Raw genomic sequence first — 61,724 nt, 5'->3', positions numbered from 1 at the left:
TCGTCCCAGTGAGTCAACTATTGAACATAGTTATATATATATATAATAATAATAATAAACATAGAGGGTCAATAAAAGTCGGAAGCGGGGTCGCTTTCCAGCACGACTTGAACGAATATTAATTGACAGATTTATTCACGTTGTCTTACTTCTTTACGATTAATAGCATATTCACAAACAAGTGTTTCCATGAAATCCTTGAAAAATATCAACACAACTCTCATTTTGATATGAAGACACGCAGATATAGACGCTTCGCACCATACAGCCTATTGAGATGTAAGTGCGCGAGATTACCGGATAGTATCTTGTGAAAATATTATTTTCTATAATCGCTCGTGACATTCAATTCAACCATACACCGAAATCAACACATATCCCATTATTGTATACCTAATATTTATTTGCATATTACAACTAATGAATTAATGTCAACATTCATCGGTTTCATAACCTGATCTGAGTACCCTTACGCTTTTCGCCCAAGTTCCGTTTTGTACAACTCCAGCACACATTGACAACAGTAAAGCACGTTTTTGTTTTTATCTAATATCATTTTTCAATTTATATTAAGCTAAGTATAATAACAGTCGCAGAAAAACGTGATTTTTCAAAAGTATTTGATTAACATTGAACTATCGGGATGAAGTTTACCGTCCTTACTATACAATGGATGACGAAGCGACTTTCACTACCAGACAGGGATGGTTAATCCCAATCGCAAGGATCAGTTTATCATACAATTTATATACCGGTACAAAACAATCCCTATATTAATTGCGCAGAATATGACGATACTTTAAAACGACATAGCAAATAAAGTGGTGTTTGCTAACTTTTCAGCAACTGTCTCATAAAATTTGTACTCCGACGCAAGCACAGAAAACGTATGGTGATAATATATGTGTACACGTTTTCTAGTCACACATGTAATTGGAACTCGCATTTATCTCTCAAAATTCGTTTCGAATGCATGTGCATCGATATAAGTATAAGAACGAAGATGTATGTGATGTGTGTAGGGGGGGGGGGGGGGGGGGGGGGGGGGGGGGACACATCTTCGGTACATAGCCCTTCCAATTTGAAAGTGTAGCGTTCGGTCACAGAACAACGCGCACCACATTATTACATCAACGCGCCAGTGCACCATGGCACAGAAGGTTGAACAATCCAATAGTTCAAGGTTCAAGTAAGGCTTAAAATTATGTTTGTTTCAAATAACCCGACGTAATATTGACTTTTTGAGAAATTTAAGATTGAATTGTATTACATATTTCATGTGTTCATACTCGCTAAATTAACTTTTACGTAAAGAATGTTAAGCGGAGATTTATGTCATTGAATATCCTAATTTAATGTGGGCGTTTACCGTTGAACGGTGAACAAGTTAACCAAAAAAGAAATTAAGCGGGCCCACCTTTAATACCTATTTTTGGAGATGTAAGCAGAAATAAAAATGCTTAAGTATTGAAACTGTTTTTTTGGTCCGTTGGATATTATGACAATTTACAGAGTTGCAAGGGCGCAGTCATGAGCGCCTAACGGACATCGAGATCTGTTTCAGTTGGTTTATCGCAGATCTATGAGTTCAGTTGATATATTTCTGGTTTATATGGATCTGTTATTATTTAATGCGTTAAAATGAGACAAATAATTAGTTATTACGACTGTTTGATTATTTACTGTGCACTGTTTATGAACCCTGTATAAAATACCATAAAACACTTGTTCAAAGTCTAGCAACCTAAAAGAACTGTTCCATTTTCGTGTTTTCCGCTTATTTATTATGATATTAATCAATAAATCAGTGTTTGATGTACATACAACTATTAAAACACTGTTTGTAAACACGCCTAAGGTTGCTCGCCTTTTTCCAAAATTAAATTTTGCGGGAAAACATGTTTACAATCCTTGACATTAGGATTCCCCATAGTGTGGGAATTACGGAACATTTCATTACTGCGCAGGTTTAATAAATAAACCACAAAGTAAATGCATGGTATGAAATATTACCTAAAACAATTATTATTCATGTAATAACAATAATATTAATACTTTTATTCGTATGATTAGTTTAATATGTTGAAAAAGAACAGAAAGCCGTAGATTGTATAAATCTGTTATTGCGGCATGCCCGAAAAATAACGTGAACTCGCCCTAGTAAAAGGTCGAACGAATAAATGACGTCAGAGCCTCAATATGGCGCTCAATTTACTATTAGGATCATTTCGACCACTTCGAGACATGTGAAAAACAGTTAGGTCTGTTGTATCTGAAAACTAAATGGACCTAGCTACTCAAGAAACATGGAAGGACCTAAACGACTTACTTTTACAACGGTGGGGCCCCCGGTACCCGAACCCAAAAAGGTCACGGTCCCGAAGACATTTCGGTTTGACTTGGACTTAAGTGAAACCACGGACACGACCTGTCCGGAGTATTTCTACACGGAATTAGTGAAAACGATCTTGGTAAGTCACCATTTTGCTCATCATCATCAAGTTATCTTTGTTTTAGCATGATATATCGAATTGTATGCGTCTTTCATTCAAAAACCTTTTTAAAACATGATTTGAAATGGGGACTCCGTTTGCACTTATGAGCACCAAATACTTGTAAGAAGTTCCACCTAATCGTTTCGACATGACTTAAGTATTCTATAATATAAAAGAAATCGGGCAAAGAACACACTAATAATCTACCGCCATTTTGATTATCTGTGCATGCAAAGCTCTTGTTAGTCGTTTATAAGGACAACACATGTTGTTTGCATGTTCCCGGTGGTGTAAGGCAACTATTCATGTATTATTATAACCCTCTTCGCACTCGGCGAGTTCGGAATGAGGATGGTTTTGTTGGGACCATTGCTTCTTTCTATTCTAAAATTCCTTATAACATGTTCGACTTTCGTGGTTTGTATTCGTTCTCATTTGCATATGACTGTTGACACAACTGAACTCCAAACATTACACAGCGTCCACTCTACACATTCTAGCATATATTTATGCAAGCGTTACATAGTATTTGTAGTAGCGGTATGCGGAATATGGTAAAGCTTAATGCTCGAAGCATTATAGAAGTTGGATGTTTGTAATCTTACTTGTGAACGCAATGCTTGTATAAACTTTTATCTCAGTATTCTTTGTTGAGACATTTTGATTACTATAAAGATATTCGCCATTTATCTATGGTATAACATTTTGACGTTCAAATATCAATACCGGTCACGTAAACTTATAGATATAAGTCGTGCAATAGCTTGGTGCAATAGCGATTGTAAAATTTCGAGGAATCTTAATACACTAATCTCGTACTGAAGATATTAGTTTAGAATGTTGGTCATTGGTTATAGATGCGTAAAAGGGGTTGTTTGTCAAAATAACGGTTATTTTAGCATATTGTCTTATTATTTGTTGTCCTGAAGATAGTTACGAATGTCGTCTGCAAGTAATTATTTTACTGCGCACGCGCTCGATGGTCGAGCTATCGACTGTAGGTAAAGATGTTATTTTTGGTAACGCTCTATCAAAAATCGAGCGCCGATTGGCGGTGGGGCATCGAAGTCCCTTCTGGTACTGATATGCCTGATTGGAATTGCAGTAAGTGATTAGTATCGATTAGATAGTAAGGAGTCTTGCTTAAATTGTGTATCGCGGTTTACTGGGTCGCGGTTATTTATAGCACAGACAGCGTTAACAGTAAACTGGAGCGAGCAACATAGCTCGCGCAGTGTGTGTATTGTGCGATAGTCGCGCGCTTCTAACATCGCGCTGTTGTAAATGCGGATTCATTGATCCGGCTGCGTTGTATCTTTCATGATCATGGTGGCAGATGTCAACAAATACAGTTTACATAAGTTAGGAGCATGTTTGAATTACTGTTATGAATAGTTGAATTTAAATTCAATGCATTACATGTATAGTTTTATCGCATTTTTTTATATTAAACTCATTATACGTTATAAGATCTTGCACTGTGATTCTTTTATTTTCCGAAAAAAAATAAATAAAATAATGATAAACAGAAAATATAGGTATTTACACATGTTCAACACACTTTTTATTTTGATAAATTTTAGAGCTCTACTAACAGACAATTACAAACAGACATAGATTTACCTGCAAACACACAATGACACTTATGTCTTAACTTAATCAAGTTAATGTGTTAAGATTGGTATTTATAATAACCTTATAAATTCAAATAAATGCCATTTAATAATTGTTTCTTCTTTAAATAAATTTGAAAATGGAGATTATTAATTAACAAAACTACTTGCATTCTTTAACAAAGTTCGAAGGTTGTCATGTCATACTTCATCAAAAGAATATTAACAGTTAGTTTATAGTACTACTTCAACATTTCTTCCTTTGTTAAAAATAAAATTAAATTGTATATAGTAAAAACATCTGTCTGAAAATGTAAAACATACAGCACATTTCCATGTTTACAATTTCATTTTCAGGTTGGCAACAGTGAAAACAATAATACATCAGTAAATCCAGAAGATCCATTTGGAGATGGCAATGACCTCGACAATCTGGCTGCTATTGCAAAACGTTTTGAAGATAAATATAATGTAAATTTAAAACCAGCAGCTGCCTTGCTGACGCTATTTTTAATAACACGATGGCTATGTTTTATTGTTAAAAAAAGACATATGTTGATCCTTTATTTTCCTCTCCCTGTTGTCCCCCTACATTTGTTATAATTATTAATATTTTCTGTGTACTTGACCATTGCCACCATAACGGTGCTTTAATTTAAAATGTCTTATAACAAAATATATAAAAAATGTTTGATGATTTTGTTACAAACGTTTGTTCACAAACTGAAATTTAATATAAATATACTAGTACCTATCAAGGCATAATTGATTATAGCGTTACTTATAAAACATTAATGATTTAGAAACCAGATGGAAAGAAGAAGAAAAAGAAGAAATGGCAGGATAACTATTACCTGACCAGCCTTGGGGAGGGCTATGATGAGTCGGACACATTCATTGACAACTCTGAGGCGGTGAGCATTTAGATGTGTACAAGAATTTAATGATTTCACAGGACCAAATGATCAAATATTTTGATTAAATTGCATTTTGTTTGAAAGATAATAAGCAAATATGTGCTTTTTATGCCCCGGATCGAATGATCAGGGGTATTTTGTTGTTGGCCTGTCTGTCTGTCATTGTATGTGTGTGTCCCAAAACTTTAACCTTGGTCATAACTTTTGCAATATAGAAGATAGCAACTTCATATTTGACATGCATGTGTATCTCATAATACTAGTATACAAACCTAAACTGTGTATAATAAATGAGATATGAAGAAGCAAACCAATAAATGCACAAAGCTTAAAAGAACTAAATTCACAAGATTAAAAGATACTGTTTATAATAAACAAGTGCTTACACATCATATATTTCAGTATGATGAGGTTTTACCAGAAACCATGACAACTAAGCTCGGTGGCTTTTATATCAACTCAGGTCGTCTTGACCTCAAGGAATTCTCAGATGACTCAGCTGACGACTTTGTTACACCAAAATCTGTAAAGAAAAACAAAAAGAGGGTAAAAGAGTTTTGCCTTTTAAAAAATCTGTTTCGGGTTCTGGTATTTTAACCCTCTCTTCTCAGAATGACACAATTGTAGGAATTATATTTCTAAAAGTGGAAAGAATGCACATTAACAACTGTGCATTGGTTGCAATTAAAATTTATTTGTAAACAAATTCACAAGATTTTTTTTTAACCCCATATTTGTATCGGTGAGGATGTGTACAAAAATTGTACAATATGTATCAATATTTTTAACATGTCTTGAAATCACAGTTTTGTATCTTTTTGCTTTGCCAGTATCAAATTTACCCATTGAAAATGATTTCAGTTAATAAATCGAGAAGTAAGAGTCACTAAATGGCCATGATAAAATGCCTGTTTAAAAAACACATTAACCTTTCAATAATCCTTATAAAGAACTATGGTGCGTGTTTTCAGAGAATCTCTTCCGACGAAGGCTCGGGTGATGACCAACAAACAGCAAAGGTATCAAGTTAAAATAAGTACTTGGCCTATGAGAACCACCTGAGAGAAATCTTAACTAATGCTGTATTGACCCGAGTGAAAATTTCAGAGCAAAGCTTTGCAACATTCAGTCTTTCTAGTTACAGAAAGCAAAAATAATAATCAACATAGCAATATTTACTTGTTTTAACCCTTTGCATGCTGGGAAATTTGTCATCTGCTAAAATGTTGTCTGCTGAATTTCTAAAATGAGCATTTTCTTTGATTTTTATGTCCCCCATCACTATAGTGGACATATTGTTTTTGCCCTGTCTGTTGGTTGGTTTGTTGGTTGGTTGGTTGGTTTGTGTTTGTTTGTGCAAACTTTAACATTTGCAATAACTTTTGCAATATTGAAGATAGCAACTTCATATTTGACATGCATGTGTATCTCATAAAGCTGCACATTTTGTGTGGTGAAAGGTCAAAGGTCAAATATATGGGTCAAAATTGCTAATTTAAAGTACACTTTTGCAATATTGAAGATAGCAACTTGATATTTGGTATGCATGTGTATCTCATGAAGCTGCACATTGTGAGTGGTGAAAGGTGAAGGTCATCCTTCAAGGTCAAAGGTCAAATAAATGAGGACATAGTGTTTCACAAACACATGGCTTGTTCTTCAATAATACTATCAGAAAAGCAAACAGTTTGGATCCTGATGAGATGTCACGTTTTGTGGCGTCTCATCTGGATCCAAACTGTTTGCAAAGGCCTTCTAAATTCGTTTCCAGCACTGAAACGGTTAAACATTTCAATGGCCATACATTGGATACACATACTGGCCAGATAATTTAGGAATTTTATTTATTTAAGGAATTTTTGCGTGGAGCTTTGTGAATATGGGATGATATTTAATGGTTGCAATATAAATGCCATGCAATTCCTTGATTACAACGCAATCATTAAGTATCCTCCCCTTTTTAATATGAGCTTTATTTCAGTTTTATCATTTCTGGGAACTACTAGTAAATTATTTCTTTGTAAATACTGTTAAACATATTTGCAGAAAAAAAAATCATGTTGCCTTTTGCTATATGTCTTAATGCTTTGACAAAGTTAAAATTGGGGGGAGGGGGGGGCGGGTAGGGTTGACAGAGTACCTTAGAACAGTTTATTTGAAAATCCCTTTATTAAAGTAAGGTAACCGATGGTGGAATTTAGTCATTTAGAGTGTATACCTGATTTTTTATAAAGGTATGCAATTATTTGATGAACTGGTTTGCTTCTGATGTATACAACTTTTTTCTTTTTTTTACTCAAAGTCTGAATAATTTTTCTATTGAATGTTAACATTTATTTGTTATCGGGAGGTTTGGTGTTAGCAAATTGTACATTAGGACATTTATTTACCAAAATCCTAGTGCTGAAGGTAATAAATTTTGTATAAATTTGAAAAACTTTGCATTATTATGATCGCTTGCTAAGTAATAAATGAATGAAATGAAATAACAAGAAAATAAGTTGAGATCAGGGTTAATATTTCCAATAGAAGTATGAACATTTAAAAACACCATAAATTCGAAAAAGCTCATGTCGTTTTCCTGTCTTGTAACTCTGTGGAAACATGCTATCTACAGAAGAAGAAGATAAAGGACACATTGACAGTGGACGGGGAGGTGAAAAAGAAAAAGAAGAAGTTGATAGTGCCTCCGGGGGAGAAGGGCTTCAAGAAACCCAAGATCATCAAGGACAAAACTAAGAAGTTGGTGTTGACTGATTTTCTTTCTTATATTCTTTAGAAAGCACTGATTTTTCCTTATACTGAACAAATGACTCATTCCCACAACAATATTTAAAGAGTTTAGCAGCGTTCTGGGTAAACTGGGCTTAATGCATGTTTGCAAAGTGTAGTCCCAAATTAGCCTGTGCAGTCCACAGGCTAATCAGGGTGACATTTTCCGCTTGAAGCATATTTTTTATTTCTTATTTTGGCATATTTGACATTACTTGTTGTAAGAAAATTTGACAATATCCCGTGAATACAACTTCTTGTGTTAAAAATGATACTTGGGAGCTTTGAGGGATCTGTGGTGCTCTTTAAGTTCATGTAACTAATTATCTGTAATGTGAATATTGTTCTACCTGTGCTACGCCTTATGTTAAATGACCATATTTTTCCATGTCAAGACAGTAGTGTACATATTGAGGGTCATGATAATGGCTTGATGTGAAAGTAGCACACATAGTTCATGTTCATGTTTTCTACATGAATCAGTAACATGCATACTGTAGGTTAATGCATACAACATGGAACGCTATTATGTTTTCAATATTTCAGTGGTAAACAAACCGTTATAAGTTCTCTAATAAAATCGACCTCTCCAACAACAAATGGCGAAAGACTTGTCGAAAATGGGGTTCACAATGAGGAGGGCGAAATGACGGAAGAGATGAAATCCAACGTTTCCATGGCAATTGAGTCGGTCATTGCAATGGCGGGCAGAGACGACTCCAACAGTCGAGACGCTGAGGAGCCTAAGAAGGAAATAGACCCTGAAAGTGTGCCCAAATTGCCACCTAACTTGCCAGAAGGAATGGATACTAAGATAGAGGAGCTAAAGGAGGTATGAATGGCTTGGGGAAAGATAATTTTTTGTTGAGTGCTTGTGCAGTACCGATATTTGTTTTGTATTAGTGCAGAACCCTTAAGATATGTAATTTTATGACTGAATAAGATAGGAATGCTCACAAAATTAAATTCTACTTTTTGCTTTAGGACTTTAATCAAGTGCTTTGCTACAAAAAATGCAATCTTGTATTATACTCAAACTTGATTTTATGAAAATAGCTGGGATTGTTTATAAAAAGGCCTCTTACTTGGTCATTTTTTTCCAAATTTAGTGAGTATTTTTCTACAATTTTTTTTTTTTGAGAGAGGAATTTTAAGGCAAAAAAGTATGTATCAGCAGGGGAATTTAGGCCCCAAAATCTCTATTTAAAAATCGCTTTAACGCTTATCTAATGCAGGGTGTGATTTTTCATTTGTTCAGCTGATTTCCACATCTCAATTAAGCGATTGCTTTAAAAATAATTTTATTAGGCTCCGCCAAAAAATTTTGGGGGGAGCATATAGTCGCTGCTTCGTCTGTCCGTCCGTCTGTCTGTGTGTCCATCCGTGCACAATTTTTGTCCGGGCTATTTCTCAGCAACTAATGACCGGAATTCAATGAAACTTTATGGGAAGCCTCACTACCAAGAGGAGATGTGCATATTATCAGTGGGTTCTGGTCGGGTGATTTTTCACAGAGTTATGGCCCTTTTAAATTTTATATAAAAAAATTCTTGTCCCCCCAACTACTGTGCCCTCGAGACGTTTCCTTTTATCTGAATATATAGTGCAATATTGTGACAAAAAAAAACCTTTGGGGAGCATCACCCGTCTCCGACGGTTTCTTGTTTTTACATGATCTATTTCATTTTGAAAAAGTTGTGTTGGTCAGGGAGATATGTTGTTTTCTTCCCCTATGGTGTGCCAACAATCACACTTCTGTGTTGTATTTTGTGGATATCTATCAGTGGACAACATTGCATAAGCTGGTAAGCCCTGCTCTGGTCATTTCTGAACCATGCTTGCTCGGATTCCTTGCTTCATCTTTGCAGATGTGCCTAATTTCTTGCTTCTATTATCCCATTACCACTTAAGATACGTATTTTAACGCATTTGTAGTCCCTTAGTAAGTTAACTTTAATTAAAGACCTTTCTTACTAGATTCAAGTTTTAAAGGCTTCATTTCCAACCCCTTTATACTGATGAGTAGCAAACAGCATAAAACTTGAACAGACAGTGAGTTACTTGCAGGCTGTTCTGGTTTTATGTTTTTGCACATGGCCATTTTTACTTTGCTTCTGAGTGAAAAGGGTTAAAGTTATTACTAATGAATAATGTACCAGGTACTCTGTAAGTTATTGATGATAACAACTTAAATGTTCCAGATACTTGTACTGTGTACATTGATCTATGATGTCCTAATGAGTGTTTTGTATTTGCCTCTGTTAAAACAAAGTATTGTTTATCCAGCTGGCAACAAAGTCAAGAGATGGGAAGTGCAAGTTCTTCACAGGAGATGTGAACAAACTGTTATTAGAGTAGGTACCAGTTTATGAAAGTCACTTGTTATTATCCCCCGCCATAGGCGAAGGGATATTGTTTTGGCATTGTCCGTCCGTCTTTCCGTCCGTCCGTCCGGAGCAATATCTTGGAAGTGCTTTGGCGGATTTCATTGGAACTTGGTATGAGTATGTATATGGATAAGAGGATGATGCACGCCAAATGGCATTGTACACCATCTGTTAATAACGGGGTTATGGCCCTTTGTATCTTGAAAAAATGCTTTTTAATATAAGCTTAGAGCTTTATCTCCATTAACACATGAGCCAGAGCCATGAAACTTGCCATAGTTGATCTCAATCATCTGGGGGTGCTTCACATTCAACACCCATATTCCTAGGGGCTAAGGTCAAGGTCACACATTGAGGTCAAATGGCGTTGTCCATCCATCGAGAAAACTTTTGTGTACAAAAGCATATTGACGGGGGATATCAATTCAACGAATTTGCTTGTTATTTTTTAAAATCTTGAGCCAACAATTTAAGACATTGATAAAAAAGCATTTGATATTAACAGCCTGTCAATGGGGCCGTACTTTTCCCTCCTTTTTTAGCTCATCTATTTTTTTTTTTTAAATTATGAGCTTTTGTCATCACCTTGGCGTCGGCGTCGGCGTTGGCGTCCGGTTAAGTTTTGCGTTTAGGTCCACTTTTCTCAGAAAGTATTAATGCTATTGCATTCAAACTTGGTACACTTACTTACTATCATGAGAGGACTGGGCAGGCAAAGTTAGAAAACTCTGGCCTGCAATTTGACAGAATTATGTGCCCTTTTTATACTTAGAAAATTGAAAATTTTGGTTAAGTTTTGCGTTTAGGTCCACTTTTCTCAGAAAGTATCAATGCTATTGCATTCAAACTTGGTACACTTACTTACTATCATGAGGGGACTGGGCAGGCAAAGTTAGATAACTCTGGTGTGCATTTTGACAGAATTATGTGCCCTTTTTATACTTAGAAAATTGAAAATTTTGGTTAAGTTTTGTGTTTAGGTCCATTTTATTCTGTAAGTATCAAAGCTATTGCTTTCATACTTGCAACACTTACTATCATAAGGGGACTGCGCAGGCAAAGTAATGTAACTCTGACTAGCATTTTGACAGAATTATGGGCCCTTTTTATACTTAGAAAATTGAAAATTTGGTTAAGTTTTGTGTTTAGGTCCACTTTATTCCTACAGTATCAAAGCTATTGCTTTCATACTTGCAACACTTATTAACTATCATAAGGGGACTGTTCAGGCAAAGTTATGTAACTCTGACTGGCATTTGGACGGAATTATGGGCCCTTTATACTTAGAAAAATGAAAATTTGGTTAAGTTTTGTGTTTTGGTCCATTTTACCCCTAAAGTATCATAGATACATTGCTTTCATACTTGGAACACTCACAAACTATCATAAGGGTACAGTAAAAGGACAAGTTGCATAACTCTGGTTGTAATTTTTACGGAATTATGGCCCTTTTTTGACTTAGTAACTTTGAATATATGGTTAAATTTTGTGTTTCGATCCACTTTACTTCTTATCTATCAAGGCGATTGCTTTCAAACTTCAAATACTTTCATGCTATCATGAGGTTACTGTACCTGGCAAGTTGAATTTTACCTTGACCTTTGAATGACCTTGACTCTCAAGGTCAAATTATTAAATTTTGCTAAAATTGCCATAACTTCTTTGTTTATGATTAGATTTGATTGATACTTTGACAAAACTACTCTTACCTGACATACCACAATAGACTCCACCCAAACCATCCCCCGTGCCCTCCCCCCCCCCCTCCCCCCCCAATCCCCCGCCCCTATTTTTTTTTTTTTTTTTTTTTTTTTTTTTTTAAGATCATCTCACAAATGACCACCACACCCTCACACTATACCCCCACCTCGACCCCCCCCCCCCCCCCCAAATTATTTTTTTTTGAAACCGATAAAAAACACAAATATTTATTTTTATTATTTTATGTTTGAAATAACTCAAGAATCCCCCCACCCCCCCTCCCCCCACCCGAATCCCCACCCCCCTAATTTTTTTTTTAAGATCATCTCACAAATGACCACCCACCCTCACACTATACCCACCCCACCTCCACCCCAAATTTCATTTTTTTTTTAAATGGTTACCCCCCCCCCCCGCCGTTTTTTTTTAGCATTTTTTTCGCATTTTTTGAAAATAATGTAATAAATGTCCACATTCCCATCCCATGCTATACGCCCCTCTTCACTCCACCCCTCCCTCCTTTGTGATTGAAAATAAGAGTCCCTTCACCTTTAAAAAGAAAATAGATGAGCGGTCTGCACCTGCAAGGCGGTGCTCTTGTTTATACCTTAGCCCAGTCCTTCCCAAAGTTATAATTTATTGCCGCAAATGAGGTCCTATAATCATGCAGCCATTTCCGGCCCAGACTGATTATTTCAGGCCCAAAAAGTAAAAAAATGACGACAAAAGACAAAGATGACATTTTTAACAATATTGTAATATTATCAGATTAATATACAAATCATGCCTTTAATCATTCAGAATTGCCAAGATTTCTTTATAATTTGTCTCTTCATCCTAGATATCTGAATCCTCTACCGAAGACACATCCTTTGACTTATCTTCTTTCGTTGGAGACCCATCAGGCATATAGCCTTGGGTGGGCGCTAATAATTAAGTCGCCGAAGACCATCTCCCTGTATAATGAGCATACAATACTTAATCTTTTTGCTAAGGTGTTGTAGGCTAGCATAACTTATAATATTATACTAGTCTTATAGTCAATCCCAATGCTTTTGAGTGAATTATTTGGATGATTTTTTTTTTAATTATGGTAGAAAACTTTATCGGTCCTGTATGTAGGTGTGAGTTTGTTACGTAAAAACCTCATTAAATATTTAATTTTACATAAAACCATCGAATCTGAACAGCCATTTGTCTACAGCTGCTGAATGGTCATAAGCTGTATTATCTGCAGTGCTGAGTTTGATCATCATGATCATCATGAGAGTTTGGTTTGGCTCTTTCACCAAATTTTAATTGAAACGTTTTAAGATATTAAAAAATAAAATGAAAACAAAATCACCAGTTATATATCTGGATACTCTGTTTTCCTTCGAACTCCTGTGTAGATATTGTCAGATCGCTTCGAACTCTTGTGTAGGTGTTGACAGATCGCGGGAAGATCACAATGACCTGTGTTAATGCCCTGCTTGCTTACGAATAAATCGGATATAACGGTAACCAAAAGTATATGGTATCGATTCTCTCCCTTTGCGAATCTACTCGTATAGTGATGACGTAGTGTGTAATTTGCATTGACGACGCAGCAAAAATCTTCGGATACCGTATATGCACGTACGCCATTCAAGAAATGCAACCAATAAAAAATATTCATAAATAACTCAGTAAATTCCTTACTTTTGCCTTGAAACTTTTCTGGAAAAGCTTATGGAATTCCAATTTTCGCCACAATTTTATTACCGGACACGAGGTCCGGCAATATTAGAATCATTTCCGGATTTTCCAAATTATTATCGGAAAAATTCTTATTATCCATTTGCTGATATCCAATATACATGTAATCAGGATTTCTGTTTACAAAACACCATACTAAACCTGCATTTTTGTGTAAAACTAACCTAGTTCCAATTAAATACTTGACACTAAGCGTTTAATAGATTTTGTTTAGATTTTTTTTGTTTACTTATTTAATCGTGAGTTAAGATATTTTACAAGGGGAATTTTGCAATGGAGGTGGGTGGTGATTTGTTTCAGTGAAGGATTTATTTTTTTGCTTTGAAGTGCCCCACTAAAGCATGTGTTATACAAGGATAAAAACCCTTCACAAATTAAAGCATCCTGCAGTTTTAGGAACAACACACATCACATGTGGGCATGTAATTAAGTCTTGGCTTGAAAGTCACTGATGATCATCATTGCGTAATATGAAATGTCAAATGAATTAACTGTGGACGATTCATGCGTTCTTAAGTCGTAAAATGGTATTAAACTTTTGCCTTTTATGAAAGGATTAGTAGGCAAAATAATGGGAACAGTTAATTGGCACATTTTACACTGTGTTTGGTTTACTGAGGTTAATTTGAAGACTGAATCTAACAAATTTACTACTTGCTGGTATCCAGAATTCAGAGGGTCTGGTATACAGAGAGATTTCACTAATTTAATTTGTATATGAAAAAAATCTAACAGGAGCATCGGTTTGTTTTTTAGAAGATTTCAGTTTCTAGCTATAGTACATTATAACACACCCTTCACAGATAAATGTGACCCAGATGCGCATATTTTTGTTACAAGTTATCGCTTTTGTAAGGTATCTATTCGCATTTATTACCATTACTACAATAAACTAATTCTTTTGTGACAAGACCCTGCTATTGTTATTTTAACTTTATTCTTATGTACTTATGAACTTTTAATGTAATGTAAGATCCTTTAAATCTTCAGAGTGGAGTTACTCTCGAAGCAGATATCAGTTGGAAGTCGTTCCACTATATTTGCTCATCTGGCTGCACATCTGCCCTGTAGCAAGGATACTCTTCTGAAGAGGGCCAAAATGTTGCGTGCTAAGGAGCTAGAAGATAAAATAAAAGAACCACTTGAAAAATTGAAGCAAGGTTAGCTGTATTTCATGTAAAAATATGTTTTCATTGAGATAAGTGGTGTTCTTGAAGCTCATGGATATATTTAGTCATGTAGTTTGTGCACAATTTTGTATTTAAATATAACAAAAAAATCTGTAAAGTTTATTAAAGAAGAATATTAGATTATATTCAACAATATTGATTTGGACAAAAATTTACAGGCCCTTTTAAGTGGAACAATACCTGTCCTGGAAATTGTATATATATTATTCTGATTCATCAATAATAGAGTTATAGTCAATCTAGTTGTTACTGATATTTCTAATTTGGTTCTTTATTTAGCTGTAACCAGAGTTATGCCAGCCATCAAAGATAAATATGAAGAGGAGTGCAAAAGGGCTGCTCTTGAAAAGTATGTCGTTCCTACAGACCATAAGAGTTTTTTGTTTTGAACAAGTGTGTTTTCATGGATATACTAGCAGACATTGGCACAAAATACAGAATTTAGGGGAAATAATATTTATGATCCATTGTCTTTGATGCCAAAAGGCAAATCATAATTGTCCTGTCTATATGTCAATCTGTATGAGGTTTGCCCTGTCTATATGTTTGTCCATCTGTATGAAGTTTGTCCTGTCTGTATGTTTGTCCATCTGTATGAAGTTTGTCCTGTCTATATGTCAATCTGTATGAGGTTTGCCCTGTCTATATGTTTGTCCATCTGTATGAAGTTTGTCCTGTCTATATGTTTGTCCATCTGTATGAAGTTTGTCCTGTCTGTATGTTTGTCCATCTGTATGAAGTTTGTCCTGTCTATATGTTTGTCCATCTGTATGATGTTTGTCCTGTCTATATGTTTGTCCATCTGTATGAAGTTTGTCCTGTCTATATGTTTGTCCATATGTATGAAGTTTGCCCTGTTCATATTTCTGTCCATTTGTATGAGGTTTGTCCGGTCTATATGTTTGTCCATCTGTATGAAGTTTGCCCTGTCTATATGTTTGTCCATTTGTATGAGGTTTGTCCTGTCTATATGTTTGTCCATCTGTATGAAGTTTGCCCTGTCCATATGTCTGTAAATCTGTATGAGGTTTGCACTGTCCTTATCTCTGTCCATCTGTATGAGGTTTGCTCTGTCTGTATAGGTCTGTCACTGTCCAACTGTAAAAGCCAATGAATATGCATAAACTGAAATTGTTGTTAATTGGTTGATAGACAATAGTTAATTAAAAAATGTATGTACTGGTATTTAACAGAGCTTTAAAACTGAGCACCTTTAATAAAACAAAATTGCTGAATTTGAAATTATAAGTTTGGCTGCAGTAGTGTTCACAATATTGTATATTTAAAAGAGCTTCAAACTGCCTTAATAATTTGCTGGAAATGTAAGTTAACCAGAAACAGTTATTCTGAACCTGGCATTTTTCCTCAGGCAAGAGGAAGGGCCCAAGGAGGGGGAGTCTAAAAAGGATGAGGTAGGGGAGGAGGAGGGGTCAGAGGAGGATGATGAGAAGACCGGCCAATCAGACGTGGCCAAGAAGAGGCAGACGGGACCACGCAAGAAATTCCCATGGGACAATGATACAAGGTTTGTTATTGTTAGCCATGCAGTGTCGAAGTCATTTAGGGTGGTCAAATAATTAAAAAAAGTGATTGAACATGTAGAGAATACTATGAGAGTGTTGAAAGGAGATAAGTTTTTTGAGAGAGGCTCGGAAAATTATAGAGTAACATGAACATCAAGAAAATGACATGTTCAGACTGCAGATGTATGCTCTATCCTGCAGTATTTTCTTTACCATTTTCTATGCAACTTTACTGCACATGGAAAAAAATATGTGAACAGTTAAGACAACTTTTCATACATCTATCATATATTGGGACTTATAATAAGTGTGACCAGAGTTTCTCATATGTGTTCTTTCAGTACTTCTTGAACACAGTACATATTTGTTTTCTAAAAAACGAGTGGTCCTGCACAAGGTTTTGGGGCCCATGGCTTCTTTGCTCCTGCTGATAAACATTCCTGCATGTTGAAGATGTATTGCTTGTTCACAGGAACGCGCTGTGTGATGTTGTTCGCGTGAAAATGCACACATATCTGATGGCGCGTACAAAGGCCCAGTCGGCTGAGGAGTTTTGTAAGGGGTTCCTCGAGCAGGAAGTGCGGCCCTTATGGCCAAAGGGCTGGATGCAGACTCGTGTCTTGTACCGTGAGAGCAAGACTGCACACCATACATACACAAATCCGTAAGAGTCATGATTCACTATTTTCAAGCAAAATGGTGTTACATGTATATAAATTTATGATAAAAATAAAGCACTGTGGTAATGAATGATTAAGAAATTTGATAGGTGAAAATCTGTTACTTATGCTATCAAAATGCATTAACTATTGTTGCGACTTTTGTAGGTCTGCAAAATCAGAACGTAAGCTGTTAGTTCATAAACTTAAAAAAATACAGTTATAATAGACCCATGCAAGGACCTAACATTTTGAGAGTAATGAGGAAGAATTATAACTATTTAGGTGTTTTTAAGTGCATTACAGACTTGATTACTTTCTTGATGTAAACAGCATGGGAATCTACGGTGATCTATCAATACTGCCATTTACATTTTTGTTCATGTTCGGTAACCAAGACTGCTGTTATTATGGGTTACTATCTTTCCAGTCAAAAGCCAAAGAAGACACTTGTGCTGAACAAGGTTGGAACAAGTTCGCCACTGAACACATCTGGTGCAAGTACTCCGGGTGCAAATACTTCCATGACTGAAAAGAGCGGGTCAGCAAAAACTGGTGGTGTTGTCATGTCAAAGGTCAACCCCTCTCCCGGGAACGTGATTAAGGTTTCAAACATACCGACTAATGGCAAACCTGTAATGACCAGTGCTAAGTCTGCTGGGATAGCGACCGTCAGTCGGCCTACCATGCCATCGCCAAACACCCCTGCTCTTCCTGCTAAGAAAGCAGTACCAACACTGTTGGACTATGTGCAGAGCAATCCTTCCCCTAATTTGTCATTTATGTCGTCTGCTTTAAGCAATAATAAGGGAAATCTACTAGCCAGTTCTATGGATATTTTAAGTTACGCGACCTCGAAACCCTCAACAGTGAGTGCTGACCTGCAATCAGGTTCGCATAAAACGTGGGACCACAAGGCCTCGGATATTCTTAGGTCTTCCATGGTGAGTGAACAGGCTAGCAAGATCTCCCCTCCTTCTGTTAAAAGGCAGAACTCAACCCCGATCTCATCCGCTCAAAGTATGAACACTTTTCTTGCTCAGTATGCAAACTTTGCTACTTCGCCTATAGCATTAATGCAGTCAGGGAATTACAGTGCTGAAAGTGCTATGAACTTGTCCACAAAGGCTGATCAGCAGTTGATGCAGAAACATTTGGAAAGTGAGCGACAAAAACAGAAACTTGTTGAACAACAGAAAATAGCCGAGAAACAAAGGCAGTTAGAGCAGCAAAAGATACAACAACAAAATCAGCATCTGCAGCAGCAGCAGCAACAACAGGCAGCAAAACATATCATAACCATTTCAAGGGCATCATTAGATCAGACGTCACAACCGAAACCTCCGAGTCAGAGTCCAATGAGTCTGGCAATGTCCAAGTCCATATCGTCCAATCAGAATCAGGTGACGGGTAAAATGACACCGAAACAGCTCGCCAGTCAGTTTGCCGGTCAGTCGTTATCAAAGTACTCGGAAGCATTCATTCGGCAAGAGTTAAGTGATGGGAGTTATGTAAGAGCCATACCCAAGAAAGCTGGCACCTCGCCAGGTAATGGCCAGGGGAATATTCAGTCGACCAGCGACAGTCTCAGGAAAATATCGCCCCAGGCGGTGGCTTCTCAGGAAGTGCATGCAGGGAATATTAAAAGTCAGGGTTTACATTTACAAAATCAGGATCACAGTTTGCCTGCCTCAAAAGCAACCAATGGGGCAACAGCCACCAGTCTGTTGCAAAGTTTGTTTGGGCACAGTCAAGGACAGGCATTTCCGACCACGCAGTCACAACGGTCCCCCTCTCGGGTAATTTATAAATGTAAAAAGTAGTTTCTTAAATGTGAAAAGATATATAAAATATGCTAGACAAATTAGATGCTAGATTAAACAATATTTACTGGTAAACCTGTTAAATTAACTTTGAGAATATTGAGAAAAAAACATGGATACAATTTTTAAAATTGGCAGAGAAGTATGTTTAATGATTTTGTTTGTTTTATTGTAGCAATACAAATTTAAATTTGACATTTAAATGCTGTATGCCTGACTTTCGTACAATGTGGCTATTGACTCTGCAATAATTGCATTTATATTTGTTTTGTTTACACATGGAGAAGTATCCATGAGTTTCAGTGATATTGTTGTACTATATAAAGTCTGGCTATCAACTATTTTAAGTTTTTAACATTTCTAATCAATCATTCAACCTATTGATTGTTTGAACATTTCTTAGCAGCTTTATATTTCTAATCAATCATTAAGCATATTGCTTGTTTAATCATTATAATCATTTAACCTGTCTATTGGTTGTTTGTAGCCAAGTTTGAGCCCCCAGGGTCCAACTGTGCCAACTGTGCCATTGACTGTGTCTCACAGTGGCAGTCCCAATGGTCAGTGGTTTGGTCAGCAGCCAGGGGGCGGGGCTAGGCAGCCGACCATCAACTACCAGGGCATGACACTGACCAGTGAACAGATTGCTTCACTACAAGGTGAGTTGTGGGAGTAAACTGACCTCTCCATTTTATATCAGGTAAAATGAAAGTAAAAGTTTTGGAAATACCATGCCATAACTGTAAAACCGCCTGTAGGAGATACCATGATGTTTTTGTAAAACTGGGTGTAGAATATACCATGCTATTACTTTTAAACTGGGTTTAGAATATACCATGTGTAGGAAATACCATGCCATAACTATTAAACCGGGTGTATGAAATACCATCTAAAAGTGTAAAACTGGGTGTATGAAATACCCTGCCATTACTGTAAAAATGGGTGTAGGAAATACCCTGCCATAACCGCAAAACTGGTGGTATGAAATGCCATGCCATTTCTGTAAAACAGGGTATAGGAAATACCCTGCCATAACTGCAAAACCGGGTGTATGAAATGCCATGCCATTTCTGTAAAACGGTGTATGAAATACCCTGCGATAACTGTAGAACCAGGTGTATTAAATACCCTGCCATAACTGTAAAACCGGGTGTATGTAATACCCTGCCATAACTGTAAAACCGGGTGTACGTAATACCCTGCCATAACTGTTAAACCGGGTGTAGAAAATACCCTGCCATAACCACAAAACCTGGTGTATCAAATGCCATGCCATTTCTGTAAAACAGGGTGTATGAAATACCCTGCCATAACTGTAAAACAGGGTGTATGAAATACCCTACCATTATTGTAAAACTGGGTGTATGAAATACCCTGCCATTATTGTAAAACTGTGTGCGCAATACCGGGTGTATGCAATACTATGCCATTTCTGTAAAACAGGGTGTAGGAAATACCATATCATAACTGTAAAACAGGATGTAAAATATACCATGCTGTAAAACTGGGTGTAGAATAAACCAAGCCATTGCTGTAAAATTTTTCGGGGGGCATATAGTTGCCAGTTTGAAGTTCCGTACTTCCTTACTTCCTTCCTTCCTTCCGTCACACTTTTGTTAACCAGGTTTTCCGAAGGAAAAAACTGGTTATTAGATTGGCGAATGCGGGCGGGCTGGCTGGCTGGCGGGCTGGCTGGCTGGCGGAATAAGCTTGTCCGGGCCATAACTATGTCGTTCATTGTCAGATTTTAAAATCATTTGGCACATTTGTTCACCATCATTGGACGGTGTGTCGCGCGAAATAATTACGTCGATATCTCCAAGGTCAAGGTCACACTTTGAGTTCAAAGGTCAAAAATGGCCATAAATGAGCTTGTCCGAGCCATAACTATGTCGTTCATCGTCAGATTTTAAAATCATTTGGCACATTTGTTCACCATCATTGGACGGTGTGTCGCGCGAAATAATTACGTCGATATCTCCAAGGTCAAGGTCACACTTTGAGTTCAAAGGTCAAAAATGGCCATAAATGAGCTTGTCCTGGCCATAACTATGTCATTCATTGTGTGATTTTAAAATCATTTGGCACATCTGTTCACCATCATGGGACGGTGTGTCCCACGAAAGAATCACGTCAATATCTCCAATGTCAAGGTCGCCACGACTAAAAATAGATTTAAAAAAAAAAAAAAACTTACAAAGGGGGTTAATTTTTTTTGGTCATTTCAAAAGTTCAGTTTGAGTTTTCTCCCTTTATCAGATTTTTTTTTTCACAATGAAAACCTGGTTTTGTGACAATTTTGTCCCTTGTTACAGTTTCTAATAGCGCCTTCAATATTTTACCTATCTCTGACATATTTGGCACGTAGGTACCTTGCATGGACCTTTACCTTTTCATGGGGTTTGAGGTCACTGGGGTCAAGGTCACCGAGGCTAATAATATACTTTAATGTCACAATTTTGTTACAGTTTCTCATAGCACCTTTAATATTTTTTCGATCTCTTACATATTTGGCATGTAGGTACCTTTCATGGACCTCTACCTTTTGATGAGGTTTGAGGTCACTGGGGTCAAGGTCACCGAGGCTAATAATAGATTTTTCAGTCACAATTTTGTTACAGTTTCTCATAGCGCCTTCAATATTTTACCGATCTCTTACATATTTGGCATGTAGGTACCTTGCATGTACCTCTACCTTTTGATGAGGTTTGAGGTCACTGGGGTCAAGGTCAAGGTCACCAAGGTTAATAATAGATTTCTTTAGGTGGTTATTAACACATAGATTGACAAAGCGCATCATAGGGGAGCATCCATCAGTTTCACTGATATTCTTGTTCAACTTAGACATGTAAAAGAATCATTATTAATTTACACTATTAGCAGAATACTTCTCATAAACAACAAGGTTTCCAGGTGTTATATTTTGTATATAAGATTGTATGTTAATCCTCTGATCAAAATCTCAAATTATATCCCTTAGGCCATGCTCTTATGTATATATATCTATATTAAGTTAATATTTTTTATATGGCTCATTAAAACCACCAGGCCTAGAGGTTAAATATTGGAAATGTCACAACATTTTGCTCCCCCCCCCCTCTTGTGTAACATGATTTATATAGACTTAAATATCAAAGTAACCCTCAGAAATAGCAGTAGTAGTATTTGGTTTATAACAATGTGTTCTGGTCTTCTACAAGTCAGGGGGGGGGGGGTTCCAGCCATGTTGGGAAAAGGAGTCTGGTCAAATTGGGATTTATCAACAAATATTGACACAACAGGTCTTTCCTTTGCCATTTTGGATAAAAATCATATAAATTATGGTTATATATTTTGTAGGTTGTTTAAAAAATAAAATTGAGATAAAGGGTCTAATAATCATAAGTCATGACACTTTTTAAAAAAAAAAAAAAAAAATATTTGAAATTGGGATTTTTTTTATAATTTTGGTTTGGGGTAGGGTCCGTTTGCTTTGGGATCCCTTTTACAGCCTTTTTTACATAGCAGAAAACCCCCCTGAAAGTGTTTTATAAACACGTGTTAGCATCAACTTACACCATATTGCAAGATGTAGTGACAACAAACTTAAGTAAACATTCTAGTTAACTTTGTAAACAATTTATTATAAGGTATGTTTTGCCATTTGGTTTGGAGTGTTAAAGTTGTATAGTCATTGTTATATGGTATCAACTTGTATTTCTCTTTCTTCTTACATATTTGGATGTATTTGACCTTTAGCTATGAATAAATTTTGTTTATTACATGGTGCATCGAGGCACATATAGACATAAACTAAACACTAACCAATATTTTTAATTTGGCACAGGTTTCAACTTTTTAACTTTGTGCATTTATTTTTAAGCCCAGCAAAGACTAGCTCAAACTGCCACCATGTTCAAAACAGCAGGTAAGAATCACAAAGCTGGAATTAAGTATACCCAACAAATATGTTGAGCTGTGCTTTAAAATGAATCCTAATATTATCTTCAAATATAGTGTACACCTGTTCTTCTGTCAGTTTTAGCATATGTGACGTAGTTTACAGTGCAACCAATTTATGCTATTGCATGTTAATGAGGGTTTCAACGAATAAGAAAATCCTGGTTTTGATATTGGGACATGGCGGCCATGCGGCATAAAACAGTACACCTCTGGTCAATAACTTTAGTTTTCATGGAGTGATCTTTATAAAACTGTTTGATATAGAAAGCTTGCATGGAGACCTAGTTTTGGATTTTATTTAGGTCAGTTTGGGTCAAGGTCAATGTTAATAAAAAAGAAAAACAATTTCTGCTCACTGAAATTGTGTATGTAGGAAGTTTACATGAAGACCCAAAATTCATGCTGCATTGAATTGTGACAAGTGGGGTCAAGGCCATGGTCACTGTTTCTAAAAATAATTGTGTAGGATGGTAGCTGACATGCAGACCTTGCTTAAGGTTGCACTCGGGGACCAGTTGGATAAAGGTGAAGGTCACTGTTAGTTAAAATAGAAAAACTGCTGTCTGTGCAATAAATTGTGTTTGGATGAAGGTATTGCACACACATTTTGTGTGTCTGTAGCTTACATGACAACCTAGCTTTGGATTGCACAATTAATTGAAACAATATATTTAATTTCGTTTCATGGTGTTGCTATATTTCTTATCTATTATTGTCATAGCCAGCTTGTCGTGTCGTCCGCCGTCCGCGTCGTGCTGAAACCTTAACATTTTGTTAAGGTTTTGAACATTGGCTCTAAAATCAAATTGCTTCCACCTACAACTTTGAAACTTCATATGTAGATACACCTTGATGAGTTCTACACACCACACCCATTTTTGGGTCACTAGGTCAAAAGTCAAGGTCACTGTGACCTTAAAAAAAAAAAAAAACATTCTGACAAGTTTTCATTTATTCAAAACTGCACCCATAGCCGAACGTGGCACCTGTTATGCGGTGCTCTTGTTATATATAGAAGTCTATTCGGCGGGGAAAAAAAGTACTGGAAAGTAATAATTATTTAGTCAGTGTTTTGTCATTTGAATGTGTTCAGGTATTAAGATAAATGGATGAAGAAATCTGTAGGAAGCAAATATTTATTGAAATGTTTGTAAATAATATATATACAAGTTAATTTATTAAAATAACAAAATTAATATGTTAATCTTAATTAAACTTCTACATAAATTTGTATAAAAATTCTTATTGAGGTACTTTGGCACTGGACAAGTTCAAGTAATGTAAACATTCCAAAATGGTGTATAATGTTTTATACGAACTAAACTAATCGTCAAGAGAGATTGATAGACACCTGTACACATTCCAGGGGTACGTTCACAGATGTCTTCTGACCCCCATCTCTATAAAAATATGCCTCACTTTGGTTACCATGGTTACCAAGGTAAATGGAGCATGTCAGCAGGGAATATAACCCTGCCCCACCCCCCAACCCCCTGCATGACTTGTGGTTTTGTGGATCTACATTTATATCTCTTTTGGTTGATGTATGAAGAACAAGGAAGTTATCAAACATTCGTGTGGTGTAGATTATATAACTAGGTTTAATATTTATTAGTTCAAAGCTAGACAAATCAAAGAAAAATGTATTGCTGTAGCTCTTTGTAGATGTCATTGTCTTTGATAGTAATTTACTGGTTAAGTTTTTTTAAGCCATTGGATGGGAGACTTATTGTTTACACACTGTCAGTCTTTACACTTTTTAGCTCAACCAGTTTTTGTCTGATTGTTACAAAATATGTTTAAATGCATTAAACATGCATTAAATGAAGGTTTAAGTGTTCTCAATACTGGTATGGGAAACTAGGATAGATCAACTTGTATTACCAGTACAGTTATTTCATTGGAAGAACTTGAACAGTATTGAAATTACTATTGAGATCAGAGAAGTTCTCTTTTGATTAATGACTATGCTGGAGTCAGTGCCAAAAGGATATTGAGCTCCCAGCAGCCATAACCTGTAGTCTTGTTTGTATTTAATTTATTAAAATACATAGAAAATAAAAACAATCAATTACGATTTCCACATGTAGTAGTGTATTCTTACTTTAAACTTTAATTAAATCCTTTAATTATGTTTATGAAGAACTTGTTTACTTCTGGTCTTCTTAAAACCTTGGTTTTAGAAAAACTTGCATGTACATGGTTTTGATATATATATATATGTAGTACTGAGAGGAAATTTCTGCTAAGATTATATGGGAGAGGAGAGATTTTTATGCCCCCCTTCGAAGAAGAGGGGGTATATTGCTTTGCTCATGTTGGTCTGTCGGTCGGTCCGTCCACCAGGTGGTTGTCAGACGATAACTCAAGAACGCTTGGGCCTGGGATCATGAAACTTCATAGGTACATTGACCATGACTCGCAGATGACCCCTATTGATTTTGAGGTCACTAGGTCAAAGGTCAAGGTCACGGTGACCAGAAATAGTAAAATGGTTTTTGAATGATAACTCAAGAACGCATACACCTAGGATCATGAAACTTCATGGGTAGATTGATCATGACTTGCAGATGACCCCCATTGATTTTGAGGTCACTAGGTCAAAGGTCAAGGTCACGGTGACCTGAAATAGTAAAACGGTTTCCGGATGATAACTCAAGAACGCATACACCTATGATCATGAAACTTCATGGGTAGATTGATCATGACTCGCAGATGACCCCTATTGATTTTGAGGTCACTAGGTCAAAGGTAAAGGTCATGGTGACCCGAAATAGTAAAATGATTTTCGGATGATAACTCAAGAACGCATACGCCTAGGATCATGAAACTTCATAGGTAGATTGATCATGACTTGCAGATTACCCCTATTGATTTTGAGGTCACAAGGTCAAAGGTCAAGGTCACGGTGACCCGAAATAGTAAAATGATTTTTGGATGATAACTCAAGAACGCTTTTGCCTAGGATCATGACACTTCATAGGTACATTGATCGTGACCGGCAGATGACCCCTATTGATTTTCAGGTCACTAGGTCAAAGGTCAAGGTCACAGTGACAAAAATCGTATTCACACAATGGCTGCCACTACAACGGACAGCCCATATGGGGGGCATGCATGTTTTACAAACAGCCCTTGTTTATTAATTGTTCATGCTAGTGACATATTCTGGTGTTTAATATCTTTCTTATTATTCAGGAAAAGCTGATATTTAAAAGTAATTGTGATGGATAGCGGTTAATATTGTTTTCAGTAACTGACACTGGTACATTTAAGAGTTTAAAGTTTGTAAATTATCATGGATCCTGGTTTACATAAAAAGTTTATATTTAGCTTTAACGCACATGTATTGTTTTGAAGTGTGACGATATTTGCTCCATTTTTACCTCACTTGAGCACAATGTGCTAGTGGTGAGCTTTTGTGATGTTTTTCTGTTGTTCGTACTCGTAGTGTGTTGTCTGTCGTCAACATTTGCATTGTAAACACTCATAGAGGCCACATGTATTGTCCAATGTTCATGAACCTTTTTCACATTTGTCTGAATGATTTCTTGACTGGGTTTTAAACTCTGTCATATGAGAACTAAAATTAGGTCACAAAGTCAAATTAAAGAAAAAGCTTGTTCACACTGTAGAAGTAATTTTCTGTCCAATCTACATGAACCTTGATTAGAATTTAGTTTTTAAAGGTATCTCAGTGGAGTTCAAAACAAGGTCACCAAAGGGAGGTGTTGATTGCTGTATTGAAACCTTGCTTTACACCTTTGAAGTCTTATTTGATCCAATCATTCAATTTTTTCCAAACATTTGTTCCAATGATATCTCTTACGAGTTGGAAAAAGGTTCCGCTCCATTGAAAAACATGGCCTCCATGGGCTGGGAGGTTTTCCTTATGTGGCTAAAGTGAATACTTGTGAACCTTATTTTTGGGCCAATTCTCATGAAACTAGCCCAGAACAGTTGTTCTAAAGATATTTATGCCCCCCTTCGAAGAAGAGGGGGTATATTGTTTTGCACATGTCGGTCGGTCTGTCGGTCCGTCGGTCAGTCAGTCCACCAGATGGTTTCCAGATGATAACTCAAGAACGCTTAGGCCTAGGATCATGAAACTTTATAGGTACATTGATCATGACTGGCAGATGACCCCTATTGATTTTCAGGTCACTAGGTCAAAGGTCAAGGTCACAGTGACTCGAAACAGTAAAATGGTTTCCGGATGATTACTCAAGAATGCTTACGCCTAGGATGATGAAACTTAATAGGAATATTGATCATGACTGGCTGATGACCCCTATTGATTTTCAGGTCACTAGCTCAAAGGTCAAGGTCACAGTGACTCAAAATAGTAAAATGGTTTCCGGATGATAACTCAAGAATGCTTACGCCTAGTTTGATGTAGTTCTAATGATATTTTGATGTAGTTAGACAACTGCCTATGAAAAACATGGCTGCCAGTACGTGAGGACAATTTTGATTATATGGCAATATCGAATCTTTGTGAACAATCAAGAAGTCACATTCTGGCAATTTCAACAATAAAAATTCATGAAACACGCTGAGAACATTTGATTTTTAGCTCATCTATTTTTTGAAAAAAAAAAAGAGCTATTGTCATCACCTTGGTGTCGGCGTCTGGTTAAGTTTTGTGTTTAGGTCCACTTTTCTCATAAAGTATCAAAGCTATTGCATTCAAACTTGGTAAACTTACTTACTATCATGAGGGGACTGGGCAGGCAAAGTTAGGTAACTCTGGCATGCATTTTGACAGAATTGTGTGCCATTTTTATACTTAGAAAATTGAAAATTTGGTTAATTTTTGTGTTTAGGTCCACTTTTCTCATAAAGCATCAAAGCTATTGCATTCAAACTTGGTAAACTTACTTACTATCATTAGGGGACTGGGCAGGCAAAGTTAGATAACTCTGGCGTGCATCTTGACAGAATTATGTGCCCTTTTTATACTTTGAAAATTGAAAATTTGGTTAAGTTTTGTGTTTAGGTCCACTTTATTCCTAAAGTATCAAAGCTATTGATCTCATACTTGCAACACTTACTTACTATCATAAGGGGACTGTGCAGGCAAAGTTATGTAACTCTAACTGGCATTTTGACAGAATTATGGCCCCTTTATACTTAGAAAATTGAAAATTTCGTTTGTTTTGTGTTTTGGGCCGCTTTACTCCTTAAGTATCATAGCTATTGCTTGCAGACTTGGAACACTCACAAACTATCATAAGCGTACTGTATGGAACAAGTTGCATAAATCTGGTTGTCATTTTGACGGAATTATGGCCCTTTTTTACTTAGTAACTTTGAATATATGGTTTAAATTTTGTGTTTACATCCACTTTACTTCTATAGTATCAAGGCTATTGCTTTCAAACTTCAAATACTTTCATACTATCATGAGGGTACTGTACCTGGCAAGTTGAATTTTACCTTGACCTTTAATGACGTTGACTCAAGATCAAATAATTAAATTTTGCAAAAATTGTCATGACTTTGTTATTTATTATCAGATTTGATTGATACAAAACAACTCTTACATGACATACTACAATAGACTCAATAAACTCCACCCAAACCATCCCCCATACCCCTCCCCCCCCCCCCCCCCGAATCCCCCCCCCCAAAAAAAAACCCCAATTTTTATTTTTCATGTTTTTTTTGTTGTTGTTGAAAGATCATCTTATAAATGACCACACCCTCACACTATACCCCCCCCCACCCACCCACCCCCCCCCAATTATTTTTTTTGGAAACATGGTTAAGAAACAAAAATATTGATTATGCCCCCCTTCGAAGAAGAGGGGGTATATTGCTTTGCTCATGTCGGTCTGTCGGTATGTCGGTCTGTCGGTCGGTCTGTCGGTCTGTCCGTCCACCAGGTGGTTGTCATACGATAACTCAAGAACGCTTGGGCCTATGATCATGAAACTTCATAGGTACATTGATCATGACTCGCAGATGACCCCTATTGATTTTGAGGTCACTAGGTCGAAGGTCAAGGTCACGGTGACTCGAAATAGTAAAGTGGTTTTTTTAATGATAATTCAAGAATGCATACGCGGCCTACAGGGCTTACTCTGAACAATATTACAGAAGCAACTGGTCTGTAATCCTAAATCTATAATTATCAGTCCAATGAAACATCATCCTTTTAGTAAAATACAGTGGATCAGTAAAAATATTATCAGAATATGAGATTTTTTGTATATATTGTATATTAAATATTGTGTTAATGTTTAATTTTGTTGATTAATATAAATATAAGCAAGACAGGGGAGGTAATACACTACAGGGGAAACAAATGCAATAAGTTTAAATTTATTGTTACAGATTTGCCTCCCTTGTAATATATTTAAATTTTACCAAATGTAAGGCTAACTGCATTTTTGTAATGTACTACTACTACTACTACTACTACTACTACTACTACTACTACTACTACTACTACTGGTACTACTGCTGCTGCTGCTGCTGCTGCTGCTACTACTACTACTACTACTACTTCTTCTACTACTACTACTACTACTACTACTACTACTACTACTACTACTACTACTACTACTACTACTACTTCTACTGCTACTACTACTACTACTACTACTACTACTACTACTACTACTACTACTACTACTACTACTACTACTACTACTACTACAAAAATGTAATGTAATACTACTACTACTACTACTACTACTACTACTACTACTACTACTACTACTACTACTACTGGTACTACTGCTGCTGCTGCTGCTGCTGCTGCTACTACTACTACTACTACTTCTTCTTCTACTACTACTACTACTACTACTACTACTACTACTACTACTACTACTACTACTACTTCTACTGCTACTACTACTACTACTACTACTAGTACTACTACTACTACTACTACTCTACTACTACTACTACTACTACTACTACTACTTCTACTACTACTACTACTACTACTACTACTACTACTACTTCTACTACTACTTATACTACTGCTGTACAACTACTACTACTACTAGTACTACTACTTCTACTACTGCTCTACTACTACTACTACTAGTACTACTTCTACTGCTACTACTACTACTACTACTACTACTACTACTACAACTACTACTACTACTACTAGTACTACAACTACTACTACTACTACTACTACTACTACTACTACTACTACTACTTCTACTACTACTACTACTACTACTACTACTACTACTACTACTACTACTACTACTACTACTACTACTACTACTATTTCTTCTGCTACCACCACCACAACCTACTACTACTACTACTCTATTACTACTACTACTACTACTACTACTACTACTACTACTACTACTACTACTACTACTACTACTACTACTACTACTACTACTCTACTACTTAACTACTACCACCACCACCACCGCCACCACCACCATTCACAGTGACAAAAAACGTATTCACACAATGGCTGCTACTACAATTTATAGCCCATATAGGGGGGCATGCATGTTTTACAAACAGCCCTTGTTTTTATTATTTTATTTTTGAAAGACCGTCCAACTATCCCACCCAAGAACCCCCCTTTCCCCCAAAAAATAAATTATTTTTATTTTGTTTTTGCATTTTTATTTCTTATTTTTGAAAGATAATTTAATAATTGACCACACCCCCACACTATACACCCCTCTCCACCCCACCCCTCCATCTTTTTTGATTGAAGTATTGAGATAGTTCCCTTCACCTTTAAAAAGAAAAATAGATGAGCGGTCTGCACCCGCAAGGCGGTGCTCTTGTTTTATCTGGGCCGACACTGGAAAGAAATAATTGCTTTCATATAAAGAAGCATAACTTTTAAGAAAAAATACTTTGTACTGACTGAATGCAATTAATACATATTATGACATTCATTGTCTTATTGCAGCCATCATAATGTTAATTCTACCTGTGAAATATGGAGTAACATTAACTTGTGAAATATGGAGTACTGATAACATTACCTTTTTTGGTAGATTTTAGTTCTTCCTAAAGAAAAGATGAATTTGATGATGGTAGTCGTTGATGAAAAGGAATAAACATCTGAATGCACTACATTAACTTTGGGGAGAAACAACTTCATATAAAAAAGTGTTTGACGGCCAATTATGAATGCATGATTTGTCAGGAATAAATATAATCTCTCCTACTGTCCCTTGTGGATGGCATTTCAGCCACATGCTAAGCAACAAAATCAATACATAACTCTTAAGCAAACATTGAAACCCTTTGAACACTCAAGCAGTTACATTTCCCCCCAATCTTCATGAAATCTTCAGAACATTTTTTCAACGTAGCTGTTTAACCCAGCTTTTCACCTGAAATGACCTTTATCAACAGCCTATTAAATGTTTTGGAAATTTCCCAGCAGTGGACCTGAATGAATCCATTAGAATATTTAATTAGCTAATTTAAGAGAAATCCACTGGAACAATGACCACATCACTGCGTCTGTGTACAGCGTATAGGATGTAAGACTGTCCACTGGAACAATGACCACATCACTGTGTCTGTGTACAGCGTATAGGATGTAAGACTGTTCCGTATAGGAACTTATGGACAATGTGTTGCATACGACACAAAGACACACATTTGTGCCCAGATACAATGCCACGTTAAAATACATATTTAAGAATTTCAGGATAAGTAATCTTAGAAGATACTTCTTGTTTAATATAAGTTCAAAAATGGTTTTGGTCCATTGAAACACATGGCTACCAGGGGGTTGGGCAGTTTTTGTTACATGTCTTCAGTGAAAGCATGTAAAAAAACTAATAAAGTCACACATTTTGCCCAATCCACATGATGAGAATATTACTTTTGTTGTAATGACATTTCAACCCATATTATAAATGGTTGTTGCTTTCAGATCTCAGGTGATCAGGGTAGTGCCGTTAGTTGTGTTTTTAGTTGACGCTGTGTTTTAGTTTGGTATTGTGAGCTATATTGGAACATATGTGTAGCAATAGTAAGGCATGTTATATTGTACCTTATTTAGAAGTATTGGTGTCACATGAAAATTAAGTAGCTTGTCTTTACCTCTACAAACACATGTTCAAGAAATTACCAAATACGTATTATGTGTACTTTCAAGGAGTGATTCTGACTGTGCACAAAATGTTATGTATGGATTTTATTCAGGAACAGTTGATCGTTTTATTTACACATGCTCACTGTTGTAAGGCTAGCATTTTCATAAATGTTTGCAGCAATATTGTTGATAAACAATGTAGTTGCATGTTATAGTATCAAGCTTTATTATAAGCCAGATGGATTATCTACTTGTTTACAATATATTTGCATTTTATTATTAAGGATAATTAAAAAAAAAGTTCTTTATTGTATTTTATTTCAGAAGGTCCAAAGTGAAGAATGAAAAAAAAAGACATTGTTGGACTCCATGGTTAAGAGCGTCAGAAGAAAGAAACTATGTCTGAGAATAGTCACACATTGGCCAGTGCTTGCAGAGGCATGTTATATTGAATGCCAACTGGGAATTGCAGGGCAAAATCGGACCAAGACTCTGTACTCTTTCCTTGCGACATTAGATAGGCATGGCTGCATATGTGTCTTTCACAATCATATATTTGAAATACATTTGAAATAATTAAATAGAAAATAAGTGCATATTTTTAATTATACAGACTATTTATGTACACACTCTGATAAAAGTTAAAATGTTGGTTAGTGTTCTGAATCATTCATGTGTCTACATAAAAATCTGATTTTGCAACAAGCTCTTTACAGTGACTGATATTGAAATATGTCAAGTAAACATATTAAGAATTAAATACAAAGAGACATACACTTAAAAAGTTCATAGCTACATATCACATTTATCCACTTTACATTTGTATGCAGTATAACACTCAATCATAGAAGTTGATTTGTTGTACACCATATTACAACACTTATAAAACTTCAGTTGTTGTATGCCATAAGACAATTATAAAACAATGACAAAATGAAAAGAAAACTAAGCTTGGACGGTTTTGCAAAAAAAATCCAAATCACACGTGGCAAAGATACGGTTTTGTTTTTGTACTAGCTAGCTATTATGCATAATTTCTATCATTAAAGTAACTGTGTATTATCTGTCATTGCCGTTCAAAGCAAATGTTTTGCCAGTGAGCATCATGTAATGTCAGATCTGCAAAATGTCTGTGATATTATAATTAATTTTGTTAAATAATATGCCACAGTTTTCAAACCAATAATTATAAAACATAATTACGCTGTGGTTTATTGGGTCTATTTGCATGGAATGTTTGATTTCATATATTTAACCAGGTTTTCCGAAGGAAAAAAATGGTTATTAGATTGGCGAATGCGGGCGAGCTGGCTGGCGGGCGGGCGGAACAAGCTTGTCCGGGCCATAACTATGTCGTTCATTGTCATATTTTAAAATCATTTGGCACATTTATTCACCATCATTGGACGGTGTGTCGCGTGAAATAATTTTGCGATATCTCCAAGGTCAAGGTCACACTTTGAGTTCAAAGGTCAAAATTGGCAATAAATGAGCTTGTCTGGGCCATAACTATGTCATTCATTGTGAGATTTTACAATTATTTGGCACATTTGTTCACCATCATGGTACGGTGTGTCGCACGAAAGAATCACGTCAATATCTCCAATGTCAAGGTCACCACAACTTAAAATAGATTTATTTTGAAACAAACTTACAAAGGGGGTTAATTTTGTTTGTTCATTTCAAAAGTTCAGTTTGAGTTGTCTCCCTAAATCAGATTTTTTTCACAATGAAAACCTGGTTTTGTGACAATTTTGTCCCTTGTTTATTCATTCTATTGTGGATTTCAGAATTTTTGGCATACATAAATTTTTATACAGAAATAAGTGAAAACTAAACTCTGGATACGTCTACAATTCAAAAAGTATTTTAGCAAGGTTGATAGAAATCTGTACGTATCAGTAGAGGGGCATATGGGAAATATTTCATTTTTAGTGGGACAAAAAATGTGGTTGCTTTTGTTACAGCAATAAGTTTGTAAAAAACTGAAATCTGTATCTTTTGACAACTCAAAATATATATGGCAGCTTACTCTGAAAGAATTTACCTGATAGTGGACTTGCTGTGTTGACAGTAGCAAAGTAAAAATGGCTATGTGCAAACAGCATAAAACCAGAACAGCCTGCGAGTAACTTGAAGTCTTTTCAGGATTTATGCTGTTTGCTGCTTATCAGTATCGAAGGGTTTGTAATGAAGCCTTACAAACTTAAATCTAGTAAGAAAGGTCTATAATTATATGTAACTTTCTAAGGGACTACAAATGCATCAAAATACGTTTCAAAGTGGTAAAGGGTTAATATACACTCATTATTCTGATGTGATGTATGTCACACGGGATTTCATTGCTGCCTGTGAGCATTAAGGGCTTACATAGATCGAAGGCAAGTTTCAATAGTATATTCACTAGTAAGTAACAAACTGTTATCATTTAGATTGTTTAGTTTTGTTGTAAGGTGCTGAGTTAAATTCTTCAGGAAATATTGGTGTTAAATTTGTATTATCTGTATTGTTGTATTGTTTGTGAAGTATGTTATTTTTGGGGTCAGAAGATGTGTCGTCAATACAAATTAGGCTCTCATTGGAAAGACCATTACTTAGCAGCAGAGGTGAGATGTAAAACACGTGTCTATGTGAACAGTATTTGAGATTTGCATGTGCAGTCCATGTTAAAGTATGTGACATCTCTGACAAAGACGGTTACAGGGAATAAGGTCCAGAAGCAATGATCATAACACTGGCTCTCCTGGATTGTTTACAAATCTGGTTTGGTATCTACTTCAATTAAAAATAACTCGCAACCTTGTCAATTAGCGAGTACATTTGATAACAGAGCGAGAATCATTCAGGAGAATATAATGCATAATGGCTAGTAATGTATTTAGGAGAATTCAAATTGTGCATGTAATAAGATTTAAATTTAAAAAATATTGATTTTTTTTTATACATATTTTTAGAATAACGGTTAAATTTAATTATTTCTACATAATTAATTAATGAAATAAAGAATGTATTTTGATGTAAATTGTTCAGACTAATGATGTTTATGCAGTTACTTTATTGCAAAGATCAATAAATTATTATGTTGTAAGTATTCAATATACAGGTTGTTGAACGTGTAATTGTGTGCAAAATTGACCCTTTAAGTCTGATTTGAAGTTCACCTGAATTTATGTTCAATTCCAAAGAGATTCAGTTATTCTTGTTCTAGTTTGATGTTCATATTTATGTACAGAATAAGTTAGCACAGAATAAATTAATGTGAAAGACGTTTTCTTTATCCTTTGTGATATTTATACCACAACTACCAGTAGGTAGTGTGGCGGTCTATTCATTATTGGTGAGCACTGCCGGTTTGTCCCTAATATTTTATCATACCATTACATCGATGGATATTATGTGCCTGATATGTTAATGTTTATCACCTCAAAAGTGCAAACTAAATCAAGGTTTGGAAGAACCTCATATTATTTTTGGAATATTTTTCAGAATAAATTATAAGGTAATACGTTTTGGTAAAATAGAATTGGATCAAAGGAAACAAGCACTTTGATACCACAATGTAGTACATTTTGGAAACAAAAAGCAACAAAAACAGAATTATTTTTTAGCTCACATGAGCACAACGTGCTCTGTTGAGCTTTTGTGATCGCCTTTTGTCCGTCGTCCACATTTTGCCTTGTGAACACTCTAGAGGTCACATGTATTGTCTGATCTAAATGAAATTTGGTCAGAACATTTGTCTCATTGATACCTCGACTGAGTTCGAACACTGTAGAAGTCACATTTGATGCCCAATCTTCAAGTAACTTTGTCAACATGTTTGTCTAAATGATATATTGGTCGAGTTCAAAAATGGTTCCGGTCCGTTGAAAAACATGGCCGCTAGGGGGAGGGGTAGTTTTCCTTATATGGCTATAGTAAAACCTTATTAACACTCTAGAGGTCACATTTATTGTCCAATCTTCATGAAATTTGGTCAGAAGATTGGTCTGTATGATATCTTGGATGAGTTCGAAAATAGTTACATTTGCTTGAAAAACATGGCTGCCATGGGGCGGGGCATTTTTCCTTATATGGCTTTAGTAAAACCTTGCGAACACTCTAGAGGCCACATTTATTGTCCAATCTTCATGAAATTTGGTCAGAAGAATGGTCTCAATGATATCTTGTATGAGTTCGAAAATTGTTACGTTTGCTTGAAAAACATGGCTGCCAAGGGGCGGGGCATTTTTCCTTATATGGCTATAGTAAAATCTTGTTAACACTCTAGAGGCCACATTTAGTGTCCAATCTTCATGAAACTTGGTCAGAAGATTCATCCCAATAATATCTTGGACCAGTTAAAAAATGATGCCGGTTGGTTAAAAAACATAGCCGCCAGGGGGCGGGGCATTTTTCCTTAAATGGCTTTACTAAAACCTTGTTAACACTCTAGAGGCCACATTTATTTTCTGATCTTCTTGAAACTTGGTCAGAAGATTTGTCCTAATGATATCTTGGATGAGTTCAAAAATGGTTTCGGTTGCTTTAAAAACATGGCCACCAGGGGGCGGGGCATTTTTCCTTATATGGCTATATATCGTGCTTTTGTAAAACCTTGTTAACACTCTAGAGGCCACATTTATTGTCCGATCATCATGAAACTTGGTCTGATGATTTGTCCCAATGATATATTGGATGAATTCATAAATGGTTCTGGTTGGTGGAAAAACATGACCTTCAAGGCATTTTTCCTTATATAGCTATAGTTAAACCTTGTTAACACTCTAGAAGCCGTATTTATTTTCCGATCTTCATGAAACTTTGTCAGAAGATTTGTCCCAATGATATTTTGGACAAGTTTGAAAATGGTTCCAGTTGCCTGAAAAACATGGCCACCAGTGGGCGGGGTATTTTTCCTTATATGGACATATGAATCTTCATGAAACTTTGTCAGTATATTTGTTTAAATGGTATCTTGGATGTGTATGAAAATGGTTCTGGTCTGTTGAAAACGTGGCTGCCAGGGTGTTCACTAGTCATGAAAGTTGGTAAGAACATTTTGTTCTAATGACATCTTGGGCTGCACAGAACAGGTCAGTTCCTTTGAATCTCAGGTGAGCGACTTTTGCTCTTTATGTCACAATTGACACGTCAAACCAAATATTCATCAGGGATTATATTTCTTCTTTTTTTTATTGCATCACAGAGATAAACAGAAAAACAGCCTCAACTGATAACACACAAGAATAGGGCATTAACCTGTTATTCTCTATGTCTGCTCTTAAACATTCCCAAGCAGTGAAAGTTTTACATGGCATGCAAGAACAACATGCAGGAATACTCTACAGATCTAGGGCATACTTTGAGGTCAACATAACCTTCTTGTCTTTTAACTTCCACATGCATAATTAAACAGATTTCAAGATAACCTGGCACAAATAATTAATATGAGACGGTGCATCTAATTCGAGAACTTTATGGTTGCTTAGAAATTCATATTGAACAAGACCTGTGTTTGTGAAACACAATACCCCCCCCCCTTGCAATTTGAAGCCACACAGCAGCTATTTTAAAGGAAATTTCTAGGTCCATTGCCCATAACTTCGTCAAAACTCAATGGAACCTAACGAAACTCCCACTTTATCTGTAAAAGTAAGTCATGTTGGTAGACTTACCAAAAAGCAGCTAAATATCTGGGAGTGTTTTGTAAAAAAACTCCGGAAAACAGTCATTATGGAGAAAATTTCTAATTCCCAAAGAAACTCGCACTTTATCTGCAAGTCATGTAGATAGACTGGCATACCAACAATCGGGTAAATATTTTAAAGCATTGCTTAAAAACCCTCTGTAATATAGACCATAACTTGGAAAAAAATCAATGGCCCCACACATCATTTGTAAGTCATGTAGGTAGACTCGCATACCAAATATCAGCTCAATATCCAAAAGCCTTGCATAAATAACCTCCGAAAAACGGTTATAATAGAGAAAAAATTTGTAAGTTCAAGGCCGATTACTATGCCAAAAATTAGTGGACAGGAATGAAACTCACACTTCCTCTGTGGGTTATGTAGGTAGAATCACATACCAAACATAAGCTCAATATCTGAAAGTTATACGTAAAAAAACTCCGGAAAACGGAATGATAGACTGCTATATGCAACCCCTATCGGGGGCATACAAATAACCGGTGAAAAATTCAGCATAGGTTGTCAAAGCTCTAAGAGTCAAAGCAATATGTTTTATATGGGTCCTAGTGTCCAAGATCACATGATGATCACAAGTAGAGGCAATTCGTCATGAACACTTCCAGTAATAATTTAAATGCTCTCATAGATATTGATTTTTACATTTAATGAAATACATATGTAAAATAGTTTATGTCTGCACAGAACAGTAAAGGTATATTTAACCCTTTCCCACTCAGAAGCAAAGTGAAAATGGCTATGTGCAAACAGCGTAAAAACAGAACAGCCTGTGAGTAACTCGCAGTCTGTTCAGGTTTTATGCTGTTTGCTGCTCATAAGTATCTAAGGGTTGGAAATGAAGCCTTAAAAAACTTGAATCTAGTAAGAAAGGTCGTAAATTAAATATAACTTTCTTATGGACTACAAATGCGTGAAACTACGTATCTAAGTGGTTAAGGGTTAAACTCCTTCATAGGATATGTTAACCCTTTGCATGCTGGGATATTTGTCATCTGCTAAAATGTCGTCTGCTGAATTTCTAAAATTAGCATTTTCTTCAATTTTGTTCAAAGAATATCAGAATAGCAAACAGTTTGGATCCTGATGAGATGCCACGTTCTGTGGCGTCTCATCTGGATCCAAACTGTTTGCAAAGGCCTTCAAAATTCGGTTCCTGCACTGAAAGGGTTAAAGAGATATGGATTACTGCCTGTACATATTATTAGTTACACTGTTAGTAACTGATGGTGTATGGGATATACACCCTCAGTAATTTCATACCATACTGGAGCTCAAGTATGGTATGAAAGTACTGAGGGTGTATATCCCATACACCATCAGTTACTAACTGTGTAACGATTATATCTCAACCGACTTCTCGATTACTCGGGATGTATGGAAAATGCACTATGGGCACGTGACCACTGTAAGCCAATCGGATTAGGTCATTTTAGTAGGAGGTGAGATATTAAACTACACATTCTTGAACTCTGTTTAGCTTTAATTGTTGGAAATGTTCAGCAGAAACTGGGAAAATAAAGTTAAAAAAAGAAAGCATATTTATTCTACTTTTTAAATAAATCTTTTTGATGTTGAATAAACACAAAAGAAAATATCAAATACATGTACATACACTTTAATAATGTGCATGCATGCATGTTTAACAATATTACACTGATCTGATTTAGGAACATACTTGAATACAAGTGGCGATTTGACCAAAACTTCATACCAACGTATGAAATAATATTAAAATTGCGCATTCCATAATCCTAGTTCTGTGGACTGTACTTTTTCAGCTATTTTGCACATCTACAATTCATTTTGATGATGACATTTTTGAAGTTGCAATTTAAACACTTGAGAAATGGAGAAGAAATTAGTTCCATACACTAAAAACATTTAATTCAGACAAACCGACTGATCAACCAATCAACTCTAATATGCTTTCTCTCTAAGTATTTTAATTACAGATGAGTATTATAACAAGCAATTGATACAAGTTATAAAGAATGATCAAATTTATCACAACAGGCATATAAAGCCAGGTTAACCACAAAATTGTTTAACTGACAGAAGAAAACCGCGGGATTTCGACTGTTCAAAATGATGTACTTCTTTAACAGGGATTGAGGACCTACATCTTCGGAAATGCCAAAAAGGAAATGACTTTTAATTATGTATAACATAGCAACATTTGTTTTAATTTGCTAAATATGCATAGTATATTTGTTCCATACTTTCACATCTAGATCAAATTATTTCCACAACTGATTTTTAATTTATTTACTTAATGGAAAAGAAGACATATTTAATGTCCATCATGTGATCATTTTTAACAATATTGCCCATGAAAATATTAAATCAAGTTCATTTTTGAAAATCTAAAACCAAGAATTGCAACACGTCGGTCAAGGAATGGTGATTTTATTTTCAGCAAACAGTTTGCTCAGCTGTTTCATCACGTCGCCGTGTTTCAGGTCCTTGTTCTGCTGCTTCACGACATTGTAATTCTCTTTCACGAAAATAGCAAACTTGTTGGGCGTGCGGGGCGTCGTGCTGGCAGATGGGGTGGCGGAAGCGGGACCAGGAGTTGTGGCCCCTGCCGACATGTTGTTGACGATCAGCTCGAAGCTGCCCTTGCACCTCCCACACCTCCATTTCTTCATGTCGAGAGACTTAGAGTGGCGTCCGATACTGAAATTAATACTGATCCAATAATTTTGTCAAAATTAGCACCGAAATGTCAGATTCATTTACATATAGTATTGAAGAAAACCAGATATAGAACAAAATTTTTTACCCCAAAGTTAAAATTTAAATGCATATAAGCGCCTATCACTTTAGATTCATCTAATGTGAAAATTTAGCAATACTCTACAGACATTTAAAAAAGAAAGGGACAGTAGACAAATGAAGCCTAGCCATGAAAAATATACAACTACTATATTCATATTCAGTTTGCATCAATTTAATTATTTATACATTATATTTTCATAAACAAGAAAGCAAATAAATCTGACCTAAACATTCTCTGTATATCCAGTAGATTCGCATTCATCCTTAAAATTGTTACAATTAATCTTGAAATTAATTATGACATTATAATTATAAAACAACCTCTGAAAAACAACATTAAATGCATCTGTGTAAAATGTTGTTCCAGATACGCCTGTGCAGTCAGCCCAGTCTTATCATTCAGGGATAATACTTTCCGACTTAACTGGAGTTTCATCAAAGAGAGTCTTCCTTTATGAACCCCCCCCCAAAAAAGTGGAAAACGTCGTCCCTGATTAGCGTTTGCAGAATGCACAGGCTAATTCTAATTTGGGACCACACTTTAAGCACATGCATTACCTGTAGTCACACTGTGTACATTTGTAGGTGTACTTGGTCTTGATGTCGTAGCTATGGCAGCGGTCAATGGCGGGCAGTTCTGGGTGGACGTTCATGGACTGGCGGGCCCTGTGCAAGGTATAAGTGTTATTCTTTTGGAACCATGAACTATCTTGATTGCATAAAGCCTGCTCTGATGAAACAACTGTGTGTAAATACAGTACACGCACCTTATAATGTCTTTTTGCTATTAAGGCTGCCACCTCTGGGTAGAAAGGTACGAGTACTTTACCCTTCTCACAGAGTTAACCAAAACTCATGACATTTAAATAAAAAGGTCCATCAAAATAAAGATCCAGCAAGATCAAGAATTATTTGTAAGTTAGCAAATCAGCTCAAAGGCATAGAAGTCATACCCCTGCAGCCATAAGTCACCGCAGGCACTCACCAGTACTTCCAGAACTGGCCATGGCCCCCGTTGACCCCATTGATCAACCAGACGGCCGCGTGGCACATCTCGTGTATCAGCGTGTCTCTTACTCGTTCTGCATTATCACACACTTTCTCTGACAACTCGATAACAGCTGAACGCTCCTCGCTATGCCTTGTTTTCTTGTAGCTACAGTAGCCAGCTGTCCGAAGAAGTCGTTTGTTCCATAACACTGGCAGATCTGTAGGCAGCTGAAATGCAGGTCCGATGATAAATTAAAAGGTCTTAATTACAGACTTTCTTCTTCTTGAAAAAAAAATGTAACAAACATGTTTTTCATAAAAAACTATGTAACTGAAATACAGGTCCGATGATAAAAGAAAATCAAAAGGACTTGCCTACAGATTTTCTAATTCTGTAAATAATGTACTTGGCCATTCTGGCTTTAGAACCTACCAGCCTATATTATACGCTAGTTTAATTAAATAAGCCAGGTGAGCGCTAGGATATATTAAACTGTACTTTTCGAGTTATACTCAGCAAAAGAAGCAGGAAATCTGACCAGAAGGACAGAGCTTGTGATTCCTTTTGTCCCCCTCTATTTTTATCCCCGCCGAAAAAAAAAATTGGAGGGGATATAGTAATTGGTCCTGTCCGTCCGTCTGTCTGAAACTTTGTCCGGAGCATAACTCTATTACTACAGAAGGGATTTACTTGAAACTTGAAATATAAACAGAAGGCAACTAGGACAAGTGCAGTGACCACGAACCATAACTCTATCTACCTTAGTTTTTGAATTATCTCCCCTTTTATATAATTTCAAAGTAAATTTTTGTCCGGAGCATAACTCTAAATCTACTGAAGGGATTTACTTGAAACTTGAAAAATAAACAGATGGCAACTAGGAGAAGTGCAGTGACTGAGAACCATAACTCTATCTACCTTAGTTTTCGAATTATCTCCCTTTATTTAATTTCAAAGTAAATTTTAATCCGGAGCTCTATATCTACATGTACTGAAGGAATTTGCTTGAAACTAGAAATATAAACAGATGGCAACTAGAAGTGCAGTGAACATGAACCATAACTCTATCGGCCGTAGTTTTTTAATTACCTCTCTTTTTTCATTTCCATATATTTTATTCTCTACAGCATAACTCCAACACTATATAACTAATTGATCCTTGAAATATAAATAGATAACACAGGTGCCATGTTTTACAAATATTATTCTACTCTCTAAAACAAATGTTCTCAAACAAGCAAACAAATTTCTGCAAGGATTTGGCACTACTGTGATAAGCTCTTGTAAGTTTTGTATTATCTGTACATCTGATTTAATGTCCTTAATCAATGGAAATAAATACATAACAAACCTTTCTATCAAACACACTTTGGTTGAAGAACTTGAATAAATAGTTGGATAGTTCCTCTCGATATTTCTTGAACTTCACAACAAATCTGTAAGAAAATGAAATGTTCACCATGCTACATGTATAAGTGGGATCACAGAAAACACAGCAATTTAAAACATAAAATTATACATGTACTGGTACATTGTGAATAACAGATTATCAGTGGACACCACCCATGCAAGATTCTTCCCAAAAACAGTTCTGTTCATTGTTTTATTTCACTGTTTATTTATATGAAATAAATCTCTAATTGTGTACACACCGGTCTTACTGACCTGTGTACCAACGCGAAAGGAATTGTGAGTAGCACTTCTTTTACGAGTGAAAAGTGAAAGCGTAAGATGGTCAGGTAATCATGCTTCTGATAATCGCTATCAGCCTTAATAGAGATTCAAATCACATTTAAACATAACATTTCTGTAAACAACATTCTGTTTTAAACACACAATCAAAAACGATTTTTCTTCCATTATTAACATTTTCATTCCAATGCAGAACTACTTTGGCAGAAGCATAATTGCCCAAACCAGGGGAATGTGATGCTTCTTAGTATAGAGGTGACAATAACGTAGTGACGTCACCATCTATGTATAGAATGATAAACCTCCTCAATACTGAAGTCCACTACATGTATCTAAAAATCTGATACTTTATGAAACTGTTATGGAAAAGAACAAACGTTGGGTGTGCTATAAGAGAAGTGAGCATTTCTGTAGCCATGAAATATAAATACATTACAGTTTAGGTTTTTTGCAAACAACTTTGTTAAAATGTAGGTAAATTACAGTTAAAACAAGACTGTTGTCAAGCAATATAAGTCCCTTACCGGCTCCACCATTGTAATAAATTCCACCATTTTCAGATTTAAAAAATATATATTTGTTGCCATAGCAACCAGAATTTTTGACGTAGGAACAATATGAAATGACATTCATAATGTCCATATTGCCATCTATACATGTTTCAAGTTTCATGAAAAAATATTGAGAATTTTAAAAGTTATCACAGGATCCAGAAAACCACCATTGCAGCAGTATTTTGAGTCTATTTGTTGCCATAGCAACCAGAATTTTTGACGTAGGAACGAAATGAAATGATGTGCATAATGTCCATATTGACATCTATCAATTTTCCAAGTTTCATGAAAAAATATTAAGAACTTTTAAAGTCATCACAGGATCCAGATAAGTGTGACAGACGGAGCGCAAACCATAAGTCCCCTCCGGTGAAACCTGTACTAATAAATTTTTAGGCAACCTCTGCTCTGCCCTGAGTTATCTAAGCTCGTAGAACATTTGACTGCTTAACTGAGGTTCTAGAAATAGAATCCACAAGACGTGCATGGCGACTTGTCCTGAATTGTTTTGATTTCAACGGCTATTGTTCCGCCATATCTGATTTAGGGATTGTATATTAGTTGTTACTGACAAAAGTATTTGCCCTTAAGTAACACTTGTAAACTGCTTTGATTGGAAACACCAGGAAACAAGAGGGTCTGAAAGGCCCAAAGTTGCTCACCTGAGATAACAAGATATTATTGGGACAAATCTTCTGACCAAGTTTCATGAAGATCAGAAAATAAATGTCGCCTCTAGAGTGTTAACAAGGTTTTACTATATAGCCATATAAGGAAAAATGCCCCGCCCCCTGGCAGCCATGTTTTTCAACCAACCGGCATCATTTTTGAACTCGTCCAAGATATTATCGGGATGAATCTTCTGACCAAGTTTCATTTATGATCGGACAGTAAATGTGGCCTCTTGAGTGTTAACATGATTTTACTATTGCCATATAAGGAAAATTGCCCCGCCCCTTGGAAGCCATGTTTTTTAAGCAAACATAATTATTTTCAAACTAATCCAAGATATAATTGAGACCAATCTTCTGACCAAATTTTATGAAGACTGGACAATAAATGTGGCCTCTAGAGTGTTAACAAGGTTTTAATATAGCCATATAAGGAAAAATGCCCCGCCCCTTGGCAGCCTTTTTTTTTCAAGCAAAGGTTACCATTTTTGAACTCATCCAAGATATCATTGGAACAAATCTTCTGAGCAAGTTTCATGAAGATCGGAAAATAAATGTGACCTTTAGAGTGTTCACAAGGTTTTACTATAGCCATATAAGGAAAAATGCCCCGCCCCTGGCGGCCATGTTTTTCAACCAGCCAGCATCATTTTCGAACTCATCCAAGATATTATTGGGATGAATCTTCTGACCAAGTTTCATGAAGATCAGACAATAAATGTGGCCTCTAGAGTGTTAACAAGATTTTACTATAGCCATATATAGCCATATAAGGAAAAATGCCCCGCCCCTTGGCAGCCATGTTTTTCAAGCAAATGTTTCCATTTTCGAACTCATCCAAGATATCATTGAGAACAATCTTCTGACAAAATTTTATGAAGATTGGACAGTAAATGTGCCCTCTAGAGAGTTAACAAGGCAAATGTTGACGCCGCACAACGCACAACGGACAAAAGGCGATCACAACAGCTCACCATGAGCACGTTGTGCTCAGGTGAGCTTAAAAGAGGGCAGATACACTACCATAACATAAATGGAATAAAATTCAAACAAACAAACACCTTTGAGCCTCTGGGTCCCTATTCTCCTCAGGGGTTGTGATAGACAGCGACTTCAAGAAAGAATGCGTGCACGCTCGACCACTCTTAGCATTGAATGGCGTATTTACGGACCCCTTGCTCCTCTTCACTGAAGCCGGGGTGAGGAATTTGGAGACTTGCAGGGGAACCAGGGGCGTCTTGAAACCTGAATTACTCAGAGAGCCTTCCGATGTGTCTACTAAACTCAGTGTAATGCACGGGCTTCCATCATTATCATCATCCGAGGACGACATCAAGTCACTCAATATGGCTGCCTTTGATATCTTTACTAGGTTCTTGTCAACGTTTCTGTCTCCCTCATCATTGTTGGGAGGCTTCTTAGATTTCTTTCTAATAATGGCTTTTGGTTGCACAAAACCATCATCATTAGACCTGTCATCATCTGATGATGTACCACCACTGCCACTCTTAGTTTTAGGTTTATGTTGGTGCTTCTTTATTCCAGGTTGGCGAGTGGTGCTAGTTGCTTCTGTGTCCTCAGGGTTTGATAAACTTTCATCTCCACTTTCTGAAGACATTGTAAAGGTGGGCACTGCTGGCTTAACTCGAACTTTGTACTTTTCTTTCTTCTGCTTGGTAACACTTGACGGATAGAGCTCTGAAAACATGCAAACATACTTGGACTTGGTTTATATGTAAATCACTGAAGACAAATTCTCTGCTAATTGTGGAACAGGCCAGGATAAAAACAGTTAGGTATTCTTATTTGTTAACATGAATTTATGAGTACTTAAAATAGTATAAACATTATTTACTGTTTAATATAACATTTTAATGATTCAAGCATATGCATTGGAGAAGAAAGCGGAAAACCCAAAACATGGAACTGAAATATATAACATGGCACCACAGCCATTAAGAACAAACTTGTCCATCTCATTTATTATTCAATATACCCGGTATTCATACTTATACAATTGTTGTACATCCAATATTTGTGTTGTGAAATAATGTGTAGAGTATTTATTGTTTATTATTTGCAGACAACTTGTAGACTATTTATTGCAAATGCCAATCATTGGGACAATGTTGAGGATTTGCAGGTCATTTCTACTATTCCAGTACATACTTGATGAGAAGTCATCATCACTATCATCACTAGCAGTAATGTCATCCACATCTTCTCCAGGATCCAATTCATCATCCTCATCATCAGTCTCCTCACTTTCCTCCTCCTCCTCCTCACCATCCCTCTTTATGGCTCCCAGCCGTTTGCAGTCCTCTTCCCGCTCTAGTCGTTGGGTCTCCCTCAAGTGGTAGGCATCATCCTCATTGTCACTCTCTTCAGTAATGTCATCATCGTCAACAATGAAATCTGCCATGCTGAAAATTATTTAACTATCCATTTGAACCTTCAAAGCTACCCATTAAAATTCAAGTAAATAAACAATTAAAACAAAAAGGGTAATACCTCTCGAAGTTTAATTCATAAGCATAAGAATGAAATTTTAGTGTTTATTTTCAGATAAACAACTAAAAATTCAAAATTTAAACAAATGATAGGGAAACCTATTTACCACCATATATAGCAAGTTTAATTATCATATCAATCTAATATACTTTTAACTATTGCAATATTAAGCTTTAAAACTTTTTCTCAATTAATTTTAATAATAGAAACCTGACTTTTACCTCTCAGTCTGGTAAAAACTATAAATATAAAATAATAATATAAATACAGACAGACCAAGGGCAACTGTAATCCCCATTTGTAAAAAACAAATTCCCAGCAGTTAAATACCGGTGATGCTAGTGGGAGACTTGTAATTAAACAGGATTTGCAATAAATGTGCACCTTTTTGGACTGTACACATCCTCCCTGGAATCGTCGCTTTTTCGTCTCTCAGGCTGCTTCATCTTTTGGAAAACTTCAAAAAAGATCCATGTCAACTGAATTCCAAATGACACATGTCATGCAAAAATGTGTCTTATTTTATATGTGCATGTTGTGTTATCATGATGTCCAAAGATAATTCACCACTTAAGTGTTACATGGGCCAATGAGTTTCTTGTTTACATACAAGAGAGGCCTTTCACCGTGTTAATAGTTAATAGAAATCATTCAAGCCCTACTAAACATTAAATGTACATATGTATTATCATAGACTATGAAAAATTGAACAGTACATAGCATTTTTCAAGCAAATTGTGACATTTTCGTAAATTCCAAAGCAAGGAGCATTTTAACAAATAGTACATTTTTATTATTAATCCACACATTTACATGTCTACATGTTTTCACAATTGTAATTGATGCATTTCATGGAAAAACCAGGATGAATGTACACACATAAAGGCTTAACTTTTAAGCATGATAAGAATTGTGCATAAGCTGATACATCAAAGTACAGTCAGCATTCAAGGGACAGTGACTTCTTGAAGCAAAAAATAATTTAAAATAGAAAGTTTTGTCCCAAAAAGACACTATGCAGACGGCTGTGACAGGCTGAACTGGCACTAATTTTTTCGAACTTGCATTAAGCATTTTTTCCCACAACACACCTCAATTTTAATATATACAAACAATGATTTTTTTAGCACATAATTACAGCCTCTAACAGGCTGTTTCCAAATAGTGAAACATAACTTTTTTTTCCCAAGAATCTTACCATAATTTCCCCAAAAAGATGCCAAACTTGTGCTATGAACTCAATTATTGGTTTATTGAGTGTATTATACAATTATATAATTACGTAGCACTTTATAATAAATTAATATACATTCAAAAATGCAGTTCAACATGCACTTACAGACAATTTGAATAGTGTTAGTTATAATCATTTTAATAGTGTTTCATTTTCATGTTTCCCAATTGCATGTTTTATCTCGCTATTTTCCCCAATCCATAAGGCAAATGCTGTAAGATATAAAGCAAAAAAATCACTGATTGCTATACATGTGTATATGCATACATACAGGCCTCTAGTTCCTCTTCTCCACTGGATTCACTGCTGTAGGATCGTCGCTTTCTAGAATAGGAAAAATTCACATTCATATTTTATAATTACAAACATGACTTCCAGTACTGCTTTAACATTAAATCAAAGTCAAACTAAACAAGAAATTGCCAAGCAATATGGTCCCCTAGCGGTGAAACTCCACCATTGTCAGTATTTTTTATTTTATTTGTTGCCATATCAACCAGAAATCTTGACGTAGGAACAAAATAAATTGACGTGCATAATCTTCATATTGTCATCTGTCCATGTTTCAAGTTTCATGAAAAAATATGAAGAACTTTTAAAGTTATCACAGGATCCAGAAAAGTGTGACGGACTGACAGACAGACTGACGCACAGAGCGCACACCATAAGTCCCAGGGGTGGCAAAATCAAATGACCGAGTTGCCCGAGTCGTACATTTGCTTGTCTGGGCAACTGATTTTTTTCAATTACGTTGTTCGTGGACACCCATTTTTTTAATCGGGTCGAAGAATACAACAAAATACAAGCTGTAATTAATCTTTACAAATCTGGATGTTGACACGAGATTACATTGTCAGTGCTATTTGCAGAGCAATAAAGCTTTAGTACGGAGTCAACCGGCCCACAAAAAAAGGAATGTGCGCCGCATTTTCAACATTCGTCCCGACTGTTAAACAGTGTACAGACTGGTTTCTTTATTTTTACAATCAGACGGAAATGAAAGTATAGGACTAAGATAATCAAAACACCGTCTACCTTATTATTTCAGACGACTTAAACAGTAACAAGAGATGTGTTTGTCAGAAACACAATGCCCCCTAATGTGCCGCTTTTTTTGTTGACCTTTGACCTTGAAGGATGATCTTGACCTTTCAAACTCAAAATGTGTAGCTCCATGAGATACACATGCATGCCAAATATGAAGTTGCTATGTTCAATATTTAAAAAGTTATTGCAAAACTTTACTGTACATTAAAGTTTTGGGACAGAATTTTTTTACCTTTGACCTTGAAGGATGACCTTGACCTTGACCTTTCACCACTCAAAATGTGCAGCTCCATGAGATACACATGCATGCCAAATATCAAATTGCTATGTTCAATATTTCAAAAGTTATTGCAAAACGTAACTGTACAGTAAAGTTTTGGGACAGAATGACAGACAGAAAGACAGACAGACCAACAACAATATACCCCCGATCTATCGATCCGGGGGGCATAAAAATGGAACATTTTTTAATTGTTTGGATTATGATGGAACTACCTGAGTCTACTTCAGTTAGTGACAGAGAAATGAAAACTTATGTGACAACTAATGAGACCGTGCTGGTAATTTGACATACTTGGATAGGAAAATGCAACAAAATAAAACTATTTGAGATTTTAATTATGTATGTGTAACACATGTTTTCATAAAAATAGATTTGCCAGATTAAAAGTTTGAGAAAGTCTTTATTTTGTTTATAATATACTGCTTTAAAGAATGTCCCATGGAAATACATGTACATGTAACTGAAACAGCAAATTATACTCATTTTGATTTATTCCACAATATTTTACATTAAATATCAGTAAATGCGTTATAATTTATATAAACATTAACGGACAAGTGTAGTTCAGAAAAGGACAAGTTAAATTTCCTAAATGGGTGTCCGTGGACCAGTATAATTTTTTTAGATTTCGCCACCCCTGAGTCCCCTCCAGTTTCACCAGTAGGGGACAAATATGTCAGCTGATGAAAAATGAAAATGCAGCTTACACTACTTCCTATGTCTTGTGCAGATCATAAAATTTTGGATTTTGATATACATGTTTTTACATAAATCTGCCTAATGATGACAATTAACTTCAAATTTTGTGTTGTCATTCTCTTTTAATTGTATTGTTAACAATTTCATCAACATGATTAAAAGCTAGATGCTTTTATCTCTACGTCAGGAATTTGTAAATTGCAATAAACTAGCATCCAAACAAAGAAATTTTGCAAATGTGTATATAAATGCAGAGTTTTATTTCGTTCAAATCTGGGTCCGTTAGTGGGACCCATTTCCAATGGAAACAAGAGTGCCAAACTGTCACAAGAAACGCCCGTTTGAAGGTTTTGGACAACTTGATAACTTTACCATGACCCATATTTGAACTTGACCTACATATCATCTAGACACAACTTCTGACCAAATTTTGTGAAGATCAGATAAAAACTACTTCAATTAGAGAGCGGACACCATGCTAAATGCTTGAAATGCACTAAGTGACCATGTGATCTAGTTTTTGACCCGGCATTATCCATATTTGAACTTGACCTAGATATTGTCTGGACACAACTTCTGACCAAATTTGGTGAAGATCGGATGAAAACTACTTCAATTAGAGAGCGGACACAATGCTAAATGCTTGAAATGCACTAAGTGACCCTGTGACCTAGTTTTTGACCCTGCATGATCCATATTCAAACTTGACCTTGATATTGTCTTGATACAACTTCTGACCATGTATGGTGATTTTAGGATGAAGACTACTTCTATTAGAGAGCTGACTACATGCTAAATGCTTGAAATACAATAAGTGACCCCGTGACCTAGTTTTTGACCCAGCATGACCCATATTCGAACTTGACCTAGATATTGTCCAGATACAACTTCTGACCAAGTTTGGTGAAGATCGGATAAAATCTACTCCAATTAGAGAGCGGACACCATGCTAAATGCTTGAAATGCACTTAGTGACCATGTGACCTAGTTTTTGACCCGACATAACCCATATTCGAACTTGACCTAGCTATTGTCTAGATAAAACTTCTGACTAAGTTTTGTGAAGATTGGATGAAAACTATTTGAATTAGAGAGCGGACACTGCTGTGGACGCCGCCCGCCCGCCGCCAAGGTGAAACTATAAAACGTCCCGTTTTTTTTAAAACGGGTGCATAAAAAGTATATATTTTACGCAAATAGGACCTTTAAATTCCCAATTGAAGGTTTCAAAAAAAAAGAATATGTTTTTCATAAGTCTGAACTTGTCAACTATCTGCAAATCTAGCTCTATAAGTTGAACCTTAGAAATATAATATTGAAATATTGATATCATTTTTATTATCAATTTTAAAGTATATGTAAGCATACAAGCAACAACATAAATATCCTTATTTTATATAGGCAAAAGAACGCGAAATTTCCCAATTCAAAGGAACCCTGCCTCATTCCCAAAATGGTAAAAAAAACTAATAATGATCGACTTCACTACACATGAATGTGTATCTTACCTCCAGTTCTGTTGAGAAACTTCTTTGCTCCCTACATTTGAAAGGCCAAAATGTGTGTCTCTCTCGTTCAAACTGGAGCCACACAAACCTTTTTCACTGATTTTCTGCACTATTTCTGAATCTACTCTGTCACTACCCTGACTAAGAGAACTTTCATGCATAGATTCTGTACTATTGTCATCTCTACCACAACATTCTGCTGACAAGTCTGTAACCATATGTTGTGGTGTTTCGTTAAGCTCAAGGCTTTCCTCAGCCATTTCGTTATATTCTTTGCTTTCATCAGTCAGTGCATTATGTTCACACTTTTCCTTTATTATTTCATTTTGTTTACCACTGTCCTCAGTTATCTGTTCACAGCTGTTCCCTAATATTTCTTTACTTTTCATATTTTCCTCAATCTTTTTTGCCTGAGGACTTAGTTCAGTTTGAACAGCAATGTCTATTACTTCTACTTCACTTACATCATCACTGATCTGACTATCGTCATCAGATGCATTTATAATATTTTTTGATTCATCATCAGAGAAAATTTCCAGAGCATTTTGACCATTACAAAGCTTGTCAAAGTCTTCTTCAATGTGCATACTGTCTTTGGATTCAATAATTTCTTTTTCATATTCAACAATAGTAGTGTGTCCATATAAATCATCTGAGACCACATTTAATCCTTTTGTCACATTTACATTTTCATCAATATCACTTGAAACATTGGTGTCACTCATATTATTATAATAGTTATCATTGCCACACTTCTGTTCATTTACAGATGATGTATTTGCGGCAATACCTATCCGATTTTTGGTTTTATCAGAAACAGTGTGTGACTGAAAAACATTCTGATCATCTACACCAAAACCTTCAGACACTATTGTACCATTCATGTAAACATTGTCATGTTTACATAAATCCGAAATTTTTGGGTCAATGTCTTGAATACCAGAAATGTCATCAGCCAGAGTTTCAGACTGAAATATATTGTAACTTAACTTGCCTTTGTTAGTATCATTATTATAGTTACCCAGCACTTCAGAATCATTGTGAGTGGTATTGTTCTGTACCACAGTCTGTTCAGAGTAAACATTTACATTTTTACTCCATGACCCCAGAAAACAATCTTGGATGTCCATGGTTTGTGTTTCAGCATCCACCACCTCTATCAGTTCATCCTCAGATTCACTACTATCACTTAAAAGAGTAAACTTTGCAGGTTTCAGTTTGACAGGTTTAGCGTTTGCTTTAGACAATTTTGTTTTAGGAGCAATTTTTTCTAGTTTTACATTAGGCTTTGTATACACTGTTTCATCAGGCATTTCAAGTGCAGTAATGTATTTTGTATCTTCTGTACACATGTTTTCATCATCTTTCGAATAATCCTTCTCTAGCTCAGTATCTTTAGATTCTACACCACTTATGTTAGCTTTGCTACTTATCAAAAAAGAATCCTCAACACTACCAACCGTCTCTTCAACCTCTTTGATATCAGAATCCTCGAGGCACTTCATGATCTGGTTGTAAGTTGCACTACTTCGTCTGTGAATTCTGGTTGACTCAATTAGAGGGTCACCAAGATTGTCCAAGTTCAGAGTCATTGATGCCAAAGAGACTCTGTTCTTAACCACAGCGTAATCATACTCGTCACTCAACCTATCAGAACACTTGGAGGCCGAATATACTTTTTCAGGGGATTCCAACACCTTGGATGCTTCAACACTTTTCCTTGTGTCTGCTGCAGTTTTATCAGAAGGGCGGCTTTGTTTATTAAACACCTCACCTTCATCCTCAGAATCGCTACACAATTTCAACATTGCTTTTTTAACTGAGGTCTGAACTGAAGGCTTTGACTTTTTTGCAAGTGTCTTCTTTGCATTCGTTTTTACATTATTACTGATATTTTCTTTGTTTTCGTTAAAGTCCTCATCTTCACTATCAGAGGATATCACACTCTGCAAACTTCTTGCAGGTGTAAAAAATGGTTGGAGAATTGATGTGTCCGATGGCATCGAAGGCACACTGTGCATTTTTGTTTTCTGATTACTGTCTGCAAATATATGTTAATGCTGGTGAATAGGCAATACAAAATCCTTTTTTATCAGTGACACAAATTTTCAGAAAACAAGAGCTGTCTCCATATAAACGCTCCCGATAAACGCTTTGATAGATGTTATGAGCATTTTTCGAAACCTAAACACAGATTTCGAAACCTAAACGCGGACCCTAAGTTCAAGGTCAAAGGGGTCAAAATTTGTGTGCGTATGGAAAGGCCTTGTCCATATACACATGCATATCAAATATGAAGGATACATCTGAAGCGACATAGAGGTTATGAGCATTTTTCAAAACCTAAACGCAAAAGTGTGACAGACAGACGGAGGACCGGGGGCATAAAAAAGAATACAATGAAATACTAGAACTATTAAGAGAGAAATTCGTCTTCTTTTCAACTACTTTTAAAACAGAACATCAACCTTAAACACAAAATGGTTAAAACTGGAATCTGCACCTTGGAAAAGTGAATTTTTATTTATTTATCATTGTCAACAGAAAATAATAAAGCATTTGTAACCCTATAATGGGAAACTTAGCAACAAAGCGTATTACCAAAAAAGCATTATTGGCTGAATCCATAAGCCTGTTGTGCAGAGGTTGCGCAATGCGCATTAACTTTGGCTGTTAAGGACATGATCTTTTTTTATACATAAATAATCCTAGCAATTATAATAATTTAAATAATAATTTATAATAATTTAAAACTATTACAAATACTACAGCTTTGTTAGTTAATTTCTTTACCAGTAAAGACATTAAAAACAAGAGATGTGTTTGTCAGAAATACAATTGCCCCCTATTGAAATAAAATTTCAATATATCATTTGGCAGGTTTAGAAATTATCTCCTTTTTAAAGATTATTACTAACCTTGGATTGTATTTTTTGACTTTTGACCTTGAAAGATAACCTTGCCCTTGACTTTTCACCACTAAAAATGTGCAGCTTCATGGAAACACATGCATGCCAAATATCAAGTTGCTATCTTCAATATTGCAAAAGTTATGGCCAATGTTAAAGTTTTCGGACGGACGCACAGACTAACAGACTTACAGACGGACAGTTCAACTGCTATATGCCACCTTACGGAAGGCATACAAATATAATCTGTTAACATATCTGTTAAAATGTATAACAACTAATAATCTCAAGTACATTTCCATAATTATTTGGATTAAGTGACATTCACTCTCTGCCTATGGAATTAATAACATTCCCAGAAATAATTAAACTTATTTGTTACCTCTGCACTTGGGATGTTTTTCATATGCAGTGAATGGTTCTAAAACCAACCTACTTAAATTTATTAAGAAAGAGAGGTATAAACTAAAAAATGCCCCTGACTTAGAACGTTTACTTTCATGGTGTTTAAATCATAAGGACTTTGAATGAAGCAATATGTTTTTTCACTGATTAAATTCTGTCTGGCTGTAACCTTACAAAGTAAAGATCTGGTAAAAGAAGAAGCTTGGCTTCTATTAAACAGCCCATTATACACATCCCCAAGTACCATGTGTGGGGTGGAGTATCACTTAGGGGTGTTACCCCCAGATGTCTATTTGAAGGAAACCTAACAACCCAGAGGTACACCTAGAGTTTAGAAGTGCACCTGTTGTCAACAGCTCACTTTGTATATGATAATTTCACAGCCAGACAACAATCTCAATTACACACAATGCTGGCCAATGATTAGAAGATGAAAACAGAACTGTTCTGGGTTCATATTCCAGAAGCATCTTTAGTTAAATTTTATTCTTATCCTTAAATTGGGAAATTTTCTTAAGTGTTTCATTTCATATTGCAATAGATTGGCATCAAGATATACATTTAAATAATATCATTATCCCAATGTTATTCTAGGAATACCAAAAAAACATGTGTTTCCTTATTTAGTAAAGAAATACAAAACATTGTAATTTTGAACTCAAGTGAAATTATTTAACAAATGACTTAAGATGTTTCTGGAATACCACCCCAGAATTGGCTTAGCTTTAGTCTGGACTTGAGGCTAATCTGGGCGTTTTTTTCTTGAATGTGGGAAAGGGCATAGCCTTTAATTTTGAGAAAAAAATTATGGACAAAACTGAGAATGGGCAAACAATTTTCCAAAGAAAGCTTGAACTTTGGGGGAAATTGCATCATTTTAAACAACTTCTCTTTAAGGAAGGGGCCTTTCTCTTGGGGGAATGGGCCGTTATAAGGCCCTTGCTAAAGAAGGAAAAAAGCCCTGCCCATTGAAAAGAATTGCTATGTCATGAAAGACAGTCTTCGGCCCAAATCCCTGTCCATGAGTCCACGGACATTATGACCAATGATTTTGAGAAATTTGATAAGCAGCATGGACATAAGTATGGCGGCTTGTATCTAAAAAATATATAGGATTATCAAAATACTAGTTTGCAATTTGTTAATTATAGGAAATGTGTCAGGAGTATGAAAATAAAAAAAATGCATTTTTGGATGATTTCCTTGGACAACTACATTTATTTCCCTTTTTAGTCATTTTGGGGAACACTTTATCAATATATGTTAATCTGTGACAAAGTCCTTTGAAACATAGATACCCAGAAATATGTTTGACAAACATTTCAGAAAATATACCTGGAGCCTTTTTTCTTTCACTGTTACTACCCTGCTTAAGTTTTGATCTTGCTGACTTCTTCTTTGCACTGGACGACAACTAAGATACATAAAAAAGATGCAATAAAAATATTAACTCTTTCAGTGCTGGAACCGAATTTTGAAGGCCTTTGCAAACAGTTTGCATCCAGATGAGACGCCACAGAATGTGGCGTCTCATTAGGATCCAAACTGTTTGCTATTCTAATAGTATTCTTTAAAAAAATAAAAGAAAATGTGAATTTTAGAAATTCAGCAGACAACATTTTAGCAGACGACAAATTTCCCAGCATGCAAAGGGTTAAAGCATGAAGTTATAAAACATTCATTCAAGCAGAGATTTTGATTTCATGCGCATACAATATAAAACTACACTGTAGCAGGCTTTTTTTCTGTCTCCAAATGTCAAAAGTCAAATAGATCCTTAGATATAAATCTCAGACTTATTGAGGTTTTGTGACTTTCTTCTTCTTAATTTATTATTATTTTCAGTTCTTAGTTTATTATTACTCTGACTAGTATCATATTGTTAAATGTAGAAAACCACGGCTGTGATGATTCCTTAACAAGCATAACCGTAGTGAACAACAGTGGTTTATTCTTACAGACTGTATTGCGTCATCAAGACTGGGATGCTGGAACCAGCCCAGTTTCTCTCCCATCTTCTGAAACATTTGCTGAACATCATCCCTAGGCTTAGTGGGATCCATCGCACTGAAAAAAGCAAGAAGGAATAAGTTTAACACCATGGACCAAAATATGAGTAGAGTAAACAGGTGATGCTGAATGTAATATACTCCAAAATAGCTTTTTATTTCAGGGACTCAAACAGTAATGACCTATACTCGTGAAATTGGAAATGGCAGCGCCAATTCACTTTAAATTGGGTGCAAGTAACTGTATAATTGTTTGATTAATAAAATTTGAATTAATATTGATAGAATAGAACATCTTCAACAAAAGCAAATACCGTATTTTATAGGTCTGTGATCAGTGGCACAACTTGGTAGTGGCATGAAACGTCCATCACTTCATATAACCAATTTATTAAAGTGCCTCCTGGATTCAAGGCAGCTACTTTACTAGCTAAAGAAACTTCAGCGTACAGTTTATATAGTATTGACAGACCTGTACCTATAAAGTCGCGCCAGTCAAAAATCATAACAAGCGACATTTAAAGTTATGGTAGCCAGAACTACTACTTTACATGAAAAATGCTTTTACTAGTTGAAACTAAGAGTCCCCAAGAGTCAATACTTGAAAGTATATGTTCGGGCTATTATTTAGTTATTAATTTTGGGTGATGTCAGACAATACAGAGCGTAAATATAACTAAATTAAGCACAAAAAGGAGTGTGTCCGACGTTTCAATTGTCCGAAAGAGTCTTTAAGTTAAATTGTGTTTTATTATAGTTTAGCAAAAAAATCTTATTTGGTTTATGTTTTTATAAATTGCGTCTTTTATTTTTGATGTCATCGTGTTTAAATAAATGTATAAGACACATTTTATAGAAATGATACCTCGAAAGTAGAAGTTGTTGTCAATCACTCGCATTTAAAATTAGCGCTTCCGGATAAGGCTACAACACACCATGGACCAATTCAGAGTAACGATGTAATCCTGCGAAGCTAGTCAACTCGTACCTAAGTCAACTCGTACCTTCGGTCAACTCGTAACCGATTTTGTCAACTCGTAACCGATTTTTGGTCAACTCGTACCCCCACTAGTCAACTCGTACCCGAATTGGTCAACACGTTCCCTCCTAAAAATTATTTATATATATCAAAGACGTGACATATGTTTTTGTATATGTTTTTGATATGAATATAGATAAAGGTTATAAAAAAATATTTATTTTTTTTCAAAAGTAGACAGAGTTTACGCAAATGTCAACTGACTTGTCAACTGGTCATTGGCATTAGTTTTGATCAGCGACCTTAATTTAGTACGTACATACCGTATTTCAATGTAACATCTACATATGTAGAGATATGCAATATTGAACTCAAAATGTTTAAGGCAAAAGGGACCTTAATTTTATTTTTAGGAATACCTACGATTTTGCTGCTTTTCCTAATACCGCTGCTGACATCAAACAACGGAAGGGGATCGGGTCGGACTACTTTTGTATTTGGAAATTTCTCCGCACCGTAAGTGAAGTACATATCTAATTAACCTGTCAAAAGACCAACGCCTACATTCCAGTCAGATTTGTTTTTCTTAAACGTTTTTGAATAAACATTTTATTTGCGTAAATTAATATCATACAAGAGTAGATGTGTATTTTTTTAATCAATGAAAAATGCTTTTTGAAATATTTGTATTGTAGGCTGGTATTGTGTATGGTAGGTTATTTTAAAATCAATTTCAAATATAGGTTTATTTATGGAGTTTGCGCAAAAAAAATAATGTTATTTTCATTTTCTTTCAGGTCGGGTGGGAAGTAATCTGTATGCTCGGCTGTGGACACAGAATCATCATGAATTTTTTGGTTATTTCATCACAATAAAAACTAATCTTCTCAATATTTCTTTGAATTGAACAAAATAGAAATATTTTATATTTTATATGTCAGAAACTGACATTTATTTTATGCCTTCCGGTGGTTTATAGAGAAATATCAGTGAATTAATACTGATAATTTCACTGTTTCAAACAATGAAAATTATCAGTGAAAATTATCGATAATTTTCACTGTTTATGTTAAATGACGTCATTTTTTTACGAAATGACGTCTTTTTCCCCAACGTTATTCTTAAGTTTAACTCTTTAACAATGTATATAAACTGTGAAAAAGCATAAAATAAAAAGAATTTTTTTTGGTTTCGGTGCATTATCGATTTTAATTCACTCGTGATCATATCAAATATATATTTTCTATAATCACTCGTGAATTAAAATCGATAATCCACCGAATCCAACAAATATCCTCTATATAATCTACTTAAGAAATAATCGACGGGTCACCGTTGGTTATTGCGGTAATAACCAACGGTATGGAGTTCCGATGCGTAGGAATTAAACCACGAGGGCGTAGCCCGAGTGGTTTGATAACAAGCATCGGAACGACATACCGTTGGTTATTACCGCAATAACCAACGGTTACCCGTCGATTATTTCGATTCTAACACGTTTTCATTAATAAGTTATCCGCAATTTAAAGGTTATAAATGAGAATTATATTAACCGAACGTCCTCCACTTTTCCGCGAAAACGTGACGTCACCACAACAATTACAATCAAATGACGTCGTATTCATTCATAAAATGTGCGCGGACAATCAAAGTGACGTCACTTTAATCAACCGTTGGTATATCGGGGTAATAACCAACAGTAGTTTTCCTTCTTTGTATATAGAAAACAAGTAACGTGCCGTGGTAGAATTAAGAAATAATCGACGGGTAACCGTTGGTTATGGCGGTAATAACCAACGGTATGTAGTTCCGATGCGTAGGAATTAAACCACGAGGGTGTAGCCCGAGTGGTTTGATAACAAGCATCGGAACGGCATTCCGTTGGTTATTACGGCAATAACCAACGGTTACCCGTCGATTATTTCGATTCTAACACGATTTCATTAAAAAGTTATCCGCGATTTAAAGGTTATAAATGAGAATTATATTAACCGAATGTCCTCCGCTTTTCCGCGAAAATGTGACGTCACCACAACAATTAAAATCAAATGACGTCGCCTTCATTCATAAACCGTGCGAGGACAATCAAAGTGACGTCACTTTAAACACCCGTTGATATAGGGGTAATAACCAACAGTAGTTTTCCTTCTTTGTATATAGAAAACAAGTCACGTGCCGTGGTAGAATTGTATTTTCTCTTTGAAAGCAAACCTCCTCTATATAAAATTTCAAAGTAAATTCATTATAAAATGTTCATCATCTACAAGACAGTTTTCACAGAAATGTTTAATAAGCTATGACTCTAGAGGAGGTTTGAATTCAAAAGAGAAAACACTATTATCGTTCAGACCTACGACCTTCTGTATCAGTTCCATCCATTCGCTGTTTCTCTTTCCTTGTCCAATCAAAAGACGTGTTACACCCACCATCAAAAGATGAAGCATTGAGCACAATAGGTAATTGACAGATCGGGGATGTTTGTACAAGGTGATAAGAAAACAATGCCTAGGGGCTTATCTCCAGTGGCGAGTAAATTAGCGCTAATCCCCTTGGGTATCAGGGGCAATAAAACACATCTGCACATTTGTATTGCAGGGAAGTGTACTTTGGGCCCGTTCATGTGAGAAAATTTGCAGTAGGCCCATTATTAAAAAATCATAACTCGACAGCCAGCTGGGGGGGGGGGGGCCGGGCCCCTGGGCCCAGTGCCTGGGTACGGGCCTGAACTGTGCAGATTAAATCGAGTTAGATATTAACGACCCGTGTCAAGAAATGTGTTAATCAATATTTAACAAAGGTGAAGATTAGGTAAATTACGATATTAACGACCCGTGTCACGTAGATGTTAATAAGTATTTTAGGTGTTGATTAATTGATTAAATCATGGACTCAATTTTGAGACGAACCATAATTTGAGGCATATATATCAAAAACAACAACAACAACGACAACAACATTTATTAACTAATACACAAGTGTAACGACATGGATGATAATTATTTTGCAATTTGGTAATATTTATAAAAATCATGCAATGGAAGAAGTTAACAAATATTTTACTGATTCATACCGTAAGATTTTTCCTTTTAACATCGATAATGATAGTTGTTATTAAATATATATTTTGAAAGATAAATGATTTCTATATATCTTAGATAATATAATCTTTGTATATTGGACATATTAATAAGAATAATATATATATACTTAGGTAATTACTTGAATTAGTCATATCGTACCCTGGTAAAAAAACCCATATAAGTTATGTTAGTCTATGCCAAAATAAAACTTTAATTGGTCAACTCGTACCTGCAATAAACATAAAAAACATCTAATGCATGCAAACACCCATCGCAATTTGTTTCCATAAAGAAAAAATATTAAAAAGGTACGAGTTGACCAATCTGAAAAATGACTAAAGTACAAGTTGACCAAGTCGGATAGAGTTGACTAGGGTACGAGTTGACTTAGGCACGAGTTGACTGGCATTCAATCCTGGTAAACAAAACAGTCTTTACGCACAATCTGAACGCTTCGGACAGTGGGCTACACCACACCGTCGCAGTCATGGCGGAATTGTCCGAGGATTCCCGATTGCTTTACGCAGTGTTGTTACTATCTTTTATAGCAAAGACCCGTCTTTGATTTATAGTATGGTCATCATGCAATACGCACTTCAATGATACCCCTGATGCGTGTTTTGTCATGACGGTAACCTTCAAGTTAAAATGAGCTAATTAAACCCACTTAAATTATAAGCGTCTGTCGGTTAACATTTGCCAAAAAATACATCAACTTTCAATAGATTTTGTTTTATTTTTGAGTTTGTTGTTTACAGAGTGGGTATATTTTGAAGTGACAGTGTAAGTCTAAAAAAGAGTTATATATTCTTAAGTATGATTTTATTAGGAAAAAACATTAACAAGTAAAAAGCTGCACTAACTATGATA

At 35.8% G+C, this 61,724-nt stretch overlaps 2 protein-coding genes and 1 long non-coding RNA gene across 5 annotated transcripts; 2 read left to right on the top strand and 1 right to left on the bottom strand.

Annotated features, from left to right (window-relative positions):
• Positions 1-2,237: 2,237 nt before the first annotated feature.
• Positions 2,238-19,334, top strand: LOC127878768 (ubinuclein-2-like; the record flags this gene model as incomplete). Its single annotated transcript, XM_052425295.1, has 14 exons — positions 2,238-2,471; positions 4,466-4,579; positions 4,912-5,022; positions 5,428-5,571; positions 5,997-6,044; positions 7,643-7,767; positions 8,344-8,629; positions 10,084-10,151; positions 14,613-14,782; positions 15,092-15,161; positions 16,182-16,337; positions 16,808-16,999; positions 17,425-18,793; positions 19,305-19,334. Coding segments are annotated over exons 1-14 (3,048 nt in total), but the record flags the coding sequence as incomplete, so codon positions are not given.
• Positions 19,335-32,422, top strand: LOC127877078 (uncharacterized). Its single transcript, XR_008048242.1, has 3 exons — positions 19,335-19,476; positions 22,680-22,724; positions 32,139-32,422. It is a non-coding gene; the product is annotated as an uncharacterized LOC127877078 (long non-coding RNA).
• Positions 32,423-39,427: 7,005 nt separating this feature from the next.
• LOC127877077 (uncharacterized) lies at positions 39,428-61,312 on the bottom strand. 3 transcript variants are annotated; one of them, XM_052422699.1, is made up of 13 exons: positions 61,207-61,312; positions 57,661-57,902; positions 56,745-56,853; positions 56,122-56,200; positions 51,473-53,513; positions 48,207-48,259; positions 47,086-47,158; positions 46,360-46,613; positions 45,252-45,888; positions 42,625-42,709; positions 41,268-41,500; positions 40,841-40,948; positions 39,428-40,180 (listed from the first exon to the last, which is right to left on the bottom strand). In XM_052422699.1, the coding sequence occupies exons 3-13, from the start codon at positions 56,847-56,849 to the stop codon at positions 39,895-39,897; spliced, it is 3,954 nt and encodes a 1,317-aa protein (XP_052278659.1). In that variant the 5' UTR covers positions 56,850-56,853; positions 57,661-57,902; positions 61,207-61,312; the 3' UTR covers positions 39,428-39,894. The 3 variants fall into 3 exon arrangements, with proteins under 3 accessions (XP_052278659.1, XP_052278658.1, XP_052278661.1); XM_052422698.1 differs by having other exon boundaries at positions 61,175-61,293; XM_052422701.1 differs by lacking the exon at positions 61,207-61,312 and adding an exon at positions 57,110-57,225 and having other exon boundaries at positions 57,661-58,637.
• Between the last annotated feature and the right edge of the window lie 412 nt (positions 61,313-61,724).

The sequence above is a fragment of the Dreissena polymorpha genome, chromosome 4, assembly GCF_020536995.1.
Source record: "Dreissena polymorpha isolate Duluth1 chromosome 4, UMN_Dpol_1.0, whole genome shotgun sequence".
Classification (NCBI taxonomy): Eukaryota; Metazoa; Mollusca; class Bivalvia; order Myida; family Dreissenidae; genus Dreissena; species Dreissena polymorpha.
The sequence above is the reverse complement of the archived record's forward strand: the minus strand, read 5'-3'. Positions and strand labels throughout refer to the sequence as shown.

What these genes read in the sequence shown, in the direction of transcription:
- LOC127877077 (XM_052422699.1), bottom strand. Translation starts at nt 56,849, where the DNA reads ATGGATCCCACTAAGCCTAGGGATGATGTTCAGCAAATGTTTCAGAAG. An exon ending in TGAAAGAAAAAAGGCTCCAG is followed by an intron (nt 53,514 to 56,121) that starts GTATATTTTCTG and finishes ATATATTTGCAG; the next exon opens with ACAGTAATCAGAAAACAAAA. An exon ending in AAAGTGTGTTTGATAGAAAG is followed by an intron (nt 41,501 to 42,624) that starts GTTTGTTATGTA and finishes CCTGCATTTCAG; the next exon opens with CTGCCTACAGATCTGCCAGT.